Source organism: Pagrus major, chromosome 11 (genome assembly GCF_040436345.1).
Source record: "Pagrus major chromosome 11, Pma_NU_1.0".
Lineage (NCBI taxonomy): Eukaryota > Metazoa > Chordata > Actinopteri > Spariformes > Sparidae > Pagrus > Pagrus major.
Window position 1 is genome coordinate 2949766 of NC_133225.1, and position 72089 is coordinate 3021854.

The 72089-nt window shown below is 41.6% G+C and overlaps 1 protein-coding gene across 2 annotated transcripts; it reads left to right on the forward strand.

Moving 5' to 3' along the window:
• The first annotated feature begins 5343 nt into the window (after positions 1 to 5343).
• ect2 (epithelial cell transforming 2) lies at positions 5344 to 50313 on the forward strand. 2 transcript variants are annotated; one of them, XM_073475795.1, is made up of 26 exons: positions 5344 to 5602; positions 6286 to 6452; positions 9444 to 9523; positions 13765 to 13857; positions 16588 to 16770; positions 17457 to 17546; positions 17963 to 18070; positions 19567 to 19640; positions 20947 to 21077; positions 21356 to 21471; positions 21996 to 22058; positions 23077 to 23302; positions 24745 to 24869; positions 26610 to 26729; positions 26849 to 26917; positions 27560 to 27670; positions 30966 to 31062; positions 31314 to 31395; positions 31708 to 31786; positions 32247 to 32366; positions 34127 to 34265; positions 36241 to 36395; positions 38103 to 38210; positions 40220 to 40354; positions 42710 to 43283; positions 48683 to 48761. In XM_073475795.1, the coding sequence occupies exons 2-25, from the start codon at positions 6320 to 6322 to the stop codon at positions 43250 to 43252; spliced, it is 3180 nt and encodes a 1059-aa protein (XP_073331896.1). In that variant the 5' UTR covers positions 5344 to 5602; positions 6286 to 6319; the 3' UTR covers positions 43253 to 43283; positions 48683 to 48761. The 2 variants fall into 2 exon arrangements, with proteins under 2 accessions (XP_073331896.1, XP_073331897.1); XM_073475796.1 differs by lacking the exon at positions 42710 to 43283 and having other exon boundaries at positions 48683 to 50313.
• The last annotated feature ends 21776 nt before the right edge of the window (positions 50314 to 72089 follow it).

Below are 72089 nucleotides of genomic sequence, written 5' to 3' on the forward strand. Positions count from 1 at the left end.
TGAGACCTGTAGATCCCTGGATTGAAGATCCCTGAATCGAGGAGCCCAGAGCTAAGAACTGTCAACCTTACCCCTTGTCCTGCCGTAGCGGTAGGATAAACATCATAACTGCACAAGGCCGGCACCACTCTTACACTTGGTTTCCAGCACCACTTGCACAACCCTAATCCAAATCCAATCCTTTACCATTTTTGACTTGATTTGGAATAGACATACTTCCCTTCTTCTTCAGACACATTTCCTGTGCCAGCAGAAGGGCTGAGTTGTTGACCTCACTGATTAGGTGAATGTACTGAGTATTAATATTATTGATATGATGAATAATTGTACTTGGGTTATGGTGATGTTTTTATTGCTGATATATAGTTTGTAGAAGTAGTTTATATAGACCATAAGGTTGATGCAAGTTGAAAAGTAATAATATTGAACCAGGTGTTGCTTTAATATTAGTATCCATCTAACATTGGATCAAACTTTTGAATCAAAGTTTTGAATTATTTTTAATAGGGTGCACCCAGTCATACAGAAGTAGATAAAAAGAAACTCAGTTATTGAAGCCCAAAGAGAGTGAAATAATTGGTTACTGAATTGAAACAGAGGCATGTTTGTGGAACTGATCTGTATACTGAACCCATTGTTATCTTTCTATTTTGTATTGTTTAGTTTGTTTATTTTTTGTTTCCTAAAAATACATGGTACCTTTGCATAGCTCTTTGTCTTGTGTGCCTTTTCTACCTGCTGTTCGAGTTAGGTAACTTCTGATTCTAGTCCAGGCTAATTGAAATCTTTAGTTATGAACTAACTAACTATATTAACTCCACTACCTGTGGAGCCATGTGCTACAGTAAATTTGGCGAGCTAGCCAGGAGATGGATGACTGATTTGCAATATGACCATTGTGACCACAAAAGAAAATGGATATAGTCCAGAAACACAGCATCAAAATTCAAAACACTGTCCCAGTCAGTGGAATAGCTGGAGATGAAAAAGATGAAGAGATTTCCTAAAACAATATGGTTCCATTAACAGAATCATGGATGTGTTTCAGTTTCTTGAAGACGTTTTACCTGTAGATGATCGTTCTTCAGAGTTTTTTCAAAACTTAATCATAGAGTTCAACACAAGAACTGCAGTGGAAACATTAGAACCACTACTACCGTTCATTCATGTAGCTGATTATTGTGGGATTACCTACCATGTACAGTCTTTTGCTAGTGTTTACACACAGACAATGGGAAATACCTCAACTAGGTTGTATCTTGCTGGACTTAAAGGGCTTGCTAAATTGAGTGGGAGGAATTATGCTGAGGTTCTCAAAGACTTGATGTCCCAAATAAATCCGTCACTGATTTTGCACAGACCAGAAATGCGCCATATAAATGCATCCATTTACCCTCAAATTTGCCTCAAGGCCCAGCACAGTGAGGGGCCGTCTTTAATCTTTCAAAATGAAGGAAGCTATCATAGCTTATTAGCTAATCCACATGTATTTAACTGGTATAAACTGCTTGATCAAAGAGGCATGATTTTTACAGTTATGAGAGTGTAAATTTCTGTAAATTAACTGACCAAGCTAATCACCCTAACCGGCAGTTAGCAAGATCGCTAGCATAGAGTTTAAAAGTATACTCTTTTAGTACCATTTATGAGGACTAGTGGTAGCTTGGTCAGTGAAGACATGTGGACTTCAGCTTGAGTCTGGATCAATCGCCTTCTCTTGTTATGCAGATCATGGCTGCTTCCATCACCATGGACTGATTTAGATCAAAATACTGCAGCCTATGCTGCCTCATCTGCAGACTGATGCTGAATATAAAGATGCACACATACTGTAGACCCAAATTTTCACTCCAAATACATATTCAGCATTGAAGAGCAGTCATTTGCAATATCATTCAGTTTCAAGTTATTGGCATAAATTGAGAAAAGTCATTGCTGGCCAACACTGTCATTCCTAGAATTACAAATTTTGTAAATGTAAACGTAACTAACTGGCACTTGATGATGTTTTCTATTATTAATGTGAAGATCACAGCAGACATCAGAAGCAGCAATGATGACAAGCACTGCTAGTTTCTCTTCAGATCACTCTGCCATCGCTGTGTCATTTGTTGAGAGTGTGTTACTTACTGTACCTCGCTTCCTGCCACTACTCTTCATGTGCCAAATTGGATCTGTAGCAATCAGCAACCTGAAGGAACACAGGATACACGCGGTAACGATGCATGCAAGTATGACACGAGATGGCTGGAGCTACTAAAATAAACTTGTAATAAACCCTATGACTAAGGGTGGACTCATCTTTTTTGTCATGAAAGTTACATTTGCACTTTACAGGTACACAATAACCCGAACAGATCTGATGGGAGTGCAACAGTTAGATGGTTCGGCTGGTTTTCATCTGATACTACCGGTTTCATATCTGTTCGGGTATCCTCCCTCTACCATTGTGTGTATTTATATTTGTGTGTTTGCTGACTGAGCGTCAAAGAGCAGAGGACTGAGCTGGAAATATAAAGGTTTGAGGAAGTGTGGAGAGGACAAAGCTGGGTAGAACGAAGATAAGGTCTTGACAAAGCTTTGTTCCGCACAGTGAACCTCCTGAGGGCTGAATACAGAGAGACAGACAGAGATTGTGTGTGCGTATGTCAGTAAGATGACTGGAGGAGCGGTCCGACAGCCCCAGGAATGCGACAAGCATACTAAGGACTTCTCAAAAGTCAAAGTAGAAGAAGAAAAACAAAGGCATTGCTGGAAGTGAGTGTCTTCACTGTCCTCCAGACCACATGCTGCTGCCCTCGGGCCACTGTGTGTGTGTCTGTTTGTCTTTTTCACTTTTAAACTACTGTCGCTCTGATTGCATCATCGTCTGTACGTGCTTTTGTTGAGTGTTTGAGCGTATCATGTAAGAGATTGATGTATTTCTATTGTTGAAGCCGATGCCTTCACAAGGACAGCAAGATGAGCTGCATGTCTCTAAACTCAGGTCACACCGGCAAGTTGTTGCATCACCATGCAGCTACATCAGGATAGGGTTTGGCTTGAATTAAGAGTCATGTGGATAAAGCATTCTCATGCTGTCTTAATGAAACAGATCTATGGCTGGATCAGGTTAAAGCAGACTGAGCCACGTTATCACAAAAAGTTTGCTGGGTATAATGTTGGTGCTTTGGAAATAAGACCTCATTACAGCGGTCTTGTTATCTCATTTATGCTCGCAATGTGATCAGATCTCATTATGTAAATAAGGTATGTGATGCTGGCGTAACAAATACATTATGTCTTCACTTAAAGGAAGCTATGTATGACATGCTTGGGGGACATGTAGCACACAAAAACAAGCTGTAAGCTACTTTTCGTAACCCTGCTATCTACATTAAGCTGAGGTTGGAGAAACCAGAAAGAGTAAGCTAAATGTTGAAAGTATCCCCTCCCCTCCCTACAGGCCTCCCTCCAAAGCCAATCCTCCAAGGATTTTTTTCTTTGTTTTGTCAGAGCATTTGATTTATTGATTGCTGGATGTTAAAGCTGGGGTTGGTAAAACTGTAGAAACCAGCAAAAGCAAGCAACATTTTTAAAGTATTTAACTGAAAACATCCCACCTCCTCTCTTCAGAGCCTCTCCTCCAAAACACATGAACACTCTCTGCCTGTGACTGCCCTCGAGCTCTTGCTGGCCAGCTGGGCGATGAATTAGCGGCTAGTTCGCTACATTCAACATGCTCTCTTTTTAGACTAATTAATACATAAACAAACAGCTCTGTTAAATGCTGAAATGCCACAATCATGTAAACACAAGCAAAAAAACAACATCACAAACATACCTCAATCCAAACAGGCTATGCAGTGCAACAGTTACTCTGTGTGTGTGCTTTATACTAACGTTAGCAGCGGCGCATTTCCTGGGCTCGGGGCCTGTGTGCTTTGTGGTAGCCTACTCGGTTATCACTTGAACAACAGTCTGTCAGACCTGCTGCTGCTCACTCGTTCTTTTGGTCAGGAGCTGTGTGCTTAGTGCTCCTGAGTTAGCAAGCTGCTGAAGAGCAGGCTCAGTAGGTATTGTGAGCACAACACATCATTGTCATTGCTAAACAAACCCAACTACCTCATGTCTCACTTACATGTGAGAAAACATCTAACATTATCGTAGTGAACTGTCTGCAAGTATACAGATTTTAAATTTGGGGTAAAGAGACGACTAGTATTAGATTGGTATAATGTATCAAAAATCCTAATTCTAGGAATGGGCATTTTTTTTTATAGGGTCTGACCAATACTTGATTTTTTGGATTTGCTTCAGGAAAAGTGATGTTTGTAGGTAAAGTATTAGATAAAGATTCTGTAACAAATTATGACGCACGTATTTCAATAATCAATCATGAAAATGAGTATGTGTACTGTTATTTTGGGAATAACATAAAAGATTGGCACACCCACGGGCATTATAATGTCACTTGAGACACCACAACTCCTCGTGGGAATATTATGGAAACAGACAGCAGCACCACATGTAAATATAAAATCAACATTAAAGCAACCATACAGTACAGTAGCCTAGGAATACATTATTACTGGAATATATTAAAAGATTTTTATTGATTTTTCAGGGTTAGCAATATCACACATTCAAGTGAGTTTTTCCTCACTTGAATCGACGGTCTAAGGACAGAGGATGTCGTAAAGCCCACTGAGGCAATGTGATGTGATTTTGGGCTATATAAATAAAATTGATTTAATTTGGCTTCATCTATTACTTAATATGGATATACAGAAATCTGCCCTTTGATAAACAATAACAATAGGTTTCAATTATTTTTTCTGTAGTTGACCCACCTACAGTATGATGTAACACTCAGTCTGTAAATGTATAAGTGGCCTTATCCCAGGCTTTATCTTTGTTGCCTTCAGGTACTCCTCGTAAACTATTAAATCTAACTTCAGTATTTCCAAATGCCACAAAAATAGACCCGAAAACACAGCTGCTGTCGTAAAATGTTGCTTTTTTTTTAAATTATTTTATGTTTTACTTTATTGATGTAAAATAAAGCTTCAATACTAATAATCCACGTTGTAATTGTTCCGTCTCGGAGAGTGATGAAATGTTTCCGACGGCACCTGAATGTTGCAGGTCTGGGAAGCAATCGCAGTGCGCATCGTGATTTGAATGAACGGACCAATCAGCGTCCTCGACGGACGGAAGCCGCTGGCTTTCCGTCGCTCTCGCCCAATCAGCGCGCGGCTCCGTTGTTTGCCTTGCTTTTTGAATTGAGCTTAACAGTAGGCTGACACCTTCTCTGGGATTACTATGAAGTGGTTAGCTGTCAACAAACCAAAGTAGCCACGTTTCGACAATTTGGACTATTTTCACGCTTTAAAGGCGAATATGCATTGATACCAGACAAAAAACTTGAGAGATGTTACATATTTTTTGAAGAGTGTTTTGGACCGACGACCGACATTGTATTGTTAACTTACTAGCTCGGTAGCTAGCTAAGTTAGCTAGAGAGAGCGTATTCAATTTAACTGGTTCCGCAGCCAGTTTAGCTCTGGATCCACTTTCTCGTATATTCTTCAGTGTAAGGTAGCGGTCACCGAAGGAGTCGGTAAGTTTGTTTTACTTTGAGTGAAGCACCACAGCAACCGAGCACTTAATGTTAGCGAACCTCTGGTGCCGAGCTAAAGCGGCTTACGTTAACGTTAACTGTAAACGTCAGTTGGATGTATTCTTCACGTTAAGTCTCCTGGTGGCCTCATGCGTTAAAGTGCTTTACCCTTTATGATATAAAATAGAGAGGAAAAAGTGTTAATGTTCATAAACCATCTAACCTAATCAGTGTGTTGTGTATGGGAAAAAGTCTATCACGATACTTGTGGCTAAAAAAGTGGCTAATAACAACATTGAAGGCTAAAACAGAGGAGCTGGTTTAGCCTTCAATGTTACTTTTTTACTACTTTTTTAGTTTTTTGTCACCATTGAGATTTACCGTACTTACACTTACCTTCTTTATCTGCATGGACAAGTGGCTGCTGATGTAAACAACCAAACAAATCCAAAAGTTTAAGCATAAACTTTGTATGCACCATGTTTAGTTGAACCAAACTTATCGCAGCTCACAAATATGTTGCTTTCTCTCCAGTTGAGTTGTCAGACTTGGGCAGTGTTTGAAGTTATGCCAAGTTGTGTCTCTCGCCTTAAGTTTGACAGTTGTCACCCTTCTCCTTTTTTCTCTCCTTTCTGCCCCATTGTGTTCTCCCTCTGTGTCTCTCTGTGTTCAACTTTTGATAGGGAGGCACCAAACTGTCCAAACTAAGTTCCAGCCATGGCTGACAGCAGCATACTGACTTTAGGGACGGCTCGGAGTCTGTTGGTAGATTCTTCGGTCTGTGATTCGAGGATCGCCGAAACCACCAAGGACCATGTATTTCTGGGCATGGGATGTGAAGACGATGAAGGTCAGTCTGTAAGGGGTCAACCCTCTTTTCTTTAAGTATTTCTGAATATCCAAAACAAACCACGGCTGGTGTTTAAAAAGAAAAGCTGCAGGTACACCTTGTGTAATGTCCTATTTCAGCGTGGATAGACTTATTAGGACAAAATATCAGAAACTCCTCTCACACAACGCAATTAAACCTAAACCACAGCGTCCAAAACGACTGTATAGTTGAATCAACACCTCTCCAGAACAGCTCAAACTAAAACTGAAAATTCTAACCTAAATACAGGTGGGTAGGTAGGATTTATTGCAGGGCTGTTATATTATTGCTCCTGCATGGTCTGTGTGGCAACCTGTGCCTAATCTCCTTTCTGGATGTGCGTGCCAGCAATATTTAATACGTAGTAGTGGGCGCTCTCGACTTATCAACAACGATTCACAAAAAGCCACTGTGGAGGAAGAAATCGGGAAGAGCTGAACAGGCTCCAAGTCAAAACTAAAACTTTGGCTGTATGTTGCCATTGTACAGCACAAGGCTGTGGCAACACATTTGAGAGGCATGTCATGGGTCTGGAGGCCAGCTAAGTTTGTTTTATCTAGATGGACCCTGATACAGTCTTTGATCCGAGATTGTCTGAAAGAGGTGCCAAATGGAACTATAAGTAATTATCCTGGAGTTCACTGCTCCATCCAAGAGGGACAATAAACACTGTGAAAACTGTACACCTGGTGTGTGTTAACAAGTTTAGTAATTATAATAAAGGAATTAGAATTTTTTGAGAAGTTACAAAATTATATATATGAAAAAAATATCAGGACGCTCCTTTGATTCACCAGTTCTCAGCTGTGCCTGGAAAATATTGAATCATTTTTGTCGTAGTATTTTACTTGAAAATTAATTTCAAACAGCTGTTTATCTACAAAGTCAAACCAATTAGCTCACATTTAGTGATAAGAGTTGCGTTGTTGGGATAATTAGAATTAATATGCTTACATTAAAAAGTTGGGTGATAATTAATTTTTCTGATTATGTTGTGATAGCAATAGTTCACAGCACGTTTGATTTCTAGTCGAGCGTTGCATGTCACGCATTTATTTCACCACCGCAACACTAAAAGTATCTTTTGCAAGCGGCCTTAAATGACATCCCTCACCAGGACTGTGTTTACATTCTTTCATTCACTTGGTAATACACAGAGGCAGTGGGCTGGCCATGAACTGATATATCAGGAGTTACATCCAGCTAACCTTTTTAGATAATTTAGCCCTGTTCCACAGAATATCAGCTTACAGGAGTTTTTTTTCCCAGGCCTTGAAATACTGGCGCTTGAGCTTCACCCTCAGCATCAGTATTTGATGATCTGGGAATGAGACTCTGCAAACAACTATCTTTCTTTTAGAATTTACTTTTGATTCATGATTTGACAGATGGAAGTGTCCATTTGGGTTTGAAGTTTATACCAAGATGGAACAAAAAGATCGAAAACAAAGATTGTGAGAATTGACAGAGTTTATTTTTGCACAGTAATCATCATAACAGAAATGAATAAATTAGTTTCACATTGTGCAGTCATAATTTTCACTAAGATGAGCACGCCAAGGCACCGAAAACAACATTGTTTGTGTCCTTCGAACACAAATTGAAGATCCCTAAGTGAAACCCCAGTGTTTAAGAGTGAGGGCTCAGAGATGGGCTAACCAGCCTCTTACTGCCAACACTGGGTGAAACTGAGTGAGAAGATGATGCTGGAGCCGGAGTGAATGTCTGTCAAATATCCAACTTAAAACTAACTTCACCATGGTGAATATCTGCTTTCTGAAATTATCTCTCCTCGAAAAGTCAAAGAAATTGCTTAAAATGTCCATCCCGATACCAACGCTAGATTGTTTAGCACTGAAAAACTTTTTGAAATCTACTTGCAATCTTGGTACAAAACACTTGTGACGCACATTTATCACATAACAGTTAACTGTTTCATTTAGTAAATTACTTTACTGACAGCTTTTAAGGTCACACAAAAAAAGTGCACAGTGAAGTTAATCTGTGTCCTCACAAGTATCTGATTCTAGAAGATGGCGACACAGTGAGTACTCGCAGAATTAGTTGATGAACTGCTGCAAGTTTTGCTGGAAAGTTAACTACAACACACTTAGCAGTTAAAGGCTACTGTCTGTAAAATGTGCGGGTCATTGCTCACTAAGGTTAAACTTGTGGAACAAAGCTCTCATGGATTGACTCAGCCTTGCATGTGAGTCCACTAACTGCTATGCCTCCATCGCAATGAAAAGATTTTTGCTGAGAGATTTCACTTTATTAGACGCTGGTTTGACCACAACATCAGTTGAGTACAGCTGAAATGATGAAAAGCTACAAACATAACTGATGTTTCACTTGAAGGTAGAGACGTGTGCAGAGTGGCCTGCTGCTGGACATAGAGTTAATTTTAGGGGTATTTTATATTTTTACTTTCCTCCTCACAACGCTAACCAAATGGTTTTCTGTGTTGTATGAAATAACGAGGATTTATTTGTAAAGCTTAATGCCGTTTTAATAGGTTGGAAGCAATATGCTGTTTCCAAAGACAATGATGTCCCATATCTTCCTTTTTTATGTTGGAACTGTAATGAGCTCTTATTATCCTTTTGAAGAGAACACATGATGGTTTCATACACTACTTGTGTATCAATCCTCCGACCCAATGTCTATGCAACCTTTTTCTCTTCAGTCTTAATCAGTGATGTAGGTGCATTGTCTGGCTGTAACCCCAGGCTGTCAGTCAAAATGAGGAAAAACTTGCATCACCTCCGAGAGACGACCTTCTCCTTGATCTCTCTTTTCCTGTGTGTGTGTGTGTGTGTGTGTGTGTGTGTGTGTGTGTGTGTGTGTGTGTGTGTGTGTGTGTGTGTGTGTGTGTGTGTGTGTGTGTGTGTGTGTGTGTGTGTGTGTGTGTGTGTGTGTGTGATTTCCCCTTGTTCACTCCGTCTCTCTGTTGTTCTTCGTCTCTCTCAGATATGCTGCCAAAAGTTGAGACAAGAGTTGTTCTGGTGGGAGACGCGGGAAGAAATGGAGCGCTGGTGAAAGCACTGCAGGTACATCATTCCTCTATTAATGCTGAAGGTCCACTGTGGTCCACTGATCTGAGCTGGTCAACATCACTGCTGTCCTTACTTTTATAAGTAGGACACCGGGAAAAAGTTTTGAAGGATGATACTGATGCTTCTGGGTTTAAACTGTCAACAGATGAGATGACTTCGATGTTGGTAAAATCTTCCACCAGAATTTCCCCATTATTTGTGTGTTGAAGGTTTTCCCCCAGTGGGAAATGCTGAACATCGTGAGATATGCCGTTAATATTTGTGTTTCAGGAGCACTCTTTGTACATTCGGAATATGTTTCTGAATTGGGGGTTTGACCGCAGTTTGTGATACACAGAATCACAGACACTCAGTTACTGTGATTTGAGTCGTACTCATCTTAAATTTCTAACATACTTGCAAAAGAAATGTAAGAATACGGGTCTGAAATGAATAACCAAGCAAGAATTTGGGTGGGTGTTAGGATTAGCGACACACCTTAAATACCACTGTCAGTAGTAATAGCTACCTTGTTGGCACTTTGCAGATCAGCCCTCAGTTTCAGTGTGCTTTCATCACACATCTTCTCCACTGTAGTAGTTTTTGTTTGCCGCATTGTAGGGGTGTAATGATACATCGATCCAGATCGATATATCGGTTCAATGATCAACGATCCAATAGCATCGCTGCAAAGTGAAAACATTGATTCATATCGCCGCCATTGTTGATTTATTTATTTTGAAATCCCTGTCTGTGTCACGGTTTCTGTCCATGCAGAACTCCTTTTTCTAAACAGTGCTTTCTTTTCATTAAGAATAGATAGGGGCACATGATATCATCTCATCTAGATCGCAGGCCCCTGTATCGAATCGAATCGAAATCGTATCTTGGCCTTCGTGATATCAGTAAATATCGTATTGTTGTCCAAAGAATCTATATAATATTCTATCGTGATGAAACTTGCGATTTACACCCCTACCGCGTTGGTAGCTTGTAATCTGGCTCCACAGATGGCATCAGCTTGTTGAGGCCATCTTCCACAATGCTTAATAGTAACATATCTCAAGTCAGCATTTTTTGTAATAAGCTGCGGTTCTTCTGTCGTGGTAGCATCAAATCATTATTAGATTCTTTGTGATTGGGGTGTTTTTAGGGGAAGTTTTTCAAGTGTCTGACTCAATCCAGTTAACTGACATACATCACATTATGTTTACAAATCAAATAGTTGTTTGCTGATATATTAATGGTCAAATGCTCATATTTAACCTCGGCACTAACAGCCTCTGAATTTACATTCCTGCACTTGAAGACTTATTTATTTTTACACTTGTTTATTCCCTCATTTAGTAACACAGTCAAGATACATCGAGTGAGTTCATTTAAGGCAGAAGTACACACACTTTCCTCCAATCTCTCTCTCACACACACACACACACACACACACACACACACACACACACACACACACACACACACACACACACACACACACACACACCTGCCTGTTTGTGGAGATAAGGCATGCTAATACAGAGGTCTGGGTGTAATATTTGGCAGTCTGCAGAGCCTTCACAGCCTACAGTATTATTAGTAAAGTGTAGCTTCTGCATAGAAATGAGTGACTTGTGAATTTTGTGAACAGCTGCTGGCTGCGGTTGGTGTGTTTACATCCCAGCCATACTCCCCTGACTGCTAGATCAGCCCAACAGAGACCGTCAGATCTTACAGGACTCCACTGAGCTCAGGGGGGATTTTCATGAAGTGTTTGTATGTGCTTAACAAGTGAGAGGCAAAAGAAAATGATCTCATTCAGTTTTCTTATAATCTCTGACATGGAGGAAATCAGATGAATGAGGAGATTAATTGATCTAATTAAAGGGAGGACACCAACACAGTACGATAAAAAATGGAAATCTCATCTGGGTCGGCTTCTATTATCTGGTCATGGGAGGGATTTCATTTCATTTCTATGCTCAAGAAGAAACATAATCTGGCATTTGACACAACAATCTAAGACAGGGCCCACTAGAAGCTGTGCTGCAGCTTCCAGTTGAATCAGCCTCAGTAGATGGAGTCACCCAGTCGTCATGAAATTATAGATGTTAAAATTTAGGACTTCAAGCACTTCTCACCCATGCTGTCTGCAAGAGGGGACATTATTTACACATTTCTTAGTTAATCTTTCATATTTTTAGGGTCTATTAGGAAATGTTTACATGCTTTAATGTTTAAGAAACACATTATTTCTCTTACACTGGCCTTTGGTCTTAAACACTGTCTTTAGCTCCTTTCTCTTAATTTAAAAAAGAAAAAGCCTCATCTGCTCTGATTGGTCAGCTCTCACAATCCTACCACCCAGTTGTATAACGTGTATGTGTTATGACAGCTGGGCATTGACGTGTCGTATTTTCATGTTCCTTATAGAAATAGTTACTCATTGTTGCCAATGGTTTCGCATTATTCTACTTATCAAGCTTGTGCAAGTGTGAATTGTGTGAATTATGTGAACTATATCATCACATACAAAGGTCTTTCCCACTCATCATAGAATCCACTACTAATCAACATTGTCAGTGAAATTCATAGATTCAGCTTATGGTCATTATTTATTCAACTATTTTGGCTTTTTTAATGAAAAATGGCAGCTTCCAGGCTGGTGTGCTGTTTATAAAACCATTATCTATTCTTTGCTTCTGTAGCAATAAGATGTTAATTTTCTGAATCCCGCTGTCTATAATTCATTGTGGCTGTGATTCATTTACAGCTTTGGTCAAACGGTCTGTTTTGCTTTTGAGTCGTTCTGCATCTGTCCCAACGCTGGCCTTGATTTTGAAGCTGTTGCTGCCCTGAAAGTGAATTTAACAAAGTTGTACCTTTTGTCTCACTTGGCCTTGAAACAATAGTGTCTCTTGATTTAAAGCTGCTGTAAGCGTTGTAGTCAGTTTAGCTAACTACCTGTCCATTTTGCTGTTAGCAGCCCGCTGCCTCCTCTCTGTGTCACCACACCTACATGACTGCTTTCTTTTTCCGAGGCAGCTCTGTACACAGAAGTCACAGCTCGGTTCATACCCTGGTTTATGAGTCATGGTTTGATTTTGGGAAAACCTCAAAATAATTGAGGATGCATTTGTTTTCGTCTGGGTGTTGCTGTTGAGTGTCATTCACATGTTTTAGGGCGATATGGACAAAAAAAATCTAATCTCTGTATTTTCAGGCTGAATGGCAATACATACAGTACAATAGCACTGGGGCTACAGAGGCTGAACGTTTTGCAGCACAGGCCACAAAACTGTAGCATGACTATAAAAGTAACATTGTAGTTTGAGACGATTCAGATTCTTTGTGGGGAGGACTTTGTCGGGTTTTTCCAGCTTTTTGTTTGATGTTAGCGAACAGAGATATTACACATTCGGCTCAGAGCTCACTACAGAACCAAGAGAAGCCCTTTTAACAAAACAGAAATTTAACTGATCAGGCTGTTGAAACATACAGTATAACATCTTGTCAAAACATGTAGACTTTTCCATGGGGATATTTATGTGTCTATCAGTGCGTATTTGTGTCCGCTCCAGCGAGCAGCATAGCTTCATGTCTTTGAGTAGCACCGTGTGAAGGTGATTTGGAGGCGTGGCGGCAGACTAAGTGCTGCTAGAATGACTTCCTTCGCAGGTCTCCTGAGCCCTGTCACTTCTGAAGGCTTCCTGCTTAAATCATCTATTTCTCCCTGCCAATCTGCAGCGCAGCCACATCCAAAGACATCTGCCGACAGCTCCATCAGAACACTCCCGATTGCCTGCCTGACCGCCCGCCGCCACTGCTCATGCAACCCACAGAAAGAGTCCCCCCTCCATCATTTCTTCCCGTCCTCTTCCTTTTCTGTCCTCTTCTTTCCTCCTCTCCTCTGCCCTCCCAAGGGCTTTGAACTTTTATATTAATTTTTAACAGAAATTTCTTCTCCTCCCCAGACTACCCCCTCTGAAGCTTCACATTTGTTTGAAGTCACTGTCTTTACACTTTGCAAGGACATGGACCCCGCCCCGTCGTCTTCCTCGCCTCCTCCTTTCTGCATCCCTAAACTCAACTATCCTCTTTTTCCTTCATGTTGGGTTAATTTGTATGAATTTGTCTCTATCTTTCTCTCTTATTCTTGTATTCCTCATTCTCTCTAGACCCTCTGTCCTTCCCCTACTTTTTCTTTTGCCCTCCTCTCAAATGCCAGTGTTTGACATCCACTTCCTGCTGGTTGGTTTTTACAGGCCATCAGAGTAATGGAGGTACCGGTGGTAAAGATAAGAGAAGGCGAGGCGGGTGCCGAGGAGAAAATGATGATAAAATCTATAGTCAATATGGTACAGTACAGTGTCTGCCTCTCTGTGTGACTGTCTGACACTTTGATGGGAACTTGGGGAAGTGCTGCATGAGTTTTAATTCACTCACTCATTGTGCATGGCCAAATCACTGATGGTGAATATGATTTGTGGGTGAACATTTAAATAGAAGTGATTTAATACTTATCTGGATTGCTCTCTAACAGAGATTTGCACTCAAATGTCAACGCACGTTCCTCGGCTGAGGAGTGAAATTCAAGTCATATTTATGGTTTTCTTTTTCCCTCCATGGCATTTGAAAGTGGCCAATTTCCAGATGTTAACACAGAGGTTACAGTTGCAAACGGTCCTGTGATAATTGGTTTGCACATAAAGAAATCTAATTGAAATGTGATCATAGCAATGCACCTAAGAAGGTTTGATTTTTGAGTGCTATCTCCTGTTAAAGAAATGGTTTATCATTTTGAGAAAATACATTAATTTGCTTTTGGTGAATGAGAAGAGAAGCTGCGATAACAACCTGCACAGAGCTGGAGTCGGGATGTGCTAGCTTAATTTAGCAACAGTGGAGCCAGGGGGAAACAGACACCTTGGCTTTGTCTCAAGTTCAGAACATACACTACAGCACCACTAACTCTAAAGCACACACATTTACATAACATGTCTCGCTCTATTAGTTTTTAAAAATTGTTTGCAGTTTTAGCAGAAGTTGCGTTTTGAAATCTCTTGACAAGCAACAACTTCTCAACTCCCTCTGGTGAAAAGTTTAATGCAGCTTCTGAAGTGTGAGTTGCCAGATATAGTTGGTGAGGTTTGGTATGATAGTACAGTGAAAGTAGGCAAACAAAAAGGCACCCATGATGCTGCACATTCTTGTTTCCTACTTGTTACACCCGGCAAAGACCACAACATGCTGTTTTCTGCTATTCTAGGCTGTAAGGATGGGCTCTAACCCGAACCTTAATGTTATTTGGTCGGCAGTAAACCACTTTCCAGGCTCAAATATCAGCCGCGATTCCCACTTTACTTGGGCGGCCACCCAGTTACGTTATTGGCCGTCCATGTATATTTGGCTACTCATTTTATAATGTTTTGCTTGTATTTTATTCTGATTATGTTTTCATTAGTTTATAATCACCTTTACGAACCGTTATCTTTTCATGACCTCGGACTGAGCCCTTTAAGCTTCAGGAGCGGGCTATCTTTGACGGAGAGCACCGTGTTGCACCGTCATGCTTCTACAGTAGCCCAAAACGGACAAACCAAACACTGGTTTTGCGATTTTTTATTTTTTATTTTTATTATTATTTAATTATTTATTTTTTTAATCAGCAACTGTAGGGGAGAGTGAGACGAGGGCTTTGGTTTCAATCGCTACCTCACAGCTGGATACCATTCAGTCCTACACACTGGACCTTTAACATCAACGTGTTATGGTGTGCTAACATTTGCTCAAATTGCAATGTGCCTAAGTTCAGCCTTATAGAGCTCATCACATTTGTTTTTATGTACAGATTAAACAAACAAGATTAAAGTTTTCACTAGTGAGATAAACCTTGACCAGAGCCAGAGCTGTTTCCCCATGTTTCGTGTCCTTACACTAAGCTGGAGTATAATATGTGTATTGATCTTCTCATCTCACCATAAATAAGAAAGCAAATTATTGTATTTCCCAAAATGTTGAATTATTTCTTTCACAGCCAGGTGTCTGTCTAAAGCAGTGTGGATTCTAACTGTCGTACCAAATGTAACTCTAACTGTGTTTGTGTCACTCAGCCAATAACTCTACACTTCTTCTTTGCCCTGTGTCATCTACTGGATAATATTTTTCTGAGTTTATTTGTTTTATGGGAATCTTTACAGGTAGCACAAGTTATTTCACCCCATCTGAACAGCTCAACTGCTCCGATTTAATTTTTGTTATGGAAACCATTGATTCAGACAACTCGCCTCTAATTTAGAGTAACGCATTCTCTCATCTGAGAGGGAAGGATTGATCGGTCTTATGCAGCAGAGAACTTTTTTGCTGTATGGCACAGAAAGAGAGAATATGATTGGGTCCACTGTACGTGTAAGAGTGAATGATTGCGTCCTGCAGTCTTCTTACACCTGTTTTTCTTGATGGATTGAAGATGTCTGTAGTTGTAGTAAAAGCTCTCTTGGCCCTGAAGAATATATTTCACACAATAAGAATATTAATCTTCATTGAAATTATTTAAAAACAGCTTACTAGCAGCAAATGTTCTCATTTGAAGCCGTCACTATTTGTACTTACTGGCTCACATGTCAGTGAGGAATTATGTCTGTAATTAAAGAAACAAGTATTTGGTCTCGCAGCACTCGATCTGTGAAAATTAAGAATAAATATTGGACTCACTTTCGCCAGCATAATACCTGAATAATGATATAATCTATCTAAATTATGGGATGTTTATGTTGCTGTGAAGTTTTGCCTCCACATGGCTGCATAATGCAGCTTTAAAAATCAAACTACATATTTTTAATTTTAGACATGAAAGTTAGATAATATTGAGAAATGAACTAACATTCATAAATAATTAGTTTTTTCTTCTTGTTTTTGCTCATTATGGAGCTTATAATGAAATCAACTAATACACGTCCTACAGCCTTACTAACAAGGCTAACAAACCTTTGATTCACACAGTTAATGTGCTGATTAATTGTGTGCTTCTGAATGTTACATTTGTTTTTACCAGCCCTTCACTCCGTGTTGTGATTCTTCCGATTCAGGACATCAACACTCCGTGTATAATAACAGACAACGTCCAGGAGTTTGGAGATGGAGAGAACACAGAGTTTGAGACGGTGTTCGTCCTCACAAACTTTGATTCTCCGGACTACAGCTACCTCTACAAGCGGGACAACCGCATCATTGGACCTCCTGTTGTGCTACACTGTGCTGCGAAGGAGGAGGTAAGTCATTAGTGTGCAACATTTATTGTGAGACATAGACATAATGATGCAATCAAGAAGTAATTAAAGAATATCTCAAATACATTTCCCTATCTCGGTGTAAAGTACGGGTTCTTAAACCTCGACCTGGAGTTCAGATGAGAAATCTACAGCTTCACTGTGAAATTCTAGCTTGGGGGAAATATGTTGTCTGTTTGTCATGTGGGGAGGACCCACTAGAGACAGGCTGAGATGAACCTTGATTACAGAAAGCAGGATGCAAAAAGTACATTATGGCTCTGAACAGGATGATGAAGAGGAGCTGCCTCTACCTGCTGTGCTATCTGTCTGACAGAGATTTCACATAGGATTCAAATGCTGAACATGAACAATACGCCCTGACTGAGGCTGCTATCAACAAGACAGAGTGCTCAGAACATTTGTCAGCTGAAGACAGCGTACACATACACACAGGTTCAGACTGCAGCACTGCAGAGCATCATAAAGATGTATCTTGATAACAGGGAGCGTGTTGTCAGGACATTTAACAGTTTTTCACCCACATGAGGCCTTTTTTTGGCATACTAAAGTAATTTATGTGTATATATGCATATAAAGACAGAATTACATTAAAAGTACTCAAATGTAATGTTGAACGTAATTCAGTGTTTTCATTTCCCATTCTTTTCTTTTCTCCCTTCCCTCAGCCTCTACAGTTTTCATGTCGTCCTCTCTACTGCACCACGATGATGAACCTGTCGCTGTGTTTCACCGGCTTCAGAGACAAAGAGGAAATGGTGAGTTTACGAAGCAAGGCTTGTGCTTATACTCCTTGCAGTGTTAAAACTGATCAGCTGACCAAATGTTGTTGAATATGTCCATCTCTTGTCAGGTTGATCTGTTTCTATTGAAGAAAAGAGCAACTACTGAAATCATTGTAGGAAACCTATAGGAATTTGTTCACAATAAAAACCTTCTGCTTGTTTACTGGTGGAAGAAAATGGAGGCCAATATTAGTTTTTGTTGATTACTGTGGATTAATTACCAAATGTAACCATTATAATGTGTTACTGTTTAAAGTGATAATTCATTAAGGCTTGATGTAGAGTCTGTGCACAAATACAGTCCTGTGAGCACGGTTTGGTTTATTCCACCTGGATATTTACACTGTTTCCCTCTTTGTGTTTTTTTTTTTTTTTTTTCCTCCATTTAGAAAAACCTGGTGAATCTGGTTCATCACATGGGTGGGACCATCCGCAAAGACTTCAGCACCAAGGTTACGCATCTCATCGCCTACTCAACTCATGGAGAGAAATACAGGGTTTGTATATTCTTACTTTTATTTTGTTAACTCTGATGTTGCAGTCTTTTTATACAGTGGATGTCTCATATTAATGGCACTTTGCAGACGGGCTGGACTATAGTGGTAAAATATGTTAATGAAACCATATGGCAATATTCAATGCACATCCCAGTTTTAATCATACAATCAGATGTATTTTTGAATTGCTAAAATTTCCGTGTTCAGACAGAATATTGTTCTCCAACTTTGTATGGCAAACAAAACTATCAAAAGAAATGATTAATAATTAATATTTCTCTTGTCCCAATGTGCTAAACTAAAATATTCACATTTTAATCACTGAAATAAATAAATCTCTTTCTGTCTTGTTAGTATCTTAATGTGTGTGTTATGATGTCGTGTAGGCCATTTTTCTCTAATTCTGTTGACATATAACCATGTCAACAGAGTAAACAGAAAATAACACCAAAAACGTTTGTTTAACTTGTGCAGTATTTCAGATGCATTCACTCAGCGGTGGTGAAGCCAGCGTGTGAAGAATTGTAGCAGCGCTGCCTAAAATCTCAACAATCCATCAGTATCTGAATAGCGCTGGCACAGAAATGCATACCAGAACTGAAAGTAGAGATTAATGTGAAACTGAAATGAAGGAGCCAAAATGAAAATGAAACCCAAAACAATGGGAAAGCAGCACTATATGTTTGGAGAGTTGTAACTACAAACCCCAGTGACACTAATCCTCCTCTGATGGTTGAATGAAAAGAATGAGCAGGAAATTATGGAAAGTTCCTCTCAGCCGAGCTTGAATACCATCGTCTGGGTCATAAAGTGGTCATTTGATTCCCTTTTTAAACTGAGTTCAGTACACGGCCTCCTCCGTGGGGATACATAGATATAGATGGATGGATGAATAGATTGACACTCGCCCTTTTCTTGGCTTCTGTCTGGATGGATTAACAGATGCTTGATGCTTTACGTCTTTCAATCATCTCTAGCAATGATTTTCTATTTAATCTTCTTTTTTCTCTCCCTCCTCTTAGTTAGTACCTTCACCTCACCACCTCCCCTCTTCTTCCTCTAAGTCTTGTGGCGGCTGTATTTTGTTCCACAAGATAAAATGTAGAAGGAAGTTGTTGGTTTCGTGACAGGCAGCCTCGACTGTTTTCCATTTGAAAGTTTGATGCTAACTAAAAAAAAGGGGGTGGGGGGAGGAAGCGTTTCAACCACAGAGCTTCTCATACTTGTTTTTGTATTGCGCCTGAAGTGGAAACTGTTTGTATCGTGGTTGTGAGTGACAGGGCGATCGGCAGTAATGAAAACAGAGATTGTTGCACTGTGAGCATCGACAGTGGGACTATTTGAAGGTCTTATTGTTATAAAATTATGCATATATAAATGTCATGCCCTGCTTTCTGTTATTGTATCTGCCTCATCTCTTGGTTGCACATTTATTCATTTGTGTTTTGTTTTCCTCTTCTCTCTTTACCATGTCGTCTTGTGCCCTCACCTCTCAGCTGGCAGTGTGCATGGGGACGCCCATCCTCACTCCAGCGTGGATTCACAAATCCTGGGAGAGGAGAGACGACGTGTAAGTTCAAATTAATTTGAAGTAAAGCCTCTGTACCATTGGCATTAAGTGTTGTTAGCCCTTTACAGTTGCAAAGACTAAACATGTTCTTGAAGTAACCACTGACTCGTGTAACTGAAGATGTCTCGGCTGATCCAGGCTTATTTTAATGGATCAATATCAGCTAAAATTAAGACTTCAAAAGCTGATCTTTTCTTTACAATAGAGTGTAAAGAAAGAAAGATTTATTTTTCTTTCAGGAAACTCTACTTGAACTTATTCACTGTTCTTTGTGTGATGAAGTTTAAAAAGGCTCTTTCTTTCTTTCCTTTCTTAACTACTCTGTGTTTTGTCCACCTCAGGCTACTAGCATGCTACAGCTTCTTTACCACAGCTGCAGTCTACTGTGTGAGCTTTTCGCTGCATATACAAGTGAAAAATTGAGTTTTTGAATGTCAAAAGTTTTTTGGTCTCACCGTTGGAAGGAACACTTTATGTTTCAGGTTCTTTCCAAGGTTAGCGTCAGTGCTAAATGAGACGGTACAGTCACGGCCACTTTACAATAACTTTGTTCTGACTGAGACAACCAATGCAAAGAAAAAAGGACAATAGAGAAAAGTTAATCGACGGATTAAGATTCAAAGGCCGTATTGGGAAGAGGAGGAAGCCATTCAGAGGGAGCTCAAGTCAGCAGTTCAACACAAAATTAAGGCTATGAAGTAGTCAGACATGCTGGACACTAATCGACTGGAGCCAGCCCCAGCAGTGCCCTGGATTCTCTGTTGTCATTTAAAAGTGTATATCATATTCACAAAAACAGCAAAACAAAACAGAATCATTTTCTACATCACTTCAGAAATTTCTATCTGTCTGACAGCTACTCACCTCACTTGCTGAGCAAACGTCAGGAAAAAAGTGACATACTCGGTTCTGCTTTTGCTTTTTTTAACGACGTACATCCAAAACATTTTGTAAAAATACCTAGTGAACAAATTTAGAATTTAGTATCTTAGACTCACAAGATTTTTACTATTCAGGTTATGTGAAACCCAGTTTATGGGGCTGAAGTTACTCCAGTGGAAAAGTGCAAGAATTCTGACTGAGATGCTGCTTGTATTGTGAAGGACATTTTAACGTATCTTTGACATTTCTGTACTGCAAAGTCCTTTACATAGAATATATACTCGGGAAACTCTGTACTTGAACTCATTCACTGTTCTTTGTGTGATGAAGTTTAAAGTACCTAAATACAAACCTAGTTGTTGAAATGATGGAGTGGTTTCATACTAACCTCGTTTCTCTGAAACGTTTCTCTTCATGTGTTCAGGTCCTTCCACGCTGGAGAAGAGGAGTTTCGAACAGAGTACAAAGTGCCTCCGTTCCAGGACTGCATCCTCAGCTTTCTAGGTTTCTCAGACGAAGAAAAGGCCAACATGGAGGAGAGGACTCTTAAACACGGTCAGTGTTGAAGCACACGGGGATCTGTCTACCCTTTTTAAGCTAGTTAAGCCAGGAAAGGTGATAAAATGACACATCCTTCCAAAACTCTTTTTTCTTCATGTTGTGAAATCCAAAGCTTGACAGACCTGCTGTTACCAGTCACAACTGCTAAGCTGTTACTGTTTGGGTTTAGCCAAGAGTGCAGTCTGATTTGAGACATTCATACCATCCGTCAAAAATGTGTGTGTGTATTTGTAAATATTTCATCATCATCTTCCTGTTTTTCTGTGTCTAAGGTGGCAAGTATCTTGAGGTTGGAGATGAGAGGTGTACACACATGGTGGTGGAGGAAAACTCGGTGAAGGAGCTGCCATTTTTCCCCGCCAAGAAACTCTTTGCAGTCAAACAGGAGGTCGGTTTTTTTGGAAAAAAGTATAGATCATTTCAGTGCTGTTTCTGTAGTCAAGTTTGACACCTCTGTGATCATGGTCAAGTACTATCTTGACACAACAGAATAATCGATATACTCTGAGGTTTGGCTACACGAGGATACGGACACGAGTGGAGAAGAAGGAAAATAAAGAATCCTCTCAGTTATTTTCCTCCTGAACAGAATGCCAAATGATCATCTGATGAGCATTCCTTTTAGGTTAAACCTCAGTCGATGCCGTCTCTACTCTTTGTCTCCGTCCGTGCTGTCAGAGAGAGGATCAATAATAGATTTCACCTTCCACAGGATGAATAATTTGGACGGAGTTGGCGTGGTGGTTTAGCTGCACTTGTAACCCCACGATCAATGCAGCCTTTTCGTTATCGTTGCTGTTTTATTAGTTTTCAAATACATTTGTGTTTGTCATCATAGTATGAAGACTTTTCTGTCTACCCACCTCTGTCCTAATTCAGTCAGTAACAAAGGTTTTCTCTCCTCTGTCGCAGTGGTTCTGGGGAAGCATTCAGATGGACGCTCGGGCCGGAGAGTCTATGTACCTCTACGAGAAGGTGAGTGTATTAAGGGTTATTGTGTGTGTATTAAGAAAACATGAAATGCAGGCAACACAAAGAGGTTTTATTTTCTTCTCTCAGCACTGGATTAACTGTGTCCTTACATTCACTGTGTCACTTTTATCTTTAATACCAGGCTCTTATATTTATGTTGCTCTCATTCCCTTTTCAGTACTTTTTTTTTATTTCTGTTACCTTTAGAGTTAATTCATTTAATTAAGTTAATTAATTTGAAACCAAACTGAAGACCCTCTATTCTGGCCCTTCCACTTTACCCAGGAAGGTGATTTCATTGTTTCTTGTGCCCTTTAGTTAAAAAGTGAGGTCTAAGAGTTTAGTCGATCTTTTCACCAAACATTATTCTGGAAATTGTGAAAAATGTTGTAACCCTGTGAAGCATCCAGCTATGATCAAGATTTAGGAGTATGACCATTCTGACCGAAGTGATGTGTTACACTGTTGCACAGTCAAAAACACTGATTGATGTTATGATTTATGATGAGTCAACCCGAGATAATTGCTTCCTCTGAGGACTTTCTAATGTGGCTGCAAGTAACAATTAAGTGACAATTATTTTCATTGTTAATAATCTGCAGATTGTTTTCTCAATTAATAGATCAGTTATTTGATCTATAAAATGTCCGTAAATGCTGAAAAATGCCAATTGGTGTTTCCCAAAGCCCAACATGACGTCCTCAATTTACTGTCATAGAGGAGGAAAGAAAATATTCATATTTAAGAACCTTGAATCAGAGAATTTAGACTTTTTATTCCTGCTGATTTATGGATTATTTAAAAAAATATTGCTGATTATTTAATAGTTGAGAAGTAATTAATTCATTGTTGCAGCTGTACTTCATAAACTCTTTTCTGCAGCACCCGCTGTCCACTACATAACTGTACTTATCAAAAAATATTATAATTTAAAAGTTTTCCTTACAAGTTGCTTTCTTTAAAAAACAAAACAAATCTTGTATTTATCATTAACACATTTTTTTGTCCCACTGTGCTTCAGAATGACAGCCCAGCCATGAAGAAGGCCGTGTCCCTGCTGTCCCTCACCACCCCCAACAGTAATCGTAAGCGTCGACGTCTGAGGGACACACTGGCTCAGCTCACCAAGGAGACGGAGATCTCCCCCTTCCCTCCACCACGCAAAAGGCCATCAGCAGAGCACAACCTGTCCATGGCTTCACTGCTGGACATCTCCAACACCCCTGACACATGCAAGGCCTTGGCAGGTAATAATGGGGGGGTTGGTAACAACTGCTGGATCCAACCTTTAAACTAATTTTATTCTCTGGTCGGCAGTCATACTTTTTCCGGTACATACTGATAGAAAAATGAAATACTTCAGAGGATGTTGTGTGGTTATGGTTAGAGAGAACAGCAGCAAAATGATCACCTCTTCATTCCAGAAGATAGAGTAGGGAACAGGTCAGGGAGCAAAGCAGACAATACTGTGGCCAGGAATAGGATGATGAGGAGGAGAACCAGGGAAAGGACAAAGGCAAGGGAAGACAGGGAAGAGAGGAGGAGAAGGTCCTATCTGAGTATCGTTCAACAACCAGAGGAGGAGCGGCAGCAGCCAGGAACTTCAGGTCAGGTGCTAATATTTACAGAAATCAGGCTTATTCAAGGAGTCAAAGAAAACTCTTTGGTAACGATACATTTATAGTGTCAGTTTCTTCAATGTGACTAAAAAAGTGTTTTAGTGGTGTTGTCACGACACTGGAATTTCTAACTTCGATACAATACCTTGAAAAATATCAATATTCGATATCATGTCTGATACCACAGAAAAATATTGACAAAACATTGAGAGCATAAAACTTTGGACGCAGTATGCATTACTGCAGTTGGCTATTTTGATTCAGCCCTTCAGTATGATTACTTAAAGCTGGATTGCGGGACTTTTACATTCAAGCCCTTGCCAAATCAGTTCACACATTGCTGATTAAAGATATCGTCACTGATTCTGGGGAAAGTCTGCTTATTTTTGATTTTGCAGCCAAACAAATGCACCCATCCCATCAGTGCTCATTCAGAACACCCCTCCCCACCCCACCCCCCAATTCATTGACGCACATTCCCATGACTACGACCTCTGGGCTAGTCGCTGACCAAAGAAATACAACATGGCAAAACAAAAAACATAACAGCGACGCTACTATTACCCACCAGTCAAGCAGAAACACAGCAACCTCTGCATCCGTCTTCAGCCTTTTCAACTCTCTGAGGTCTCTCCACCTTTGAAAAGCCCCGCTGATGTTGACACGGGTCTTTGCCCTTGCCTTATCATAGTCCTCGGCGCACAAACACAACGGACAGCTAGCGGACCATAAGGAGATATACACCGAATTTGACAAAGTGTATTGGAATAGCATTAGTGAATATACCTTTAAGCCTTTGCCTTCCAGATAAAAATCTGTATTTTGCAGTATACCAGAGTTTTTAAACTAGGTGTCTGTGGAGACAGTCGACTGTAGAACTGAAGAGAGGACCAACCACTGTTTCAGAGTAGGCTACAGCAGCTATGGCAGAGCTCATAGCAGAGAAACCTAACTGCCACAAGGGGGAGACAGAAGTTCCGCCCTGCAGGTTTAAAAACACACCTGGCAGTGTCCGTCTGTGCTACAGTATTAACAACTTTCCTTCCTCCCTGCCTGTCTCGTTCCTCCAGAGAGTTCGAAGCCGTCCAAGAGTTCGACTCCGGTTCTGTCCAAGCAGTCAGCCAGGTGGCAGGTCTCCAAGGAACTCTACCAGACGGAGAGCAACTATGTCGACATTTTAAGCACCATCCTACAGGTAGCTGTGTGTGTCTGTGTGTTCACACAATGTGGACACTGCCAGCACTCCCTCACAGGTTGGCCAGTCAGTTGCCCTTGACAACAGTTTCCGGCTAAGCTAACAATCATTAAGGTGTGTGTGTGAGCGAGCCTGTGTGTGTGTTTGCATGCTCTCACTTGGCCTGTCTTATCAGTTGGTCCCAGCAGAGAGTCAGACAGCTGACCAGTGAGGGAGAAAATGACCTGCCTGACCATTTCTCTTTCTGTCTCCCGCCCCTTCAAAATCTTACTCTTTTAGATTTTTTTTCTCAACTATCTTTCTTCTTTTCTCTCTCTCTCTGTCACTCTCACTCTCTCGCTCTCTCTGTCTCTCTTTCTCTCTCTCTCTGTGTCTCTCCCCCTCCATTGTGTACTTCCCTGTCCCTGGAGTAAATCTGTGAATATAGGGTTAGCCCCATGGTGTTTTGGACTGCCTTGAATCTTAAAAGCAACTCTGCTGCTAAAAATCACCATAAAAATGTTGGCTCCACTACTGTGCCATTTATCACAGTAAAACACAGTTATGGATGACTCCATAATCCAGATGTTTAGTAAACACTGCATGCCAGGCACGAGTCGGAGTGCTGTTGATTACTGCCGATTTCACAGTCAATCCGTGCTCCCTTTTCACTTCACTGTCAGCAGAGGAGAAATGTACTGGATCTGTGTTTCTGAGTGCAGCAGTTCCCTTTTTCATTTTACAGCCATATACTGAGGCAGCAGATGGAATAATGTTCAGATGGGCAGCAGACATTGGACTTGTAATTGGATTTTATTTTTCAACATGACACAACAGTAACGCAGGTCGACTGCCTGTTTGGCTGTGTCACTAACATGGTGCAGTGTACTATCAATGGAGAGCCACATCATGTTATCTACAGCTGTCTTTTTTTCCCCCCCACAGTCATAACACAGTTAATCCTACAACAACCACAGCTTTCCACAGAATGTTTTGCATTTTTTGCTGTTTGTTTTTGTCTGCAGATGATGATATGATTGTAAGGCTCCGTAGTAGATTGAACCGGAACCGAAGCAAACCAGCAGAGAGCCTAACCCAACTCAACATGCATAACACAAACACACAAACAACGCAAAAGACACCCAAAAGACTGCTAGATACGATCCAAAAAGGCCCCGAGTGAATTAGACCCAGCTCCAAAATGCTGCCAACCCGAGCAGATCCAGGTGGTGCATCATGCTGTTAGCACCGATTAAATAACAGCCATCTTTAAAAAGAAACAGCAGTGTTTTTCATTTTTCACTGCAGTGAACATTTTCCCACCTTTTATATCAAAAAACCAAAACGAACACATTTTCCTCTTCGAATGCAAAACAAAGTTTTACAATAACTGAGATAAATCACTGTACAAGAAGTTCAGTGTCTTAGCTTAAAGCCCCTTTATCACACACACTGAGTGCAACTTGTCCATGATGAGCCTATGGATGATCGTAATTCAAGAGGAAGTATCACGATATGTTGCTGTTAGTGATAGTAACTATAGTAACAGCGTGAGAAGAAATGCTCCGTCTCTATAACATCATGTTCAGTGCCCTTGGTTTGTTTTTCAGTCACTTAGTGTGAACACAAAAAGGACTGAAATATAGCTTTTCCTCAGCTTGGATCAGATAAACTTGCCTCATGGATGCTTTGATTTTTGTACAGTTTTGTGTAACATGTTCTTGCTAGTGATTTTTTGCACCTCTCTTTTTTTATGCGTAGCTTTTCAAGCTTCCATTGGAAAAAGAGGGGCAGGTGGGCGGTCCAATCCTGGCCCAAGAAGAAATGAAGACGATATTTGGCAGCATCCCAGACATCCACGAGGTTCACACCAGGATAAAGGTAGTGTGTCCTCAACATGTTTCCATCAAAACCATGTTTGACCAAATGATTGTGACGGTGTAATTTTTGAGGAGGAGTTAGTTGATGTGTTTTTATGTGTGTGATGGTTTGTTCATCAGAATGACCTCGAGGAGCTCCTGACAGACTGGTCAGAAGACAAGAGTGTCGGAAACATCATTCTCAAATATGTAAGTTCTAACAGATCTCTACCAGTACGCAGATGATGAGCTTGTCTTTGCTTATTTGCACATTTATACCAGAAAATACAAAAACACGGTTGCTTATGTTACACACTCATCTGTCGGAGACTGTAACAGCTGTTTAGGAGTCTCGTCATCAAATCACCTATCAAAGAATACGATGTTAACTAATATCAAAAGGAGTCAAGTGTGACACTTGGTTCCAACAGCTAGAAAAGGTCAAAGCCACTGACCAGACACTGAATCTGAGGACTGGTCTTTGCATGAAAAGCCAAAACTGTGTCTAAGTGGCTCACTTTTCACGGATGTTTGCCTGTGATGCTTCCTTGAACACCATCGTGGCTACAATTCTTCTTTGATGATTTCACTGCTTTAAAAATCTATTTATTTATACAGGGTTGATTTGCTTAGTTTAAACACTGATTACTGTAATGCACCATTTAGCAAAACAGTATCACATATATGGGGTAGAAGTATTAAGAATTGCCCTCCAGTGTACAAGTACTGCAAATAATTCCATTAGACTAGAAGAGAAAACGGCTTCAAACAAAACATCTGGTGAAACCTCATTCTTGTATTTGTGTGGATTTTCCTTTTGATGCTTCTTTCCCCGTCTCTCTTTCTCTGCAGTCTAGAGAGTTGGTGAAGGCCTACCCACCTTTCGTCAACTTCTTTGAAATGAGCAAGGAGACTATTGTTCGGTGTGAGAAACAGAAACCGCGCTTCCATGCTTTTCTCAAGGTATGACCTTTGCTTTGTTTTTGTTTGTGTTTGTTTGCCTGACTGGAGGATGTGCGCACAGATGAGACTTTTAAGAACTGGCAAAGACAAAAATCAGGACAACTGGGTGAATTATGACACTGCTACACAGCAACACTACAAATATAGCCTTGTCAGTCAGCCTATGGTCACTATACATCATCCCTGTGACACAGTCTGTTTGTCACTCGTTCAGATTATGGCATTACTTGTGTGCAGTATTTCTCAAGACCATTGCAAACGTGACGGAGATGTCGGCACATCAAACCCAGTTTTTTTTTTCTGATCCCAACCTCTCATTTATCTTGGTTCCTCTTGGGAGGTCCCAGTGCCGAAGGATGTTGGCCTGCTGTTACTGGAAAGTTCATCTATCAGTGTCTTTACATGCACTTAAGCAACGTGGTTACAGTTCGTGTTCTCAAGCAAGTTTGTTTCTTAAATGTCAAGTAGATGAGAAGCCTTGTTGCCATAATGTGGCTCAGGGGTGAGAGAAACCTGTTTTTTTTAACTAGACTTCTCCTGGAGAACGCTGATGTCTGGACCTGGGTTTGTATTTGTCTTTTACCAAGGTAGCCATGTACTGAAAGAAATATTTCAGATTGGTAAAATGCCTGCAACTAAACATCTGACTAAACTGAAACTGAGGTTTGGAGTTGGTATCCACAGCTGAGAATTTGTTAAAGTCAGAAACTTTGGTGCTGTGAGGAGACGCTCCTCACTGTGCTCAGTCTGAAGATTACCTGAGTAACCTGGTTTCCTGAGTGCATGTAAAGGTTATATATAATAAATAGGGATGGGGAATATACGTATATTGGACTTAATACAAATTTCCCATTATTGGGCCGACATTTTATCATCTGTTATCGACTAATAATGACTTGATGGACAACAACTAGAGCCAATGTTATGAAGTAGGGGTAGACTGATTATTGGCCCGGCCGATATTCAGCATCTTTCCTATTGTATCAGTGTTTTCTGTGTCCGATTGCAGATAAAATGGCTCTAATGCAGCATCCTTTCTCTCCACTCTGTGGTCTCGGTGGCTTATTAGCACTGAATAAGCTAAATCTGCAAAGTAACTGAAAGCAGCTAAAGTTATCAAACACATTTCGTGGAGTGTTACATTCCACCCCTGCTTATTCTCAACTTCGACACTAAGATTTTTATTTTTACTGCTAATGTATATCGGTTCCAATTATCGGCTATCGTTCTCCTCGATTACTAATAAGAGAACAAATAGAAGTAGAAGTCCACTAGCTGTTGTCACATCTGGGTAGAGCCTCGCAGTGAAGACACTTCAAACTTTACGGTTTCAGTAGAAAACAACACAGTTGAAAAGTCAATGAGTTTTAACACAACAAGTCCCTTTATAGAGCTTTGGAGTATCAAGCCATCCATCTTTGCTCACTAAACCTTCATCTTCTTACCGTCACGTGTGCATAATGCTACGGTGTATAAGCTTCTTTTTTAGAATACATTGAAATGATTATCAGCCATGAGAAGCGGGTTATTATTGGCTGCCGTATTGGCTGAATAAAGTCTGTATGCATTACAAATAGCAATATGTTCTACACTGATTTGTGTCCAATGATAAGTAGCCTTTTTTATTCTGTATGTTGTCATGAGGACATATTATACTGTGGGTTGGTCTAGGGCTGGGCGATATGGACCAAAAGTCATATCCCGATATATTTAGGCTGAATATCGATATACGATTTATATCCGATATTTTTTCCGCAAAGTGAGAGCAAATGTTCAGTCAAAGTCAAAGCCAAATATGACATGTCACAAGTAGTTTTATTGAAATCGGCTATTTCAGTGAACAGTTGCAAAATCAAATGAATAAATAATAAACAGGTTTCTTCACCTGGTTCATGAATAAATGCTCAGCTGTTCAAATAACAATAAAATGTAAACATAAATACTGTATAACAGGAGTACCTTTTTTGAAATCAAAGCTCCGTAAGGTGCACATTTAAATTAAAAAATATCTTAAATAAAAAAAGCCTATAAAATAAAATAGGCCAATCTTTTTCTGAAATAAATATATTTATATGAGAAAAGTACAATATCAACATTTGTTTAGTTTGACAACTATTAATGGCTTATTAAAATCAAATTACAGATTTTCTTCTCCTTTCTAACAAATCCACGGATGCAAATAACGAACATTACAAAAGAACAAAATATGACTCAATATGTCATGCTCATGTAAGGCTCACACATCCTGCTCGACCACATATCGCTGGTCAACGCAAAATGGGTCACGTTAGCGAGCCGGTCAGCAAGGCTCTGCCTGACTTCAGTGTACATTTGTGGCAGTGCTTCTCGTGCAAAGTAGTTGCGACTGGGAAGCTCATATCTCGGGTCCATAGTTTTCAGTAGCTTTTTGAATCCGACTTGTTCCACAGTTGCAACAGGGACCATATCTTTAGCAATGTGATAGGACATCGCTTTAGTTATAGTACACCACTTGCCACTTTTCTTTTCATAAGGCACACTGCGGGAAAATGAAGCTTGCAGTGTGCTTTGTTTTGGGGCTGGAGATTTTTCGGGTTGTGGATGGCTTGTGGCTGGGGCTTCTGCAGCGCGCAGTTTCACACACTCTTCGTACTGCAGTTTGTGCCACTGTTTTAGGTGGTGAAAAAGATTTGTAGTGCTTCCACTCCTGGCTGTAACTTGTTTATGGCACTCCCTACATATAACGTGATTTTGCTGCTCATCTGATACTTTGAATCCGAACCATCTCCAAATTACTGAGCCACTGCTTTTTCTTTTACTAACCAATTCCTCCTCTGCACGCTCCGCAGACGTTGTTGCTTCCTCCATGTTTGTTGAAGAGTGCGGAGTGTCTGTTCCTGCCCCTCCCCCTCTGTGCATGAAGGAGGAGGGGCGGGGGCGCGGGGAGCAGTGCAGAGAGCTCCGGGTCAGCAGCTTGCCTGGGGCAAGGATCACAGCGCAAATTTGAACTATATCGATATATGCGATATGGTCTAATTCCATATCACATTTAAAAAATATATCGATATATTTTTTATATCGATATATCGCCCAGCCCTAGGTTGGTCATTCAAAATCGCACAAAAGTACTTTGTACCTTTCTTCTGAAGCACTGTAAGATAATAATGGCTGCTATCTGCAGAGATGTCCTGATGAACAAATGGACTTTTGGAAATGACCTTCATGCTGCTGATGGTCTGCATGCAGTGCAAATTTCTGTTTGCTTAGGTTCACACAAACACACATGCTGTGTCAAGTTAATACTTTGATTTTGCAGATCAACCAGGCCAAGCCGGAGTGCGGCAGGCAGACCCTGGTGGAGCTGCTCATCAGACCTGTACAGAGGTTGCCCAGCGTGGCCCTTCTTCTAAACGGTAACACACGTACACACCCCTTCGTTTAAACAGCTAAGAAAGAAATCATTTCTTGTGCTAATTACATTCCTCCTTGTCTTCTCTCCTTATCTGTCTCCTTCCATACCTGCCTCCTTCCTTCATTATCTCCTGTTGATACTGTCTGTAATTTCTTTTCTTCTCTGTTCTTTTCTTCTCACCTTTTTCCACATGATTTTCATCTCCTTCTGCCTTTTGCCTCTTAAACTTTCCCTTTTCTTTTACCATTGCAGACATAAAGAAGCATACGTCAGATGACAACCCAGACAAGATAACGCTGGAGAAAGCAATTGAGTCTCTGAAAGAAGTGATGACGTGAGTTGGCATGACCTCAGCCCTTCTTTTGTGATGATCACACAGCAGCATTGTTTGATCTTTTCCAAGTCTTTTATCATCATATACGTTTGACCATTATGTAGGTTGAACTCTTAATAATTGACCATTGTTGAAGATTGTTAAGCCTTGACATATGTCAGAGCAGAATATGCATTTGGAAACTAGATACTTGATATTTAAGATCATTTGGAGGTCACATTCAGTTCTGTGTCAATAATAAAGAATAAAGAAGATACTAGAGTTGGCCGACATTCATTACTTACTGATATGAAACCGTCTCTTCCCCACCAGACACATCAATGAGGACAAGAGGAAGACTGAAGGCCAGAAGCAGATCTTTGATGTTGTTTATGAAGTCGATGGCTGTCCGGTGAGTCTGAGGATTCTTATTGTTTGCATGTGTGAGGTTGTGTTGGGGCTTTAATTGTAAGGCTGAGCATGTTGTCCCTTTTTATGTAGATATACCCATTATAGACAGATCAGTCAAGCCATAGTTTGAGCGTGCAAAATACACATAATAATCTGCATAATCTGACAGTGATGGTATGATTGTTTTCCATAGGATGTCATCAATAAACTGCTGAGTAAGCATTTGATGATGTTTTAGAAAGTCTTCCTTATACAAGAATATAAATGTGTGATGCCATTAAAACTTTAGGAGCATTTTGATTTGAAAATATACGTAATCTTTCTGAAGAAGTGTTGGAGATGGCACATGGCCTGTAAGCCAGTAGAGGGTTTTTCCACTGCACATACTTGCTATCTGTTTCAGCCACCATAACACGCCCGACACATTCTTCTTAACTTCTATGCTTTGTCTTTCTTTGCAGGCCAACTTGCTGTCCTCGCATCGCAGTCTGGTTCACCGAGTAGAAACAATCGCCCTGGGAGACCAGCCATGTGACCGCGGAGAACATGTCACGCTCTTCCTCTTCAATGACTGCCTCGAGGTGAGAACGCACATAAACACCAGTCAATGTTTCACCATCTTACAATGTCCATATTCGAATATGTGAGTTGTCATGTCCATCCATACTTTTAGTCCTGCTCCCATTTTATAGCAATTACTCCGACCTGGAACGACAAGTCACATCAGATTCACCACATTCCAACACTGACATATAAATACAGCAACTGACAGCAGCGTGGACCTTAAATAGTCCAGAGTTTGCTAGCTACTTGTTAGCTACTAAAGCTAGTAGTTTAGAGTTTAAATCTGAACCTTTCCTACTAGTCGTTCATATTTCATACCTCTGCTGCAACCTCGCTAAGCTAATAGCTGGCAGTTCGAACGGTTCTGAACCACTGGCCATCAGTCAAGGTGTGGGATAGGGAAGACTAGAGTCAGAGCTTTCAACTCACCAACAAGCTGGCAGCTAGCACCTCGGAGAGCTTTTCCCTCTTCAACAAAACTCTGTGAATGAGATGATCTACAATCCTGAGAACACAATGGCACAGGGGATTAAAGTGTGCAGTACAAGAAAGTAGAAAGAAAACCTATTTATGCTAGCATATTTTTAGATGGCTAGCGTGTTAGTTACCACACGAGCTACAGTAGGTCGTCATTTAGCCCAGCGAGTAGCCACTAAGTCACAAAGCTTCAAGAACCACATGAGATTGACATGTTACTTCTTGTTGTGGCCTGAAAGGTGCATTTGAAGCTCAGTTTGTCAAAGTGTTTTTGTATTAAAGGTCAGCAGCTGTGCAACACGTCAGCCATGAGGTCTGCTATATTTTAGTTTACTTTCACTCCACAAATGGCCTTTTTCTGTGTCTGTTTTAGACAAGTTTCTCCAGTACATCTCAGTTTAACTGTAGAGGTAGTGTCTGAGTCACCTGAAAGCCTTTTGTGTTTTTCACCCTTTTAAGCCCTTTGATGTCATTTACGCAGTGACGTTATCCCTCCACTTCCTTCCTCTTTCTTCCTCCTTACCTTGTTGTTTGAGGGAGACTCAGCATGGATCTCAGCATGTTCTTTAACACATGCTGAGATCCATGTGTACGTTCAGTGGTGAGCAGGAAAAGGGGCCTTTTGCTGAAGAGCAAGATTGAATAGGTGATTGATTCATGTGTGTGCAGTCTATCACTGCTGACACATTATGTGTGTGTGTGTTAATTAGCAAAGGGGTAGTATAGGAACGGAACAGGGTGGACACTCATGGGAGAGAAGAGGTGGGTGGCTACGCTGATTCAGGACTGTCAGCGTCACCCCCTAATGAGCCTGTGTGTGTTTGTGTGTGTGAGAGAGAAGCACACACACACACACACGTTTGTCTGACACTTTCCATGTAGTCTCAGCACTCCCCTTCATCATCACTAATCATTGACAAACTCTTGCATTAATATAATCACTCTCTGCGACCCTCTTCACTCACACTACCGAATCAACAATGACCTATGATGTAGTGTCCCATTTCATCCTCTCTCACACCTCTCTGTCTTCCTCCCTCCCTCCTTCCCTCTCTTTCGTCGTTCTCAGCATCTAATTAATGTGGCATTAATGAGTTGCATCGTTTACCTCTATGAAGGCCTCATTGATTTATTGCCAAGTAACCAATGGCAGCTTCACCCACGCACTGCAAAATACACCCACACTCAATTTAAAAATCACACAGGGACACACAAGTTTCCTTCTTCATGTTTATTGCCAAAGTTGCTGTCTGACTTTGTGTGTGTGTGTGTGTCTGTGTGTCTGTGTGTGTATCCGCAGATTGCGAGGAAGCGACACAAGGTGATCAACACATTTAAGAGTCCGCTGGGACAGACGAGACCACCGCCACCGCTCAAACACATCGCACTGATGCCGCTGTCCCAGATTCGAAGAGTTCTGGACCTGCAGGACACTGAGGGTAACACAGTGGCAGCATACACACACACTGGAAACCAAAGAAGCTGCTGCTTATCACTTTGTCTGCACGTCATTAGAGGGTGTTTTTTGTTCTCAACCTGCACTCCAGTGGACTGTGCCTGTAATACAGCACAATGCTGGAAACAAAGACAAGCCAACTCTGGCAGAAGCCATTTCCCCGTATGTTCATTCAATAACGCTTTGGGATCTGAGGCAGCCGCTAAACATCATTTAGAAAAATCCCACAGCGAGCGTGGAAGTCATTAAAAGTATAATGTCACTTTAGTCATTCCTTTGATTAAGAATTTTGATTAGTTCCTGATTCAAAGGTCGTTTTTCCTTTGAGACACCAACAAGAAGCGTTTTAAAAAAACCTTCACAGGGACGTTCACAATTTGTAAGTCTTTCCCACAAATCGTGAATCATGTCAATCAATAATCTGTCAGAATGACTGCAATTTGATTTTTCATTTGTTTATTTTATTTTCCATACTGCAGCCCTACTTTTGTACTGGGCACGGGACAAAATCCATCGACCTCCGTCCATGAAAACATCGGTTTCAAAGCCGATATGATATATAAGAAATCATAATGATATTAAAATGAAATTGCAGTAGTAAGTTTTTATGAACATGTGAAATGACAACAGCAAATGTAACATACTTCAATGTTCATATTGGCACCTGGCTATTACTTTAGGACGGACTTCAGAAATTGTGACCCGGTAATTTTATTGCACACTGGTCAAATTATTGAAATACACAAATGTGCTTTAATGGCAGTTTGCCACGGCAACACAACTGGAAGTGGAACGGTGCCGTCTGATTCCTGTTTTATACCCGTTCACTCCTCTTTTGTCAGCTTCTCTCCACATGTTGGACAATGAAACACAATGAGCCGACCGCTGAGGAGTGACAACCTGAACTGTGTCAGCAGTTCTCTTATACAGAGCGTTTAACTGAAATTATAGCTGAGGTTCCAGTTTTTGCATGTGTATAATGTGGATGTTTTCGAGAGCACTATAAAGAGAATACATTTCACACTTAGAATTTAGACCCTCAACGCAAATGTAGGTCAGTAATGCACTGTATGGTTTATAGTGATTTCAGATATCAATTAAATGTTCTTTTCTCGTCCACACGTGTTTAATTCTCTATTTTATTACTGCAAACTATAGAATATACTAATATAGAATTATATCAATAAACAAAGGAAATGATTACTGTGACAGTCCATCAACATCTACAGAGCTCTAAAGTAATCTGGTTTCTGTTTCTCTTTTTTGTTATTGCAGCTGGTTTTTTTTCTGCCTAAACGATGAATAGTGATGCTGTCACAATATTATACGACAACAGAAATGAGAAATGAAAACAAACCGTCAGCTTCACAGAATAACTATCAAGAGAAGTACCAATGCTGATGAAGCCGAGCAATATTTACAAGCAGAGCGTTCATTCAACGTTGGGAGGACAGCGATGAGATTACAGCTGCACATCTGTCTGTGGGCCGACTAATCAGCAGAGTTACATGTCGTTAAAACATTTCTGAGATCACTCTTACTGTTCCTCGTGCTTGAAGGCAGCTCCAGGATCCAACATTTCAGGATGCAGTATGACACGCTGACAGGAATATTTGCAGGAGGTCGGAAAGCAGGTGTTTCTTATATAGTTTGTGGTTTCCTTTATATTTTTCATGGGTTTCATGGGGAAAATATATTATTCAGTAGACCAGTAATGATTCATGTTTATGGAGTTAGGTTCAAGCGCTCAAGTTGATTTGTCTGTCTTTATTTTTTCCTTCCTCCACGTCTGCTCTCATCTTTCCATCTGTTTCTCTTCCCTCATCCTCATCTTATTCTGTCTCATCCTTTTCATCCCTGATTTCCCTCCCCCCTTCTTTCTGTTATTGTTTATTATTTTCCCCTCTCTTGCTTTTACCACTGTCTGTCCATCTCTCACTCTCGCTTCCTTCCCTCAGAGTGTGTGAATGCATTCGCCTTGGTGGTTCGCCCTCCAACTGAACAGGAGAACTTGTTGTTCAGCTTCCAACTGGCCGGAGAGGAGACAGTTAAAAGCTTCTGGCTGCGAACACTTTGCCGCCACGTCGCCAACACCATCTGCAGGGCTGATGCGGTGAGTCACCTCACCCACAACACTCACCCTCACACACAACAACAAAGAAAGAAGGTAGTTTGTCAGGTCATAGCCAGGCAGGGAAGGAAGCTGTGATAGCTAGATCAGCTGCAGTTTACACATTTGGTCCAGTCTTGGTCTCCTCACCGTCCTCGATCCTGAGGAAAAAGCACTATATACTGGCGATTTTGGCTAAAAGGTTGTGGCAAAATTTGGATCAGAAAACTTTCTACTGTATATGTGTGGGCTAAATGGCATTTACCTGCAGGAGTAGCGAGGTCATGTCCTCGTCTGTGCTGGTTTGGTATCTTGGTGACTCTCCATGTGCCCTGGAGGAGGTGAGGAGGGTGAGAAGTGTCCAATCAAGTGCCACACTGCAATAATGATGCCCAGAATGACTGCTTGAGCGTGCACAGATCAGTGTGATGCCAAATAAAAAAGTTAATTCTTTTCACCTAACCAAAGCTAAATAACAGTCCTGTACTGAATCCTCCCTTCATGAAGGCGTTAATGTTTTAAAGGTGTTGGTTTAACTGTCTGATGATATTGGAGGATGGAGTTTATGGTGCTGTTGAGCTGCTCTGCATTATACAGAGAGATGTGTCTGTTATTTAACCTACTCACGCTGATACTGATGGATCTGTGATAGGTCAATATCAGCCAATAATATTGGCTATCCGGTATATCAGTCAGACTCTATTTGTTTACACTGCTAGCTTAGCTAGTCCTCAGCAATGGAGCAATCCCAATCAACACTATCACATGTAACTGCTATGATCACACTCTCACCTGTCTTTTCAAATAACAACACTACAGATGCGTCTGCGGGTCAGATGTGTTTGTGAGACCGAGCAACAGAATCTATTGTTAGTAAAAAAATTAAGCTACTCTAGATATTATTTATAACTCAGAAAAGTGGGTATTGGATTTTTAAAAAAGCTGTTCCTCAAACAGGAAGAAATGGTGGATTTGTTGGACTATTTTCAGCTGTGAATTAATCCACATTTGGTGCTTCAGTGAGTATTTCCGGCAGCAGGAAGGATTTAGTAAAAATAAACTAGAGTGTGTGTGTATGTGTGTTCGCGGTAATAAAGGCGCATGTCACCCAGCGCACTCAGTGATGTGTTTCTAACAGTTTCTGGATAACCACAGAGCCGTGTGGCACAGAGGCTACGCAGGCAATATAGTTGGTTTTTGGTCTTCTCATGTAATTTTGTTGAGATGAAGAAAAACAGAATATCACCAACCTTATCTTTTAATGGTTTTGGGGGAAATTGTGGAAAACTGACTCGTTATGAGCTGATTAAGCTTAATGATTATTGAGCCCATTGGAAAAATCTGGAAGTGAGGCTGTCTGCTGTATTTAGCTGAGTGAGCAGCAGGGGGCGATGTTGGCCTCTGTGTGCCCGCCGTCTCACAGCTGCATTCCTAATGCCGTTTTCACTGGGTCAGCGCTGCAATGTGAATACCAACGAGGTAGAGCCCTGCTTGTTAACAAGCCCTCTGCAGGGTGAGGGGGAGAGGAAAATCAAGACTGTGTGTATGTGTGTGTGTGTGTGTGTAGCCTATTACACAATCCCTCTTGCAACTATTTTGGCAGCAAAGCATAATGTATCTATTGATATTGATTACATATGAATTGCACACTTCAGGTCATGATTTATTATATTGAGTTTGAGGCTGTGTTGTTGTTTGTCTTGTAACCAGGAGGACCTGATTCAGTGTACTGACCCGGACTCACTGCAGGTCAGCACCAAGGATATGGACAGCACGCTGAGCAAAGCCTCCAGGGCCATCAAGAAGACCTCTAAAAAGGTAAAGGCAGAGGAGCTGGTTTTCTCGTGATTAACCTTTCCAACTGCACCTTTTGCACAGATGGGTCATTATAACATATATGAAAAGATGTCCTCATTCTGTCAGTCTAATCGCTGCACTGTTTAGTCACATTATAGCACACAGTGAAACGCAGAATGACAGAATGGAAGGCTGTTTACTTCTACAAACCGAGTCTTGACTCAATCGTATTTATCTTCACCACTAAGTGATGTAGAAGTAGAGGAGTCATGGAAATGGATGACAGCACGACGCAGAACAGCTCTGGTGCTGAATGCAGCGAAGTCAGAGAAACTAGTTTTTAACCAGACGCCGATACAACCTCCTCTACTGCCGCCCACTGTGATTGACCCTTCAGCTGACAGAGCTGTCAGCAGCCATGCAGTACACACACACACACACACACACACACACACACACACACACACACACACACACACACACACACACACACACACACCGACCTGAGGTGCAGAGTCTCTGAGTCGACCTGATGTCCTCATTTGGACGGTACTTTGTAGTTAATTGTAGATGAGATCGTGAGGTAAATATTAAAATGATTTCCTTCTGAATTTCACAGAAACATGAAGGAAATAAGACAGAAAACATCCAGCGCAGACCTTTTCCCTTTGATGTAATTGTGCAGTCATAAAACAATGAGCTGGGATGGAAATCTTCTTTAAGCTCCTCTCTCTCCAGCTTATCCAGAGAGGGCAGCTGAAGGATTTGAATATTTAACAGAAGCATGATACTGCATAAAAGACTCTTTGGAACCAGCAGATAAAGATATGTGACATTGTCAAACAGTGTGTGGAAGAAATGGTTCATCTGATTTTTAAAACCTGCTCAAAGGTTTTATGCATCGCAGTATCTCAGACCAAAACAGATTGGTGCATAGGCCGCGTCCGCTAAACCACCATACTCCATTTACTGTACAGAAACAGTAATTTTACCTTGAGATGGTTGTAAAATGCACTTCATTCACACTTGACAGACGTGAAACTCAGGAAAAGCATCTTACTGTACCTGCAAATATTCTGTCTCTACCTGCTGTTTATTTCCTGCTGTCCATTGATAAATTGCTCTGCTTAGTGAGGAGCTATTTCTTCTATCTGCTGAAAACAAAGCTCAACTGATTCAGTCACAAGCATGTTTCTTTTCCTATAAGTTCTTCAGAATAAAAGTCTTAGTCATTTAGTTATAAAGACGCTTTTATTAAAAGTGCCAGTGGAATCCCCAAAGCACGCATGGCTGGGCCGTCTTACACAACAAACAGAGAAGCTTTGATCACTACACATATAAAGGTAGTGTGACTTCATTCTCTGTTCAGGATGACAGTTCTTCCCTGAATATTTACATAGCAAATAGTTATCATATTCATGTTCTTAATATCATATATTGAAGCTTGAAGGAAACATGAGGTGTGTAGAGGCTTAAGAACAAAACGTCTTCAAATTTGGCAAAACTTTTGTTTATAATTTTGGTGGTCAAAGGTCACTGACTTCACAAAACATGTTTTTGCCCATAACTGAAGAATTTGTACGCTGTTTGACAACATAGGTTAAAATGAGTGGCACTGTAGGCTTTTCTCAATGCAAAAGATTCTCTTGCTCTTCCCCAGATGGCTTTGGTAAGAGTCTGACTCCACTTGTGGTACGATCTCCTGCTGTCAGTCTGATTGGTTGAAGTTAGCCAGTGATGATGGTTATTATGACCCTCTTTGATTTTCTTTTCTTTTTTTTTTTTTTTTTTTTTACAATTGTTGCTCTATTCATGTAATGTCTGGTCCAGGTGGTTCTCTGCCAAAAAGTACTGTCTGCGGTGTGTTTCCGTTTTGAAATAAATAAGTAAAGAACAACAGATTGTTGCCTCAGCAGTCGAGTCTCAGATACTCACAATTAAGTGTCTGAACATCCAAGATGCAAAAAGAACCGCCTATTCAACCTAAATGCTTGATTTATTGACATGCTGTGGGTGTATGTGTGTTCTAGGTCACAAGGGCTTTTTCTTTCACCAAGACCCCAAAGCGTGTGATCCAGAGGGCGTTCATGGCCAACGGTACCCCAGACGAGAAAAGCCAGAGGATGAGTTGTGAAAACCACAACTGCAGCAGCGCCACGCTGGCCGTAAGTCTTTGTGTTTACTTGTCTGATTAAAGAAGTCGTCAGTCTGTAATATGAACTGTGCAGATGAGCCACACTAAGATAAAGTGTGTCCTCTTTGTTTTATGTATCTGTTTGTCTCAACTGATACACAAACGTAGCCATTTTTTCAATTTAATATTACGTCAGTCATTCAGTTTCTTGAAAAAGGACATGATGCTCTCTTATATCTGTGTTCTTTGAGACTGAAAGACCAATATCTGTGTTTTGGTTCAGTTCATACTACATTCAGTAATCAAGTTTCTCGAATTTCCCCAAACTGTTTACAAAATGTGTCTTCTTTGTTTCGCATCTCAGTTAATTCTGGGTGGCTGTTGGCTGTCTCTCTGTCCATCTATCTGTCCATCTGTTCCTCATTTCCTTTCTCTTCTCTCCATTTCTTTGTCCTTTTTGCTGAGGACCAGGTGATTGATCTCTCCATCAAACCAACAGCTTTCAGGCGCTGTCAGCCGTTTTGATCTAACCTGATTAAAAGGCAGGAAAAGGGCTTCTGCTCTTAAATGTGTTGGGACTTTCTTTGTTCTCATGTAGGACTGTTATTTTAGCAACTTCCTTACTTATTCTCCAACAGCACACTTAAATGGCCAGGTTTTGATAGTGTATTTTCACGAAGAAGAGGTTTACAATACTTTAAAATACAGTAAACATCAATGTGAGTGGTTACTAAGGAACTAGTGCGAAATTAATGATTAGTTACTGAAAGAGATGCACCGATTGACTTTTTTTTTTTGGCCAATTCTGACCTGCTGATTCCAATTTTAGCTGATTCTTATTTTCTTTTTTAAAAACTAAAATTAACAGCATATGCAAACATCTTAATGTTTATAGGAGAACATTGACTTTGAGATAGGCCTGCACCTGGTTACAAGATCTTCTCACTTTCAAACAAGTCAAAATAAAGTCCTCTGTTTGGGCCTGTTTTTTTTCCTAGCGCTGAAAAGCGCTGGCAGAGTGACATATGCTAACGCTATGGTATCAGAGGGCCGACTACACAGCTAATAACAAGCTTACAAGGCAAAGAAGGGTGATAAAGGCAACACACTCACCAGAAACATTCAGTGTACAGACAGTCTGCTTCCACAAATGGGCTTTACTGTCTAATGATGGTTTCGGTTGCCTGGAAAAGAGTGATGGTGATGCCAGCAGCGCCTTTCTGAAAAGCTGAGAGATTTTCAGCTAGAAGTGCTCAGGGCGGTCGCATAAGAACGGGCGCAGCGCTCTGAAAAAAGGCGCTTTGTGTAAATCAGATATACAGTATCTGACACTGACAGGCCTAAAACTTTTCCAATTCAGGTTAATCGGTGCATCTCGAGTTACTAGAGAACAGACTGGGAAATTCAATGTTAACGAATCATTAGGTAAATATCTGAATTGACATAAACAATCTGCCATAGTTGTGCTGATGTTGATCCTTGTATATACTACTTAATGTTGCTCCAGGGCCATCATTACAACTCATCCAATCACGTATTTGTTTGCACATGGGAGAGGTTATCCCTTAAATGTTATCTACTATCTTTTCCTAAACCTAACCAAAGTATTTTTGCTGCCTAAACCTAAACAAACTGTGATAATAACTGTGAAGAAAAAAAGGAAAATACTATGAACTTGTGTCAGAAGTCAACAGTATGAAAATATGTTCCAAGCCAGCTCTCCTGGGTTACAGTCCTCTACTCAACCCAAATCTGTTAGCCAATTCCAGGTACCTCAAATATGAACGGTACCAAATCCTTTTTCCAAGTTGCAAAACTGTAATATCACAGCAACCTGATTGGTCAGATGGAATGATAGTAACAACACCAACACAGCGATATCAGATAAACCAAATCAACATACTTACTACTAGTGACAACTCAATAATTACTAATTCAGGCGTTCTGCACCAATGAGACTCTTGTAGATCCAAAGAGAAAGTTTTATATTTTGAAAATAATACAGAATACAAGGCCTCTGGCTGTGATTAGGCAATAGCTGTTTGGTGGAGGAGGGGTTAAGCAGATGAAAACAAGACACTTAAGAAGAAAAGTACAGTACTGGTCTGTCCATGTATGTGATGTTAATGTCCCCCTGCAGACGTGTCTGCTCTACTCTGCCTGACATTTTAGTCTCACTTTGTGTGCTATTCATTCTGCTCATACTATGCTCTTCCAGAGGAAGATAAAGTGTTTCTGTCTTGTGTTTTACCCTATCTCCATGTTTTATTTCAGTTCATCTCATTTTGTTTCAGCATGTATCTTCTCTGCCTGCCTTGTTTTGTGTTTTTCCATGATATGTAAATCCTCCCTTCCATATGTGTGTCCCCTCTGTTATGCACTCCAGATGTCTCGTTCTGCCTCCACATTCAGTTTGAATGATTCTGCCAAGAGCAGTGCCGTGGTGCAGCGCTCTAACTCTCTGGATCATCCTCCTGTCAGAGCCAGGGTCCCTGTCTGTATGCGTACCCCGTGCAGCCCAGCTCCAAACCCTGCCAATAGCCCAGGCCCCAAACCTGCCCCCGAGTCCAGCCGAAGCCTCTGCCCAAACTATAGTGCCCGAGAACGCAAGTCCCTCCTTCATGGTCCAATATCGACTCAACCGGCCCAACCTCGCTCAAGCCTCAACACTTCTGTGCAGGCCACCTCTTCAACCCATCCCACTTCCACTTCCGTTCCAGCTGTCCGAAACTCCAGAATCTCCCAGCCTAGATCTAGCCAGCATGTTTCCAGACACCTCCCCCATGTAGGGTCCCAGCAGAAGTCCCTGGCTCCTCAGGCAGTTAGTGTCAAAGGCAGGACCTTTTCTGAGTCATGCAGGGATCGCCAAGTCCCCTTGGACCCACGCAAGGCTGTCCTGACCAGTCCTCGCAGGGAGACTCTGCTCTAAACCATCGCTAAGCTCAGTGCTGGAGTCTGATGTGAGCAAACCATATTGTGCTCTATTGCAAACCTGGGGTGCACCAATTCCACGTTTAATTTCAAATTAATCCTTACTACTTCCTTTTAACATCAAAATACCACCGGTGCATTTCTGGCCCAAATCAACCCCTTAGAAGCTGAGACCCTACGTCAAAGATGAACCAGATTAATGAGGGTCTGCTCTACAGCTTAATTTTGAACTCCAGTCATTAGATGAGAACATATAACCAGTGCTGGGGGTAATGCTTCTCCCCACTTCAGATTGGCTTAGTGTAAAGGGCAGAGATTTTAAGGGTTGATTTGGAATAGCTATGTTCCTTTGAATCACCTGGGTGACTAACTGGTGGCGGTGGTGTTGGCTTGGATTACTCACTAGGTGGCTGCTATTAATATTGGGCTGCATACAAAAGGGTACAATGGAGCTGTGATTGTGTCGAGCTGGGACATAAAAGACTTTTGTCCAGGTGGATTCCTGGAAAAAGGCTCCTTTTTTAAAGGCATGCCATCACCTAGAATATTTGTTTTTCCTGTCAGCTGTTAATCTCTTCTACGTGAACTTTCAGAGCTTTTTCTTTCAATCTAAACTATTCCTTACCTGGAAAAGTAATCTCAGTGCCAGTCGAAGACGGTATCAAAGTAAATATCAAAATTGCAAGGCATGCCTTTATTTTTGGATGCTATGCTCTTTGTGTTCTGGCTAGTTAACACAAAAACGGCTCACTGAATTAAAATGTTATTCTGTTCGTGGGAGCCGAGCTGACTTCTCATCTGAGACTCAACATGTCGTGGCAGCTCACCTGTTAACTGTCCTACATTTTAACCACTTGCGATGGTTCAGAGCACATAATATGTCCCATACTCACCTCAGACATGTATCCAGTTTGCAGCCATATAAACACTGCCCAGCCTGTCTGAAAGGTATTAATGCCCAAGAAGTAGGATTTGACATAACACGATGACAGTGTGCTCTATTTGGAGATCATTGAACCATTGAACCATTTCACAGCGAACCCACGGCTTTTCATTGCAGCCTGCCATTAAAACACAAAAGCTTAGGAATTGCCCATTTCACTCCCATCTTGCATATCCATTGATTTGTATTGACATGTGTGTAGAAATGTCCTATTTCTCATCAAATTAGATGAAACTGAAACTACTTCACACTAAAAAAACTAACAAAAAGAAAGACAGTGAAAAAAGTATAAGCATTCAAAGTACTTTTACCTCCAAGTTATACTCAGATGAAGTACTTCAGCACATTTATTTTCTTTACAACAATCTACAGTTTACTGTTTCAGGCTTTCTCTGACTGGAAACTCTCAGTCCTGCTGTGCGTTTAGCTCCGTTAGCTGTAGATTAACAGCCCTGTTAGCTGTTAGCTTCGTCAGCCAAACACAATGCAAGACCTTATGCTTACTGGCTATTAACAGCACACTAGCTTTCTCCTGTCAACCTCAACACAGATTTGTTGTTGTTGTTTGCATCAATAGTGAGTTTACTCAGATAAGGTAGTTATGTTGAAATCCAAGTCCATATGTTGGGGAGTTAGTTGGTTTGTCAGCGATATTACACAAAAACTACTGAACGGATTTACACAAAACTCTTAACTTCTGCTGCAGATCTAGGTTCAGAGATGGATGCAGGATTTTTTTCTTGCTTCTTTAACATTGCAAGATGGGATTTTTTTTGACATTTTGGTTAATTTCTTAGGGAATAATGCATGGATCTTATTGAAAAACAGGCATATTTAGGTGGCTGGCATCTGTGAATGAGTGGAATCTGAGGTACAGATAAAATGGACTGTTGGGCCATTCGCTAGGAGTTGTTGTTTTCATGGTGGTATATAAGTATCAGGACACTGTGGAAATCTGCCGCCCGTCCTTATGCTGTGTATGTAGCACCGTCGAGTCAGTCTGCCTCGCCTGAAATGAAGACCACCCTACTGGCACTGACAACAGAAGAGGCCAGCTACCTAACTAAATTAATCAGGAGACAAGATGTGTTGGGTCGTGTCTGATTACGCTCAGGAGATAATGATCAGTGTGTTTGCACAGCGTGTGTGTCTGTGTCTGTGTCTGTGTCTGTGTCTGTGTCTGTGTGTCTGTGTGTCTGTGTCTGTCAGAGCAGACTGACAGTGTAGAGAGAGGGAACGAGGCGGCCCGAGCAGACCTTCCCCTCGCAGCACGAATGTGTTGAAGTTTTACAAATAGTCAAACTTTCAGTGATGCAAACTGGTTCAGACTCGGCCGGGCTGCAGTGTGTTAGTTGGAAATTTAGATGGAAATACAAAAACACATTACTCCACATAATAATCTCTCCTTTCATCCAGCCTCTCTGCAGTCTTCTGTCACACTGATTAGTAACATGGTTACACAGATGCATTCTCCAGAGAAGGTTTATCTGAACCAGGTTACTTAAGTACGTTTCTACACACTGCAGATTTTAACTGGCCACATCATACGCTCACTTTCCAGTAATTACTGGAAATTCAGTCAGTCAGTCAGAACAGCATGTTGCAACATTAGGTGAAAAGAAAAACCTTTTGACTTTATCCACAAGTTCACAGGTGGTTACTGTTGAAACGATTATAAGTATCATAATAACTGACCCAGCAGCAGGACTTTCAAAGCTTTAGAGGTGTTAAAATAATAGTGTTAGTAGTATTCACAGAAAAGCTTCTCTCTTCAGGCAGCCGTCGGCCAGAAGGAGAACTTACAAGAACATTTTTATTCCCTCTGCAATATTCATTTTAAACACGGCAACATAGACACTACTCTTTTAATGTAGCTTGGCACACGTGCATATAACTGTGGATGCTTTTTCGTGTTGTTCAAGCCCTAACCGAAGGTATGGATACTTTCCTTCATTGTTTAAATCTTTTGATGCAGTGTATAAATTACTGTGAGGCTTTTCTAAACACTCCAAACCCCATTTTTTATTTGTTGTTGACTGGTTTATGTTGAACAGATGAGGACTGATGTTTAGTGGTCTTTGAATACTGAAATGTGCCTTTTCAGTCATGCAGAGCTGCAGAGTTTAGCTTGAAGTGAGGTGAGGAAGCAGAGACGAAGAGCCAAAAATAAACAGCTGATGTCTGTGAACTTGCTGTTTACACAGATTTCACCATTTACAACAACATTTATGAAGGAAGACAATCACCCCGAAAATTGTACTGACGATAGAACACATCAACACCACAGTGTACTCCTTTGTCGAGTTCGGGTAAACTTTATATACTATGTAAAACACTGTCTCCAGAAAAATAGGAATTATTTCTGCCTTCATTTGAATTCGGCATTAAATGTAAGAGAAAGTTCTGTTAACAATAGCTCGCCGGTCCGCTTTTTTCCTTCCTACTGCACATGTTACTCCATGTTTCTTGGCAAGTTCTGCATTGAGGCGTGTTGTACAGTAAAAAGGATCCCAGGGGCATTTTCATGGGCTCCACCTCACTCACAAATGCCACCCAGTGGTTGTTGTGCCTGTTGTGATCGTAGCAGGGCTGTTACTGAGCGGCTAAATAACATGAGGGAGCTACTACACCTTCTGTTTCACATTGAATTTTCACACTGCTGTCCTCCTGCAGTGGACTGTTAAAACCAGAGATGCTCCTCCAGGTTTGATGTACAGTCCATAGAGCTGGTAAAAGCTGCTGTGACAGTGTTGTGATCGGCCCGTCTTAAGTCGCTCCAGCAAAAACCACATTTGGGTAAACGTCAGTGTTGAGAGTGAGACTACCTCCCCATCACGCTGGCAGTATGCCACTGGAAGCACATCAATCTGTGAGGTGTGTTTGAGTGTGTGCACTGATGCACACTACAAAACAACAGCTCATTAGCGTGCAGGCTTAGTTATGGCAGGTGTGTAATAAGGGTCACCTTTGCGTGCATTGTGACCAGCGCTGCCCTTGACTTCGTCTTCCTCTCCAGTGAAAGCAGCCTGTTAATAATCTCGTCCGTTCAGTCCTCATCGTTCTCCATGTTTCTGAAGCCCTCACTAACATGTCAAGGATGCTAACTACAGAGAGCTCTCGGGCTGTGTCTCCGTGTGTGTGTGTCTGTGTGTCTGTGTGTGTGTGAAAGGCAGGTGGAAAGCTACTGAAGTGTGATTGTGTTGGCAAAGGTTGCTTGTCTCGATTAGTTCGGTGCCAAGGTTTGGCTTTGAAGGCAGAGAGGCTCTAGTAGCAGCGTTTGTCTTTGTGCACTCAGTAATTAAAAGGAGGCAGGAGCACATAAACCGACCTTGTCCCTCACACACACACACACACTCCTGACTGTAAGCTAGAAAGCTCACTTGACAATCTAGTTGCACAGACTGTTACTGGTAATGATGTTAATTCAAAGCTCACGTGGTATGAGGGCAGCAGGCTGTACCTCTGTTCACATGTTGCTGTCAGTAATCTCTTTATTGACAGTTGTTCGGAAGAAACTAACTGCTAGCTATTATATAAATCAAGTACTTACCCAGACCATGGTATAAATGTTGCTGAACCAGTTGACAAATAATGCGTGGAAGCACTTTAGATTCAACAACGTAGATACAAACTATCTGAATAAAGTTCCCTCACACTGACCGTCTGCTGCCTTTTTGAAAAATGCAAGATTTCCGTAATAATTCCAAAACTTTATTCATCCTCAGTGGAGCAATTAAATAATATATGAAGCACAGCACACACACAAATCTTAATGACACAAAGTAATACAACAAACAATTTTTAAAGAAAATACTGAAACATAGAGTGTAAAGTTACGGCTAAAAGTGCAGTGTGGTCGGTTCATGAGTGCAGTCGTTGGAAGTGTGGGTGGAAAGTTTCCTACGTTCAGCGAGGAGCTCAGAATCCAATAAGCAAACGGCCTCTGGCATTAAAGGTTTCACTAAGAATCGATGATCGAATCAGGGAAGTTATCAGTGATTAAGAGCTCTGACCTGTTCCATCATCACTCAAGTGAGGCAGCGGGTGCATGATAAATTTAATATCAGTTGTAGGCTACATATTAATTCAAACTGCACATGTTGAAACACATGTTGAAGTCCACACTCAGCTACGGTGAGTACTCTGGGCTGAGGTTGGAGCAGACAGTGGGTGTGTGAGCTGTAACGAGTGAACACAGAGGACAGTTTGGGCTAAATGTTTTTACCACTAACTTTTATTTTCTATATCACAAAAAGTTTGACTAACCTGAAGCTCTGTGTCCACGTTCTGATCGTCTGACTGCTCATGTTTCTTTACACATTGGACTCATAATGATGTCACAGCCTTCCTGCAGTAAACAATGAATATGAGCCAAGTTTTAACAAACCAGAGTGATTCTTTAACAACATAATTGGGTATTAACATTTTATCTCAGGTTTTTTTAATCTTTCCTTCATCACACATTTTCCTCTTCTCTGTTTACAGGCACACCATTCCCCCTCCATGGTCAATCTGCCTTCCATGTTTGAGAGGAAGTACCACACATTCAGTCGCTCGACCACCCACCTCTTCTGAGATGCTGCTTGCTCGGGAGCACCAGCAGGGGTCCGACCCATCTCTTCACCTCCTTTGCCTTAACTGCGACTAACAGCGAGATCTGAGCGGACAGGTGTATAAAGCCGAAACTACCTGTGAAGTATGGCAAACTAGAATTTGTCCATGCTGGAGCTCTGCACAGACTTTTCCAAAATCCAGATGAAAATAGCATTCAGCCACAGTTCGTTTGGGACAAACTTCAGTCTGATACGTGGCAGTATCAGATTTGTCCAGCGACTGTTGGAGAGAAACTTGGACCAAGTAGGTTTAAAATAAAGAACCAATCATTCAGCTAAAAATGTTTGTGCAAGACAAACATATCTTTCTCGTCATGACGAGGCAGTTTGGTGCATCTGTCCGAACATTCAATGCTTGAATCTAGACTGTGTCACGAGGAGCTAACTGGAACGGTACTGCACCATGCTCGGGGCTACAGGTGTGTGTTGGCACTGGTTCTGATCAGGTTCGCCTGACCCTTAAAAAAATGAAGGATGCTCTGCTTTTTGTTTTGCATTTGTTGATGGATTTTCTTGACAGTTTTTTGTTGATGTACTTGAACAGACACTTGTTACATTTTGTGATCACACGTTGCCCGTTCAGCTTCCTGGTTGTTGGCATTGTTCAGTGAAGTATCGACACTAACTACAGACCAAGTGAATATCATGCGTTTCCTCTGGTCTCGACAGGGACTTGCTGTCTCCAGACGTCCCTGGATGATAGTTTTATTTCTCTGTTCTTTGGGAAAGTAAAAATAACATTTAACTTTAGACGCTGAGGTATTTTCTATTTAACAAACGCAGGTTGTTAAGCTCTTTGTTGGTTTTATCGACTAGTTTCAGTAACAAGGTTGAGCTCTCTGCCCTTTACTGCATTGTTGCTTTTTCTAATTAACGTACTCAGTGAGAGACTCTTTATATTAACTGACATGTTGTTTTATTGTAGTGGAGTAGGCTTGATTTCACATGATATAATAATATTACTTACTGTAATTAACCAACCTTTAAAATGTAAACTTACGATAGCTTCCAGCTTTTATAAAGCTCCTATTTTAACATTTAAGAGATTTGGTTGTGAAGAATAAAAAGCACTTCTGCTCTTCTTCTTCTCTGTCGCCCGTCCACGTTTTAAAAGTCGTTTTACAGTGTGTGTGTGTGTGTGTGTGTGTTTGTTTTAAGAAGGGATGCTGCATTAGTGTACATATTTATTCCCAAGCAATAACTTTTATACCTGTTTTTCTTTTTTCTCTTGCTATTTATGTTTTTTTTTTTTCCACTTTCATGTCTGTCAGTTCTCTAATGCTGTTTTCACTGAGCTTCAATCCCCTCCGGTTGTTTCATCTCTGTATTAAATGCACTTAAACACGTACCTTAAGCTTTTTTTTTTTTTTTTTTTTTTTACTTTTTACTGCTGTGTATGTCTTTTATCATCAGAACAGTATAAAACATTTTCATTCCGTTCGTTTCTCAGGAGTGCAGACAAAATATGCCAAGTCATTAGTGTGAAAATAAATTTTTATTTCCTCTGTGTGTGTTTGTGTGTGAGATAAAACATGCCTATGGTTAATTCAGATCTTGTAAAAGTTTATCTTCAAATTTACAATAAGATATAATTGATATTTAGCCAATCAAGCTTCTTCAGTGAGGTTTAAAATGTTTGATTCACTAAACATTCTTGGAGCTTCCACTGAGTTTGGGCTCTTTGAAGCGAGCTCATGATCGCTCCTCATCTGTACTTGTAGCTCACAGGATGTAGGAGTTTCTGGATCCCCATAGAAAAAAACATGCACTTTCCCAGAGTCCCTTGTCTTTGTAAATCTGAGCCACTGTTTTACATTCACCTTTGAATCAATGGAGCCAGTTGGATCATCAAAAAAAAAAAAAGTAAACCCAGTCCAGAAAGAAGCAGCTTCTAACTGTAATAAGATGAAAAAGTTATAAACTGCCTGCGTAATGTAACAGTGAGACCGGGGAGCTGTACAAAGTCGCCAAGGTGATTCTCTTTAATATTGTGGCCTTTCATGGATCACAGCAGAAAAACATCTATTGTTGGAATAATGTATGGGTTTCTGAAAGTGAAATGTCCAGTTTTAACTCGTATTAATGCCGTTTCACACTGATCTGGTCCTCACCAACTGCTGGGAGACGTTTCAGGCCTCTTCCCCTGCTGAGTGTTCCCGCGGTGCTCGGAAGCGTCACAGATGATGTAGCTATAATTTCTTCTCTGAATACAGCTGCCTACCTGCGTCAGATGAGATACTTTTAGCTTAGCAGCTACAGTCGCGGTCCAAACTGTACATACACTTTGTGAAGAACATTGAAGAAATTCAGCCAGAAGCTTGTGGACGGCTATCAAAAGAGAGACATTTAACCAGATATTCAGTACTGAACCAAACTTCATGAATGTTTTTTGTGACAAAGTAGTTCCTCTCATTACATCACAGAAACATGACAGCTGTAGAGATCATTGGAAGTGAAGACTGACATGATGAACATGTTCTTTATGAAGTGTGTGTAAACTACTGGCCGCGACTGTACAGTGAAGATTTAGGCTTTCAAAGGGTCTAATCAGCTTGGGCTCTCAGGCCTTTGAGACACTTGATCGACTCCAGACTGTTTTCTTCCAAGTTATTTATTTAATGTTTAAAAAGAAGTCACCGTCTACTTCAGTAGCAACACTGTTGCAACAGAAATGTTTTGTCGACTTCAAAACTTCACCCTCCTTCCATCAGTGTGGGGGTTAGTAGATGAAGACTGAATTTTTAACCCCGAGTCTCAATTTCATGCTTTTACTCACATTTATCTGACAGCTGTAGTTACTTGCAGATTGTTCATAGTAGTGAAGAGAATGATCAGCCAAACCTGGGCAAACCTTTCAGCACACTGTTTTACTGCATTGGTTCAGTCTCAAGGCTCAGCTGTGTATACAGTAAGTCCCAAAATGACATGACCGCTGCAGCGTACAGGTGAGAGGTGTGGCGGACATTCAGCCTAGGATCGCTCAACAGGAGAGCAGCAGCAGTCGTTTAGCTCGTCGCCATATTGTTGTGATCTGTGGCCGCACCGGATGTGTTAGGTTATGCATGAGGGAATGACGTTCAGCTCGTCAGACATTTTCTTAATGTTGATGTGCCAAAAAATAGAAAAAAAAGATTGTTCACAAGTCCCTCAGTGATTTGAGTCTGAGTCGAGTCTCAAGTCCCAATCTGCCTCCTGCACAGTCGGACCTTCAGTGTGTGTCCTCTTGCCCTCAGCTGAACCATAATCACATTAGCTACCCTCGAGTCAGCTGACTTCCTCACACTGAGTCAAGGTGTGTTTTGAATGGTGAGCCTTTAAATTTAGCCACATTAGTATTTATGTCACGGCGGCGGGCCGGGAAGAGAGGTGCTCCTGTTTTGTCCTCTTCACATGCAGCCTCTTCAAAGCATTAGAAGATTATCTGTGTCTCGTGGATAAAGCGCAGGACGTGCCTGGCTGCCAGCGAGCGGCTGGAGGTAGAGTGCCATGCAGGCCTGAGGCGAGGCGAGACTGGGGAATAGCCACAATGAAAAGGCACCTCTTCACGGAGGACACTCGCTCTTTTCATATTTGCCTTTGCCTTCACTTCAAAGTGCCTCTGACTGGCTGTTTAAGGGCGAAACAGAAAGGGAGAGTGTCTAAAAGGAGGAGGTGGGGGGGCCGGAGTGACGAGGGGTCGTCTAACTCCGAGGTGCCACCATGAAAACAGACACAGTCCAAAAACATGCAACTAGGTAAAGACTTCAATTAATACACAGCACAGTCTGACTAAATACTGCAAGAAATACATTTCACCTCTACGAACGGATTATACAGAGGAGATGCTACTAGAAAGAGAGAGCAGTCTGACATTGAAATACCTCAGTGGGAAGTGAAGGTGTGCAGATTGGACCTATATCATGTAAAGAAGTTCTCTACTGTGAGAAAAGTTTTCATTTTCATTGAAAGTTTCTCTTATTTAGCTGTGAACCAGAACTTTAAGCAAATCTGGGGACATTCCAGACCACAGGGTTAATGAAGCAGCCCCTGCTTTCTCCCAGGAGTCGAATTACACAGTCCTTCTGAATAATCTATGGTTGGTATTGCCAAACATTGTTATTTTTTAAAAAGGTTTTTAGAGGGATGTGTGCCTTTTAATTAGATTGTATAGAAGTAGGAAAATACTGAGGAGAGAGGTTTGTTGTGAGGCAAAGACCCTCAGCCCTCCAAATATCTCAATGTGTCCCTGCAGAGAAAAGCTACTGGTCTTTAAAGGTTTAATATGAAATTTAAGTTTTAAAAATTTCAAACATTAAATTATCAACAGAATGTGAAGAAATTACAGTTGTGATGTTATGTTATGCTCTCTCTCTCTCTCTCTCTCTCTCTCTCTCTCATGACTTTTGTTGTGAATTGGCACTTTACAAAAAAGATTGATTGATAGCATGCTAACGAGCTAGTTCTGACCCATCCTGTCAGTCGTGTAGGACCACTTTGTACCACAAGAGGCCACAGAGGCCACGGTCCTTTGATTGCAAGCTGCACAGCTAACTGGGCTAACTTGCTCAGGGCAGCCACAGTTAGCAGCAGTTAGCTGTTACTCTGGAGTAGAGTTCAACAGGTTGCAAATTCTTACATATTGCAGCTTTAAGTTCATGACTATGCCATCAGCAGCCACTATTTACATGCACTAAGAGACAGTAGCTAAGATACCCTTATGATGTGGCTAACTCAGACAGCTGCAGCCTGTGTTAGCTTCAGTTTAATATAAGAATGTGTCTCTGCACGATGAAACACTTCACAGCTGGTGTGGAGAGCAGAAGTGATTAGAGCCACCGGTGACTCGACCCGGCTCTGCCAAGCGGCACAATGAGCAAACAACCCTACAGCGGCACCAATCAGCTGTCTGTTTACTGTCGGTGGCATTTCCTGTTACTCACCTTTCAACATTTAAACATGCAAATAAACTGCACAGTAAAGATAATTAGGAAATAACTTGCATCATTTTGAGATCGCTCAGAGACGAACGCAGTGATACAGCCAGACAAAAATGCAACACTCATGGGCGACGCCACATATGCTCATACATATCGGCACTTGACGGCTGCATTGCTGAACTGCTGCGGCTCACACGTGTCTGTATGTCCACACAGACGGCACTGATGTTTCTGCCAGCCCCATCCTTCTATACCGAGTTTGACTTTTTTTTTGTTAAGTGTGTTTTATTAAGAAACGGTTGCAGGATCGATGACAAACAAACACATTCTGCATTTTCTTGTGAGAAAAATCAAATACACAAAACAAAACAAAAGTAAAATAGTATCTGACGTTTATGACACACAGAAAGACACCCACCCTCCCTCCCTCCTGCTCTGAGCCTAATAAATAGATTGCAAAGTAAAGCAGTGGAAAATAATAGAAATCAAAGGATAGAAAACTGTAATGGACTGTCAGCTACAAGAGGAGTTTGCATTAAGAGTTATTTCTTAGGTAACAGATGAGAGGCAGCCAGATTAAGTTAAATTGTGACTCTGTTCTTTAGAGAGAACTATATTTTCTCAAGGTGAAGGCTGATCGTCATTTCATTAAGCCACATTCAGGTGGGAACTTCCTTCTTTTCCAGAATGTCATTTTTTTTTTTCTTCACTGCAATCAAACCGTAGGAAAAAAGCTGCTGTGATTTTCGTAATGTGGACGTGAAGTCTGAAGTTCGCAGTATGATTAAGACAAGGTCAGGTTCTATGTTCATTTCATTTTCATTGTATTCAGTTCTGCTTGTAAGGGTCACCCAGGTCTGCCTTAATGTGTGGTAACTGTGGTGATTAACATGTTTCGTGTTTAGTCTTGTGCCATAATTGTAATTGCCATGATGGGTTCAAACTTATCAGGAGCCTATGGTAAGAACACGGATCATTAATACGGACTGGTATTATTTTTATTTTTTACTCTGTTTGTTTATTTTTTGCCAAATGTGATAAATGGGAAGAGGGGAAAGGTCGCGAGAGAGATGACACGCGCGGCAGGTGGAGACCGTCGGAGTTTGGAGGACGTGGCCAGCAGGATTGTTTCGGTGAATCTCCACAGGAGAAATCCAGCAGAAACCAAAAAAGGATTAAAAGACCACGGGGTTACTGTGAACCCGCCATCCGGTTGCCAAACGGGCTGGGTTCGCTTTGCGTGGGTTCGCTTCTTTTTTGCATTAAGACTTACGGCGGCTCGCCACGTTTCCACCTGTCAAAGGTAGTTTTAGTTTGATACTCTTCTTTCTGGACTAATTCTTTCATGGACACATTGGGATTTGGACGTTTGAACCGTGGGGATTCTCGGGGTTATTGTGGGTTTTTTGGCCAAATGTTTGTGTGTATTGGAGTGTGCCTCCCTTCTTTTGTTCGGTGTGTGCGTCCGGGTCGGATGTAATATAATTTTTCTTGAGTTAATACAGAGTGAGAAATCAAACCTGTGTGTTTTCGTTTCTTTATAATTTATTCAAACATTATCGTAGGTGTAAGGGAGAGATTTGCTGTTTACTTTTGGGTGTTAAATTAGTTTCGGTCAGCCGGCAGTGTCCATTCGCGGCATTTATCAGGTCCGCCCGTTCCCTTAAAATTTGCGTTTGTACTTTTCCTTTGTTGAGTTAATAATTGAGGGAGATTGTTACATACTTTTGCAGAAGATTGAGCGCATGTGTGATGCGGGAAAAAACAGGTGAAACACGAAATCTGTAGATGACGCAGTTTCGTATTAACCTCGTGCTGCTCAGGCCGTGTGGCTGCTCTGACTTGATTACACCAAAATGGCCACAATGACTGAAGCTGAAGTTGAGTCAGCTGTATCATAGACTAACCTTGAAGTGCCTTCAACCTGCATTCTTTCTAATCGCCACTAGGGGGTGATTGTATGATTGTATGTAGCTCTCACTTGATTTGTTCCCTTAGTAAACAGCTTCCTAATGAGTTTATGGTCTGAATGACTAGTTTCAAGTCTTCATCAATACAACATTATGTTTATTTTGTCATTACCATCACATTCAGAGTTAAACAGAATAAAGGAGGGTATGGCGACATTGTGACTGACACTAGTAGTGGGTGTGCTTCACAGGCCTGCACTCTCAATATGGTCACTTAAAAAAACAAAATGGTGACAGCCATAAGGCCAAACTGATGTCTTATCTTCTGTGTGTGTGTGTGTGTGTGTGTGTGGGGAGAGGCATAGAGCGATCATGTGACTCCCGGTGGACTTTAGCTGACCTTCAGAACATCAATAGGCTCTATTGAGATCAGAGCTCAGCTGGATATTGACCAGCGCTGATCTGCCTTCCATTCGTTTTTCTCTTCTCCCCTTTCACAACCAATTACTTCCTTAATTGGTTCAATGAGCCTCTCCCTTCAACTACACACAGTCATCATTGCGAGGGTTAGATGCACTCCACGCTGCCAGAACATGTTGACCTCAGAGCTGCCAAAAATGTTCACACTTCCACTTGAAGTCGAATGTAGTATGAAGTGGGTAAAAGGCACTGACTCTTTTTGGGATTAAAATTAGAATCTCTGATGGAATAACCAACCTGCTGTGTTCTGAGCGGTCACTGTGTTTTGTGATGGCACATGTACATTTTAAAGAATGGGGTCAAACCCAAACTTAAGTTGGTTTAAAGCCTATTTTTTTTTTATCGATGGTTAAAAGGGCCTTTTGTAATCATGTGGATAAAGTTCCTGCCGTCTTCTCAACTATCAGAATTTTCCGATCACAGCTGTAGGGTTGCTTGTTCCCAGGTTCACTGTTTGTATGAGCTGTGGTCATTTTTCTAAAGTAAAGTGACCAATGGGGGCAAAATTGGCTCAGCTTTGAGTGAGACCGCTGCAGTTTGCAGCCAACATAATGTAATCCCTCTGGGCATATCAAAGTACATCAACTCAAAGTGCTTGTTTTGGCCACTGACAGGCTCAGTCTGCTGAGTGTCTGACAACATTAGACCTCTTTGTCAAAGAATAAGATCCTTTTTCTCTCACCAGAAACAGCCGCTATGTCGCTCTCCCCCAAACCACCAGACTCAGAAACAGCCTTTTTTTTTTATCAGCACACTTAATTCAGACCAAACCTAAACCAAATAAAACTCACTAAAACCTTCTTGGTTCATCTTTTCACAGTTTCAACAGCCTGAAACAAGTTTCCCCCTGACACTATTCTACAGGAGTGTCGTCGCTGCATCCCGTATCGGCTGTATGGTGGCCAAAATAATTGCGATTGGCAAACAAGCCTAACCTCGCTGTGGAGCCTTTATTTTGAAAGACTAACCGGACATTGCATATAATGCATTGTTGCTAACTTGACCATGGAGGCCATCACATGCAAAACCAACACTAGAGTTTGAAGGTTAACGCCGCTGACCGAGCTGCTGTCTCTGACCAGTTGGGAGTGAGAAGGTGTTCACGTGCACAGCACACACACACAACACCCTCGTCTTTAAACCTCAGTTGTTATTTTTTTATTCAGTTGAATTTTTCGCCATTTTGAATCAAACAAACACAGTCAGTCCCGACACACCTGCTCAGGCTGGAACAGGTTTCACATCCAGCTTATGTTGATCCTTATTTTGGGTCTAATTGGCGCGTCAGCCGGGAGACACCAACAATAACTCCTCAACACACCTGTCCTCAAAACGGTGAAGCATTGTCACAACAAAGCTGCAGCTCCTAAATCAATTAATGGATTTCTTGAGTGAGCAGCTGCCAGGTTCCTCCCAGGACTGAGGGAGGTATTGTCTGTCTGGGTCCCTGTAAACGAGGCCCCGGTGAGTTAACACGAATGAGATCTTAATAAGGGACACACTCCTTGTTTTTCTCTGCCTCTGTCACTCTTTCTGTTTCCTCCATTCCTTCGACAGGCTTCATGCTCTTTCACTGTTTGTTGCTTTGAATGGAAAGCTGTGGCTGAAGTGACGAGCTGACAGATATGACACAGGACCGACCTCGTGGACCATCACAGGAAGACAGAGATGGAGCGGGGGGGCGAGGAGGGAGATGTTAGCGAATGACTGTGGATCGATGTCTCAAATGAAGAAAAATGGCTGCATGGCTGCCGGAGCTTCCAGCCACTTATGAGCCCTTAACAGGTGAGAAACAGTATCGACGTCTCGCTAAGCTGAATGTTTACTCAATACGGAGGACATCAAAGGCAGCGGGGAGCTCAGGTTATTTACATGTTTTACCATAGTAATGATCGGATGAGGGCATCCACCCCCCCACCACCCCCCACCTCAATTCTCTCCACTTTCACTTGTTTCTGTTATATCGTGACTCTGCATGTGTGCATATAAACTTTGTTGTTCTTGCATGTTCCTCATGATAAGCTCGACGCTCGGGGGGAGATGGCAAAAACACAACGCATCCCCTTTGAATTCCCTTCATCAGTGGATCCCGCTTTCTAGTTCGCTGCTTCGACAAGCCAAAAATTAATTACGGCCAAACTGGAGTTTCCTGTTTTTCTTTTTCTTTTTCTTTTTTAAACTAATGCCAAGATTGAATCGATCCTTTCATTCAGCAATGCACAAACTCTCATTCATGCTTTTGTCCTCAGCCATCTAAGATTACTGGAAGCTATTATTTGCCAGACTGCCCAAGAAATCAATGAACCGCCTCCAACTAATACCACGACTAGGATTATTACAAGAACTGAAAAATATGAGTGCATTTCTCCAGTTGTCAATCCTTGCCCATTCTAACCAGAGCAGGTCCCTGAACATAACTCACCTCCTTCTGGTCATCGTACAAGGACGGGGCTATATATCAATGGATCAGGCGCCTTTACTTCTCACAGTACTGACCTTTTCACCTCTTACACCTGGGCAGAGAGGCGTTAGTGACATTTTGGCCTCTTTCCACTGTCAGAAGGACACATGCGGATTATAAACAAATCCAGAGTTATTAACCAAAAACCAACCGAGTTAAACAAAGTCAGGACAAAGTTTGGATGTTTTTTGTTTTGCCGCTCCTGTAAAGTAATTTCCTGTAAAGTTAAACGCGCCCTGTTGGTTCTCACCCCTCAAGTTTCACTCTGTCATTGTCTTTTACTTTCACTTTTTAAAACTCCTTTATAAAAACTGCTTTATCAACAAAGTTTTTTTCTTGCTCTTGGAACACACGCAGCTCTGTTTGAAAGGATACTGATAAGAGTCGCTGTTAAGGTCGCTGGTGATAAGTTGTTCAGAGACAAACATTGAGATGAAGACAGCAGAAAGGGACGCTTTCCCCTTCAGGTGACGCTGTGCACGCAGACCTACCAGATGTCTATTTACATAAGCTGGCTGTTCTGGGTGAATACAACACATGCTGCGCGAGCTTAAATGCTGTCTGGGTATTTACTGCAGGTTATAGGATCTTAAGCCGCTCATTGTTTGATTTCAATGAGTGTCTGCTGAAAATGATTTAAATCCAGAGGGGATCTTTGCTTGAAGAAAGAAGAACAACGGCTTAGTAGGGTTAATCATAATAAACATGTTTTTATTAATGCAGTATTTTGACACACAATATGGTTCAGAAAGAGTAAGAACTTACTGAGGAATGAATCAGGAGGAGCCTGATAACTGATGAATCGTTAATAACAGTAATCGGAGATCATCAGAGATCGCTCCTCTGTCCTGTGAGATGGCGACCAGAAACGACTTCCGGTCCAAGCGAAGAAACGACAAATAAGAGAAATGAGACTTACCGCTCGTCTTCGTCAGTTCGTCTGTTCTGTTTTCTCATGTGTCTCAGACCTGTTCAGTCCTCTATCTCCTGTGTCCATCTATGTTCCTACCTGTGTTTCAAGAGCTCCTTGGTTCGTACTTTACTTAGTTTAGTTCTCTGATTTTGCTCCTGCCTGCTTCCTCTGTTTTTTGATTCCTTGTTGTGTCTTGCATTTTCGATTTCGTATTATTTGAGCTTGGACTTTGTATTTTTTGACTATCAGCTAAACCCTTTTTGTTTGGACCTTAACATCGTTCTGAAGTAAATGCTGATTGCAGATTGGTTACCTATAACCCTCACTTTATCTGTCTGCCACTGGGCTTGACTTTTTCCTGGGAAAAAAAGGTTGAATTACAGCACAAAGGAACCACGTCTGTCATTACACAACCAAAACAGGAAGCGGCATTGTTTTTCCTGGTCACAATCTCCAGGTAAGGGTGGAACAACTGGACTAACGGTGAAACACTGCAAAAGAAAAGGAATCCTGCTGATGGAGGAGATGAAGATGTGACGAGGGAGAGAGATCGAAACCAAGTTGAAACAAGATGGACGGGCGTTCACTCGATGGAGAGACGGTAGCCAGGCTGCTAGTCGTAGCTATGTTGCTAACGCTACGGGGAAACACCAGGAGAGGGAAGCTGAAATGTTGTCTATTTTCTCTTTAAGTCATCTTGACTCAAATCTGGTTTGATTTCAAGTCATCATAGACCCCAATTCCAACCATAGGTATTTAATTATCTGTTATGACTGTTGGTGATGATAACACTTTATCACCCACTGCAGGGCGGAGGTGAGGGAAATCGATCAGGGCAACAAGTGCAAACCTTTTACAGCTTTCAAAAGACAAACAATCATCTGAAATGTCTCGTCACAAGAAGAATATCATCCACATGGTAAACCATACTTCAGTTTTAGTCCTTGAACTTGAACCAAACAGCCATTCAACGTGTTTACACTCTGTAATTCCCTCATTACATGTGAGTTTTGATTGTTAGAGTCGTCCTGTGCTGAAGTCAAATTGCCTACCTATGCATGAGGGTTTCACAGTGAGCGACGCAGCATGCAAATCACAGTTACTGTTCCTATTTTGACACCAGCCTCACTGTTTACTGTTCACTCTCCTGCAGCTGTATCACAGCTTTATTATGTCACTGCTCATGCAAACCCAACATCCCCCACCGCTGCTGCTGCTTTACATTAAAAGAACTGAACCAACAAATCACATGGATTCATTTAACAAACAGGTGCATGAAACAGTGTGTTCGTCGCAGAGAGGTTAGCGTTAACAGTGATTGTTCATCAGTAAGTCAAGCCAACGCCTCTGTGGATCAGCTTTAAATACGACAGAGCTGTTTGATTAAGAGCTACAAACCTTCAACTTCTCAGCAAGCTAACCAACTTCACTGTGTCCCCTCTGAGGGTCTTGTTGCCAGACAGAGACATCATTAACCAAACAATCCCAATATCTCTACAGGGATTTCATACTGTATATCTGTAGTAAAAAAGACTTTACAAAAGGGAGGAAGAAGATTAAACAAATGTACTATTTAAATATTAACAAGCTGTAGAACACCATAATCCAGAGATCCAGAGAAAAACAGTGAGAGAGAGAGAGAACCTAAAATACATTTTTAACATAACAAACTCAAACTCAGAGAAAGTTCAAGAGCCCGAGCATCGATGAAACACGACAACCAACAGGACGCCCACTCCTGCTGTGAGCGGCGTCCACCCGCCTGCCCCACAGGCCACACAAACCGGCCCAGAGGAGCCTTTGACTGCTTTCTCTGCTCACTCTGAGCGGCGTGCCTGAGAATAAATCACAATTACAATAATATATCTGAGGGTTTGAATAAGGCTAGGCGCTTTTTTGAAACAAAGTCTTGAAGAGTGTTTGAAAAGTTGCCAAGTTGGCTCACTGGTTGAGTGGAAAACAACTTGCGCCATGTGCAGCTGTCAGCCTGTGGTTGTGGTTATGAATCCTTTATGTTATTGGCTGGCTGCAAAGACGAAGTAGCTGCTCAGTGAGTGTTTGCTGTAGTATTGATCTGTACTTCTTGTTACCATGATGGGAGGGTGTCGGACTGAAATGTTAAGTATTAAACAACACATCTTCATACCTAACTGACTGAAGAGGTCAAGTGCCAGCGACTCCCAAAATCAACTTATACTGTGTTATAATAAAATATTATAGGCGCCAATACTTATTCAATCACTTATTCTACATGTTTTTTTTAATTTATTGACATTAAGACATTGACATCCAAGGGGGTGTAAGCTTTTTTTATAGGCACTGTAACATAACATGGTTCCTCCACATGGCTTGACTGCAGTGTACCAGCGACAGGTGTACTGGACCTGCATCGTACACTCAGTTTGGTTAGGTTTAGCCAATAAAACTACTCGGTTCATGCAAGATAGTGGTTTGTGTCACGTTATGCATGTGACATAAGTTAACAACGTTAGTAAGTTAAATAACTTCGCACTGCACATGAGCAGCAGCCTCCTCTTTATACTACTTCACCTCACTTCCTCCTTTGATGCTGTAATAAGTGCCACTGCCACTAGAGGTCACCATCGAACAATCAATGTAAATATGAGTTGTAATAAGCTGCTTGCACAGTCGACCTTCATGGTAGTTTTTCTGCTGACGACGGCTGGGATGACAACTTTTGATGACTTTGTTGTTAGGTACAGACGCATTATGTATTCATTTATATGAAGACGACCCACAATATAAATTCAAAATGACTTCCTTTGTGTTTCTACGTAGAACATGGCCCCGAACAGTGATTTGAATGATCAAATGCAGCTTTCCCTTCCTTCCCTTTTCCCAGACACTCAAGGTTGCACCCTTGACTTTCATCCCAGAATGCACTTCTCGTCTTAGAAGCACCGAGCTGATGCAAGAGGCAGACTGCAGCATCAGAAGACGGGACCGTCAATCTTTATGAAGTTTACCGAGACTCCAGACGATGTTGAAAGAAGACTACAGTCACTGTGAGTGTGTGTGTGTGTGTGTGTGTGTGTGTGTGTGTGTGTTTACGTGTGTGCACATGTGAGGCTCTTTGTGGCGTCAACACAGGAGTGATAGGATTTCTAGATCTGGTGTGTATTTGTTTTCATGATGAGTCATTCATTAGCATTCAGTACAAGGGCTGACACACACACACACACACGCGCACACACACACACACACACACACACACACACACACACACACACACACACACACACACACACACACACACACACACACACACACATCCTTTCCCGTCCCTCTACACACACATGAAGTGTTTTATTGTTCCACCTGAAGCTGTAAACAAACACACACCGAATCAGTTTTTCTTCACATTTTCCCTTCAACACACGCAGACAATCTTTTTCTCTTTTTTCCACTTGCTCTGCTGTTCAGCTCTGCTAGAGAAGTGTGAAAAGGTCAGTGCTCTCAGGAAGTGGGGCTGCTGCTGATGAAAGTGGAGAGGCAGCAGATGAATTGACCTGTCATTGGCTCAGTGCTCCAGCTCCCGATGAGCTCTAACTGATGGGAGGTCTGCTTCTGATTTTGCTGTTTGTCTGTTTTCTGTGAAGCACACGACACACAACACAGTTTTCCTTGAGTGTTTTTCCCTTTCTCACGCTGTATTTCCAAGGAGTACTGAAAGTAACTGTGACCCTCAGTGGATACTGAATATTTAGACCGATGTATCAGACCAATGTTGTGCTTTTTATCATCAAGACTGAAGGTCTAAGACCCAGCTAGTGGCCGTCAGAAGATGAAGTGCCTCGTACAATTCCCTACAGCTTATCAATAGTGGAGTTTGAAAGTAAAGCTTGTCCTGAGGGTAGGGTTACAGGAAATTGCACGAGGGCATCAAAATCAAAAGGGTTCATCTTTTTGTCCTGGGGGTGGTGTGATAAGGAAGCTTATGAAGCGTCCGCAGGAGCCCATACGTTATGTACAGTGCTCTAATCATTTCTCCTGTTTCCACTGGACAAAACACATCCAGAACATGTCGATTAACAATCGTTCGAGACGTCCACTGAGCCGTCAGAATGAACGTCTTTTGGACATTCAAAACTGTTTCTTAAAGAACGTTTTTGCCACGTCATTTTAGACATCTTTTCAACAGATGTCCACCAGACAGCTTCTTGTGGTTTAAAATGAAAAGTTTTATTAAGTTTTTTTATGAACTCACCTCGATGTCGACCCATAGCACAAAAGGCTCGTGGTAGACGAAGGTTTGATGACCAAAATGTCATGATTTGGACTGGCTGTGTGGTGATTTCTGTGCTTGGTAGTGTTTTCAGAGGTGTGTTGCAGAGGCTGGGTATGTTTTTTTTCCAGGAGGGCTGGAGCTCCTGGCTCACACCTGCAGCACATCTAATCATCAGCGCCACCTTAAATACTCTGGTCTGCTCTCCACTCGCTGCCACATTGTTTTCGACTCCACAATGTGGTATATGGCTGCCCTACTAGACTCCCTCTCAGTGACTTTTCGCTAACCTTCCTGTCTAACATGTTGGTGAATAAACAGAGTAATGTAGTTTATGCTGTTCAATGCAGCCAGGACTGCACAGATTTGTACACTGGAGAGACAAAACAACCTCTCCATAAACGAGTGGCACAACACAGGAGGGACAACTCCTCAGGTCAAGACTCAAGAAAAATCACTCCTTTGAGGACAACAGTGTAAACATCTTGGCCAGAGAAGACAGATGGTTTGAAAGAGGAGTAAAAGAATCCATCTGTGTCAAACTGGAACGACCGTCTTTGAACAGAGGAGGTGGCCAAAGACATTACTTATCACCCACCTACAATGCTGTACTGAGTTCCCTCCCCAGACAGCTTAACAACCATTCACACCTGGGCTCACCTAGATCTAGCAACCCACATGAAGGCCGGCTAGGTGGCCCTAGCGACTCTGTAAGGACACTCCCACACAGAGTTTAAAAGCCTGCAGCTCCCCTCCAGTTGGTTAGAACTGAAGAAGCCTCTTGGATGAGAGGTGAAACTTCTTCAAGAAAGTCCAGTTGCTTACGATACAGAACGTAGAACTTCCTGTCTAACCTCGTTTCTCCTTGACTTCTCCAGTATTGGTGTAACCTCTGAGCTCTAGCTCCTCAAGCCATCCTTCAACTCCACCTTGGACCCTCCGTGTCCCGTTCACCAGTGTCTCCACCTAAGCCACTCCTGACGCCTCTGTGAGCCCTGCGACGCCACCACCAGATGAACCACAGCTCGAGCCTTAGCCTAACTAACTTTGCCCACCAGTTGCACTTGTGAAATAAATTCCTTTTTAACCTTTTCCCTGTCTTGTTGTCCGCTTTAGGGTCCAGCTGTAATAACCCACAATTCGTCACACAAAACATGGCATTCAAAAAAGTGAAAGTAAATGAAGGCAGGATGGGACTAAAGAAGTGAAGCCAAAGGGTGCCTTTGTAGCACACCTAGCAGAGCTTCATGTACTGAAGGGTAAGGCGGAAGGTTTGATTCCAGCCTGCGGCTTTGGCTCGATGTTTGAGGTGAGATCAAGAAAGACATCATCAAAACTTTTTTTTTTCATTTGTAGTTAAAAAGATGACTTTCATTTTGAGCCCTGTGAAGATGTTACGTTCATAGCGAATGTTAAAAAGATGTTTTAAAAATCCAAAAACTTTCATCCTGGCTCCTCAGTCGACGTCTTTTGAATAAATTGAAGTCTTTTGGATGTGTTCTGCTCAGTGGCAAGCCTCATATGAACGTCTGATAAACACGAAACGGGGACTTCTGGTTCTGCTTCATCAGAACTCATTTGTAAGACATTGTTTAATACATATTCAATACACTGTAAGCGTGTTAGGAAGGGATCTCTTCAAGGCCAGTATGAAAAGGAGGAATGATTACAGAAATCAGAACTGTGAAGTCAGAAGTATTATTTTATGACACACTTGAAAAACATATTGCTATGAATTATGGGTTATTTTAATTCAGATTGGACAATCTGGACGCCTGCAGGAAGCAATGGTGTCGGTTTGATTTCAGCTTTAGTTGGAACAATTGCACAGGTGTGTGTGTGTGTGTGTGTGTGCGTGTGTGTGTGTGTTCACTTGCTCTGTAACACCATGTCAACAAGGGAGGCCTTGAGTGAGCAGCAGCAGCTTCACTCCTCCGTCTGTGTCTACACAGGATGCGTTCAGGAACAGCACTGGCTCCAGGTTGTAGCTGACTGTGCTACAAAATGATCAAATATCAGCTTCCAGGGGTCTTTCTCATCACCAGCTTCAACACTAAAATGCAGCACCTTTTACTGCTCTCTGAGGTGCCCAGTTCTCTTGGGCAAAAAGTGAGCTTCTTTACAATTAACCCCCCGCTAATAATAAGAACATATCACTCCATCCAGCTGTTTCCTTCTGTCCTCCACTGCTGTAGCAGCTTGGCTCTCCTCCTCCTCCTCATGTTTGCAGATTGAATAGGTAGAGTGTTAATAATGATGTTTTCCACTCATTTACTAATTGTGTCTCATCAAAAGCCTTTCAAGCAGCCCTCATCAAGCCACGTGTGTGTGTGTGTGTGTGTGTGTGTGTGTGTGTGAGAGAGAGAAATGAAACATAAGGATGCTAATGTCTTATTGATGATGTAATCCTGGAGGGGCCTATTGAAGATGTTACGCCTCACCACAAGGGGACAGACAAAGAAACACGGGGGGGGGGGGACACACAGTTTAACCTTGAAGTGGTAATGAGTCTGGTCAAGAGGACAGAGGACGAGCTGGGACCTCTTCTCCTGGTTGGTCACATCATATGACTAATGTGTTTCCATCATGTTGTTGTATTGTAGTATACAGCCTGAGTGTGGCTCTCTGATGGCCGTATGGCACTCAGCGAGATGCTCTCCGGCCTATTTGCTTCCATCAGGAAACATGGCACCATTTATTTTTTTCTTCAACGTGGAGGGAATGTGTTTGTTTTCTCAGGCAGGACCTGTGGGATGCTTTGTTGATCTCCATCACACAGAACATTTGCTCACCCAAACAACTTCTTCTGGAAGACGCCGAGCCTGAAGGTGGCACCAGACAGTTCACATATGACATTTAAATGAGCAAACTGTAGCTCAGCCAGCAGAGCTCCTTTCCACTGTCATTTATCCTGTTAATACTCCGGCACGATCTTCACATCATTTGCATATGCATTTGTAAAGATCTCAAACTGAGGGATGCACCTGTCTACTGATTTGCTAATTATTTTCTCGATTAATCACTTGATCTATACAATGTTAAAAAATAATGTGAAAATGCTCATCACAATATCCCAGAGCACAAAATGTTTAGTTTATGTCCAATAAGCGTTTCATTTATGATGTTAGACCGAGATCTCATCCTAAGAAATCCTAACTAGAACTGTAAACTCTATTTCTGTATCCGCACTAAGCCAGTCATCCTGTATGGATGAGCGCAGGCATACTTCACTTTCCTGTCACCAGAACGACCACGCCTCCCTTTTTTGGGTGAAAACAAGTGGTGTGAATGTGCTGCTCCAAACTGAAAAAAGGAGAAAGCTTCAAGCCGTCCACAGAGAGGATGAAAATAGTAAACTGTGACACCCAGTCGGTCAACATGTGTCCATCTGTGGCAAACACTTTATCACAGGTTAGTTAATGATGTTACTTAGTAGATGACGTGTGCTGATTGTGACTGTAGATAGAAGCAAATCAGAAAACAAAGTTTTAACAGTTTATACTGTGAGAAAAATATGGCCACACTATAAATCACCTGAGCAGAAGGTATTTTAAAGTTAATAATCCACATAAACTGAGCTGACCTACCTTCTAATAGCGAACCTTGTGGCTAACACCGACCTGTTTTCTACTCTGCTCGGCTCATTGTTAATAATCGTAAACAGCTGTCAAATTGGAGGCAGCCAATCAAATTTGAAGGGCTGTTTTCAAGGAAGGGGGCGGAGCCATGACGCAAGGGCAAAGTACCCGGATGGGCTGCTCTGTCTGTATTTAGAGTTTACACGAGCCTGATTTTACCCACGACAACGACTGTCTCACTTCACTTGTCGCTGGCTGGCTAGCTTGCTATCCATGAGTTTCCTGAGGAAGTCACTGGGGAAACAATTATGGGTGATACTTCCGGTGCTGGACAGAACAAGCATAAAAAAACAAAGTGTCATAATAACTGTGTTTCAGTGTTCATATATTTGCTGTGGAAAGTTCACTAAACTATCCAAAGCTGCACAGAATATGTAGTAAACATCACTGTTCTGAAGTTCTGAAGAGTTTTAATGACTTGATGGATCATTTTTGTACAGTTGCTGACTGTTGCTGAGTCGTACGAGCTTGCCGATGCTCTGTAGGCTTCTCGACACACTGTGCTTTCGATGATGTATATTTTGCTTTCTCACATGTTTGTCACATTTGCTGCAGTGGTGTCCTTGTGCCCTTGGTATCCACTATTTCCCACTGCTCCCTCCATGCACACACTCTCTCCACTGTTTATCTGCAACCTTGTGCTGCGCTGCGCTGGCTTTGAGTGTAACTTTAACCTTGGACACCACGTACAGTCTTCTACTTCTGTGAACTTCTATTCTCAAATGATGTTTTATTCCACTCACAGCTGCAGCACATTTCCATTTTGAACCTTTCACAATAAAAGCCCTCAGACATACCAGCTGCTTATCTAACTGTTTTAGTAACAGGCCACTCGATAAAATATCTTACCATGTCAACATTTACATATGTTTTTAGCAGTTAAGCTAGCACAGTCCACTGTTTATCGTCATGATTTCTGCTTAAAGCAACATTATGTAACTTTTTAACCTTAAAATAACAGCTTCAAAATCATTTTAAGTACAATGTCTTGTAACAGCGTGAATGGTGTCTCTGTCGCTTGAGAAGGTAGGATCACAGCGTTACAAACGTTTTTACTTCAACGTTGTGTTAAGTTACATAACAAGTTTTCAACACGTGACATTATGATTGTAATTATATTATAATTAGTTTGTAGTTAGCATCATCATAACGTCTGACCTGTTTTGTTTTGTGTTTTAGATTCTCGACAGCGTAGTTGCACTCAGAAGCTGTGGGGGGCGGACATATTCATTAATTTATTCATTATCCGTAACCGCTTATCCTTTACAGGGTTGCGACGGGAGCAATTTTTAATAATAATAATGTTGCTTTAATAGTTGTTAAAATACCTATATTTAATTTCCAAATTATTTTGTTTTCCGAAGCCACCTTTTGTTGTCATTTATTCATTGAAGAAGAAGAAAAAGAAGACATAAGCTACTTTATTAAGCCCCTTAGGGAAATTCTTTTTTATTAGACCACATTATTTGCAAAGAAAGTCAAGTTGTTTTTTTCGTTGCCTCATAGTTGCTATAATTGCCACCTTTAATAACATTATCACTTAATTTTTGATCTGAAATGGTTTCCTCAGCCACCATAGTGTAGACTGCAGTTAGATGTGTTTTGGAGGAGGCGTGGTTCGGACTCTGCAGCTGCTGTTCTTCCACAGCCACCAAGAAAAGGGGCATTTTTTTGTAGGGGGCATGTTTGGTCGGGGACCTGGTTTGTAGAGTCAGCAGCTGGATCCTTCTCAAGATATATCTGCCTTAGTACGAATGGTATGGCAAAATCTCTGGTTGAGAAATTTAAATAGTGTCATAAACATGGTATATACCAAATGTCATCACAGCACAGGCTGTACAGCTCTTCAGACTGGGAGTGAGTGTGACTGTACAGAGGTGCTGGTGTTGTCAGCAGCCACAAATGGATGAGGATGTGATCTCTGTACAAAGAGGAAATGGCTGTAATGACTGCAGAGGTATGTTTATGTAAATAAAAACTGTCAGGGAGCTGATTACAGAGAGAGGGGGAGGGAGACGAAGCACCGGGCCTCTACCTGGGCCATGAATATTTGATTCCCTCTATTGTTCGGGAAAAATATTCATGAAATCAGGAGAGCTTTCACTTCACCTGCCTCCTTTGCCTCCTCCGACACTTTCTCACCCCTCCTCCCCTCTTCCGTCAGCTTGCCTGACCCTTTCTCCCATTTTCCTCTCTGTCTCTTTCTTCTGCCATCTTGTCTCACTTCTCGTCTTCCTCCCTCTCTCCCCCCTCTCTCTCTCTCTCTGTGGCTTTACATCTTGGCCCTGCTCCAATCTCCTCTCCAGTAATTGCCTCATCCAAAAAACTTTCTGGAGAGGAGTAGAGGAGCTTTGTGTGCTCTTTTGTGTACTGACGACACTGATTGTTCGCAAATGAGCTGGCAGCATATTCATTCAGCAGGAGGTGATAAGGAGGTGCTGTCAGGGGCCAGAGGACAGGAGGAGATAGGAGGGGAGGGGAGGGGAGGGATGGAGGGAGAATGAGAGAGGGGAGCGACACACATATAGAGCAGACAGAGGAGGGAAGATGTGGGGAGAAAGAGGGAAAAAAATGAGGGGGAGAAGAAAGGGAGAGAGGAAGAGGAGATGCGGCAGAGAGGGCTGTTTGAGAGGAGGAAGTGCTTACTTTCAGAAAGACATGAAATAATCAAGGCAGGTTCTCCTAGCAGCACCAATTAAACTCCTCTAAAGAAACCGTCTTAGTCAGGAAAACTTCTACATGTCAGTGAGCATTCTCAGTCCCTGCTTTGTTTAATGCCATCAGGCTGATCTGTTCATTTTAAGAACAGCAGATAAAGAGAAGTCTGACTTGATCCCCTTGAAGTTGTTTTTCCTTTTCAAAGGAAGCTTTTTCAAATGCATTGAATGTCACATTTGTGATGCTGGAGTGTAATGTATACAGATTTCTGTCTGTTTGGAGAAAGAATCAGTCAAGTCGTCTGCTGTCACTCAGAGAGCAAGATCGCACTGACAAACATGCAAAAATGTGTCTCTTCATTTGGACTTATTACCAAGAATCACTTTTACATAATGTTATGACGAGAATGGCTATTTTATCTTCAGTGAACCACAAAACAAAATTTCAAAAGCACAGTAAACCAACATCCCTTGTTGAGATTTTAGTAGTCTTACCTGGTAGTCTTACCAGAGCAGACAGGAAGTCAGACACTGAATCAACAACATAACGTCCGATTCATTTGTTGAGGCCAGCACAAAAATCCAAGCACTTCTTCGAATCCTTCGGTTGGGAACACTTGTTGTTGTGTTTATAACACATATGTATAGCTGCAGTCGCGCGTGATGTTGTAATTATTGTGGGAACACCTCGGTCTCTCATCTCTAGCTGTCCGGCAGTGCTGCGCCGTTCTGCACTCAAAACACAGCCGGTGGGGGTTGACAGACGATGGAGCAAAACCGTAGCGGAGCTGTTCCGCAACGTACATGCAACAAGTGGATTTTAACTGTTTAATCTCATGAAACGTTACTAAAAATGGTCATGATCAAATCTTGTGGAAACTCGGCACAGGGTGTGAAGACATGAGTGGCTCACACTTTGGGGAACCGCTCGTGTCTCAGATCAGCCGATAAAACCTGATTGTCTTGTCTGTTCAATTTATGCTCGTGCACTGTCGGACGTTATGAAGCAGGCAGCAGAATTCCCTCTCAACAAAATGATGAAAATGTATTTACTGGAGGATTTACTGTGAGGAGCGGGAGTGAGCCTCCGCCACGCTCATGATGGTCATTAATTAAGGCTTCAACAGCAGAATAAGTTTTCAGATCCATCACAGATGCAGCCTGACAGACAACTGGTACCACTCGCAGCTGTTCTTCAGTGGCACCATATGCAAAATATTGCGTGAGCATTAAAGTCTGTGTCCATGTTTAAATAGAGCCATTACAGAACATTTAGGTAATGGACAAAGAGCCATTAGACAGACTAGAAGAAGTCTTTAAGAGATTGATGAGCTCTGGCTTATTGTGCATAATTTTAGTGGAATTATCTCATCATAGAAGTTGTTTTTGATACATTTTCCTTTCTTTGTTACAGCAAACCAATCTCAGATAACCTCGGAGCATCTGTACAAGACTATTAACTACTTACGCATTTGGCGTGTTCAAATACACAGCTCTTCTTCTCTTTCATGGTTGACTTTTGGAATATATTAAAAAATGGTACACACAAATGCAGCCATACATACATTTTCAAAGTTCAGGAGTAGTTCACGTCTTAAATTAACTGACCTGTGGACCTGCTGTCACCACCGGTATAAAAGCTTTTATTGCCCGAGCCATCAAAATGATTATTGCCATACCAACTTCAAGAAAGCTGCGACCCTGGGCCAAGAGTGAATTCATATTGCTGTGCTCTACTTTGATTTGTCTGAATAAGTGCTCCAAATATGCCACATGTTTGAGAATGAAAAAGTGAGTTTCTGTGATCTAAGGCCAACGTTACTGCGACAGGCAGTCTGTATTTACAGAGGTCACAAGAGAGAGGAGTTAATGTCAGCGGCAGCTGGTCAATTAGAGGGCGCTAGGGCTCCGAACCACCACTCCAATGAATCACATAGACCTTCAATGAACAGGACTTTTTAAAATATTACTTTGAGATTTTGTTTCAGCCATCGCTAGCATTAGCTGACTGGAGTTTGTGTGGATCACGGGGGGAGTCACTGCGGTCAGCTGGGCTCA

Bases quoted from the DNA above. Each gene is read 5' to 3' on its own strand.
- ect2 (XM_073475795.1), top strand. From the start codon at position 6,320: ATGGCTGACAGCAGCATACTGACTTTAGGGACGGCTCGGAGTCTGTTG. The intron at 19,641-20,946 runs GTAAGTTCAAAT...TCATGTGTTCAG, and splicing joins TGGGAGAGGAGAGACGACGT to GTCCTTCCACGCTGGAGAAG. The intron at 34,266-36,240 runs GTAACACAGTGG...TCCTTCCCTCAG, and splicing joins GGACCTGCAGGACACTGAGG to AGTGTGTGAATGCATTCGCC.